General features: G+C 37.8%; 1 protein-coding gene and 2 pseudogenes across 1 annotated transcript; 1 reads left to right on the top strand and 2 right to left on the bottom strand.

Moving 5' to 3' along the window:
• Positions 1 to 9,657: 9,657 nt before the first annotated feature.
• Positions 9,658 to 11,823, bottom strand: LOC142504968 (uncharacterized). Its single transcript, XM_075617804.1, has 3 exons — positions 11,061 to 11,823; positions 10,692 to 10,927; positions 9,658 to 10,293 (listed from the first exon to the last, which is right to left on the bottom strand). The coding sequence occupies exons 1-3, from the start codon at positions 11,821 to 11,823 to the stop codon at positions 9,658 to 9,660; spliced, it is 1,635 nt and encodes a 544-aa protein (XP_075473919.1).
• Positions 11,824 to 25,972: 14,149 nt separating this feature from the next.
• On the top strand, positions 25,973 to 53,626 carry LOC142506075 (transcription factor MYB3R-3-like; annotated as a pseudogene).
• Positions 53,627 to 54,102: 476 nt separating this feature from the next.
• On the bottom strand, positions 54,103 to 55,437 carry LOC142505579 (transcription factor AS1-like; annotated as a pseudogene).
• Between the last annotated feature and the right edge of the window lie 16,652 nt (positions 55,438 to 72,089).

The following is a 72,089-nucleotide window of genomic DNA, read 5'->3' as shown; positions in this document are numbered from 1 at the left end:
TATTGTAGCACTTGCGGAGGGAGACATCCCACTGAGCAACGCCAAGGAGTATTTGGTAGTTGCCGTATCTGCCGACAATCAGGACATTTTGCGAGAGTATGTCCACAGCGAGGTTCCCGAAGATTCCAGGGAGCAGAGGCATCTGGTGTAGTGACCGAGGAACAGATCCAGGATGCACTTGATGATGTAGTGACAGGTATCTGTTCTTTTATGATTTTGTTCCATATGTATTGGGAGATTCTCATACATCTTCTACATGATTTCTGAATGAATTACGTTGATGTATGCTTTATCTGTTGAGTCTGTATCTGCGGTAGTTGTTATCTCTTTACCTTTTTGGGAAGAGTTTGTATATTAGTGAATTCTGTGAGACATCGTATACTGCAGTAAGATGAGAATGAAATTGAATTAGCTGATGTGTACTTGTATTGTCTGATTGTGACTACATTTTGAATAATGATATGCTGACCAAGTACAGAGCTATTACAGATCAATTCCAGAAGATGGTAAGATTCGGACCCGACATGGCCGAAGGATGAACCTTATACGGTAAGGATTCTGGATTTAGAATTCCTTTGATACCCGTATTCGCTATGACTCGAGGATTATCGAAAGGAGCGGAGGGACTCCTTATGTATTCAGTTGATTTACTAAAATCGAATTTATGTTTGGCTGATTTGCCAATGGCATGAGTGTTGCTATTGTTTCCAGATGATATTTCGGGTTTGCCTTCAGTCAGGGAGATTGATGTCCGCCTTGACTTGATACCAGGTTGAAGATTACTGGCCGAGAGTTACATCTGATTGAGTAGTTCTCTTTGATAATATATCAGCTATGTTTGGAAGTTGATAAACTATGTATTCAGAGCTATTTTGATGATGCTAGGCTTGTGTTAACGGTGATATTCTAATATATTTGAAAAATACAACTGATTTTGTTGAATATCGGAGAATTGTATTGAATATTCTGAGAACTGAGATGTTGTATACAGAAACTGTTGATATGTGAATCTAGACTGAGACAGATTGTATTCAGAGTATGTGGCATCCGGAGACGATATATCTGTTGAGCTGAGTACAGTGAGGCTGTGATCAGTTGGCCAGGAATGATGTTAGTGTCAGATATTTGCAATTCTATGAGTTTGGCAGATCAGTATCGATGGGTGATGTTTCGAATCTGATTGAATATTGCGGTGGTTCTGAAATCCGTGTTTGAAACATATAGTAGACAGTGTAGAATTGATGTACCAGCCAAATCAGAACGAATTTTCAGAATTAAAGCAGTTCAGAAAGTTGACCATAATGTTCAGAGTTTGATATCGATAATCAGAGCAGGGTATCAATCAGAATGTCAGGTAGGTGATACGGTATTGTATGTGAATAACCGATCTGTTGTGCCAGATGTTTCGGATTCGAAACGACATGTGTTGTCATATGTGTACAGTAATTGATTCAGCATCGATCCTGATGGTAAGAAAATGTATGATAATTTGAAAGACAGATGGTGGTAGAAACGGATGGGATCAGATTTGATAAAGTCAGTGCTGAAATGTTTGAATTATCAACAGACGAAGACAGAAAGAATGAAACCAGGAGATTGGTTATATAGCTTTTCGATTCCTGAATGGAAATGAGATTATATTCCAGGGATATCGTGATGAAGCTATCGCATTCCTTTTGGAATTGAGCACTGATTGAGTTAGGAGTGACAGACTGACCTAGTCTGCGAGTGCTAGCTCATACATGAAAACCTACAGATATGATTCTATTAATGAGTTGTATGTCAGAAAAGTAGGCAAATTGCACTGAATGCCAAAGTTGATTTTATCATATCCCCGATTTTCGGATTATTTTGTACTTTTGGGCTGAATATACAACCAGATCTTTCACCTATTGTTTAGAGATCAACGGATAAACGGAGCGAACTATCCTAATACTGGAAAATATCCAGAAACTGTAGTGCTGGATGTTAGCACTAGTTGACATGATTTATTGTCACTTGTAAATTATCGTATAACGATAATTATCATATGGGTATCGAGATAGCATCATTCGAGGCATTGTACAGTGAAAACTGCAGATTTTCTTCGTATGGGGATTATATTTCGGTGATACCGAAGATTGGATTTGATAGGATCAGAAATATGAAAAAGAAATTGAAATTGATTCAGAAGAGAATAAAGACAGCTCAGAATAAATAGACTGAATATGTCAACATCAGATGATGACTGTTGATATTTGAGGTTGAAGATTGAATATAACCCTGATTAAAATTACCATATTGATAGGAGATGATAGTATTGATTTGTTATAAGTTGTTAATTGGTATACACGGATGTTGTATAGTCAGTATTATAAGATTGATTCTATCATCAGTTATTCGAATGGTATTATGAGATTATACTTCTTGAAGCATTATTCCAGATTGAAATCAGAATCAGCAGAAGAAAGATGATTCAGGATAAAACTATTCCGTTGTTGGAAGTTCAAAGGAATGGGTAGGATATTGAAGAAGCTATTTGCTAAATGGAATCTGAAATGAAATAAAGATTCTGGAAGTAGTTCATTAAAGTGAGTTTTTTGATTAACTTCCGGTATACAATTCTTCCGGGTTGATATGATTACCTGTGATATGATCTGATTGCCCATGATTTCGAGGACGAAATCGAATCTTAGGGAAGGAGAAATGTAAGGCCCGAGAAATTTATCCTGTTAATCTGAAATGATTTAGTGATTAATTGATGTGATTATAGACGGAATGAATCAGACCGGGAAAGACGAGAAAAGACGCGAAATATGTGCGAGAGAGATGCCATCCGCGCACATGCGCGATCTGGTGCGCACACATGCGCGGGTTTGGCAGAAGACCCCGCGCATATGCGCGGCGTGAGGGCGAGCATATGCGCGAGGTGTCCAGTAACCAAAGTAAATGTCCAGAGAAGTTGGCGCATATGCGCCGGATGGAGGCGCGCATATGCGCGAGTTGCATTGCACGAGACAGTAGGTCTCGCGCATATGCGCGACAAGGAGGCGTGCATATGCGCGAGCTGCCGAGACACGCGCTGAGAAATTGTGTCTCGCGCATATGCGCCGAGTGATGTCGCGCATATGCGCGAGACGTGTTGCACCAATGATAAGCCACTTGCCCTTGCATGCAACGTGTGTATATATATATCTATACATATCAATCCTTAGCCTTAAGAATGAAAAAGGAAGAGAAACGAGCTGCCGAGGAAAGCTCAAGTTCTAATTTACGATCTGGTCATCTGATTTGAAATCTGACTTCAGTATCGAGTTCCTAGCGACGACAGCTACAACGGGACATAAGTTTTATTGAATTCTGATATCGTTTGAAATTATGATATTGGGGGAATTGTGATTTGACTGATATTATGTGTTCTGGGTATACTGATCAGTATATAATTGAAGTCAGAACAAAGAACATACTGTTTATGTAATTGTTATGATTTTCTGAAATGATATGACTGAGATTGTACAGATTTGAGATTATGATCTGTTATTGCTGGAATTATGAGTTGTATCGATATCGATTATGTCTCGTGATATTTTATCTGTGATATTGAAATTGACGGGATTATCGAGACTGTATTACTATGTCGTTGAATCATCAGTAGAGTGGTATCGATCAGATTCAGTATTGATTATGATTGTATCGTTCGATCGTGACATTGATCATAATATGTTTTGAGTTGAGTATCGATCAGAACAGGTTTTGATTTGAGTTATACCTTGATACAGTATATTGATATTGTTGTTGCCAGATGGATATTGATAGACAGTGAGTTCGAGACTTTGACAGAATCCGATCGACAGAACGAAATGAAAGGTATAAATTGATGTTGATGCGGGATTGCACAACTCGAGTTGGATTCGACTTGAGTTTCCCAAAATCACATACTTTGTGTTATTGCATTGTTATTTGCAATTGAATATGATTGATATCTTTGGTCTATAGATTTATAGATAATGTATGTGTTGAGTCATAGGCGGATGTGCCTAGTCGTACACATTTGATCTCGTGACAGAGGTGCCTGATTGTGATGGAATCGTCACTGGCCCATTGCACATTGTCATCGAGGTTTGGCTGTATCGAAGTGGATAGAATTGGAGTTTCTTCTATTACTGATGTTCGATATGGACGCCAGGGTCGATAGGCCCAGTGTGTGGCGGATTCGCCAAGACGCCGGACGTTTGGCTATATCGGAGTTGATAGGATTGGAGTTTCTTCTATTACCGGTGTTCGATATGGAAAGAGCCAAAGTCCGTGAATAAGAACATGCCACCACCCCGATCGGGAGTGTAGGTGGGGGTATGTTCTTATTCCGATCGGGATCCCTAGATTAGGACGGGTCGAGTCAGTGTCCAGGATTCACTGAGTGTGATTCAGAGTTTGTGTTGATTCATGTGTCGGATTGGATACATGTGATATTCCGAGTTTATTTTGATTCACGTTTCTGATTTTGATACATGTTATGAATGTTTATTTCATGCTTTTATAATTTTTTATATTAAATGCATGTATACATGATTTATACTAGGAATATAATTCTCACCGGAGTTATCCGGCTGTTGTCTTGTTTGTATGTGTGCATGACAACAGGTGGGACAGGATCAGGGTCAAGACAAGAAGAGAGAGAGATCATGATTAGAGTGGAGACTACGGACTTGGATTAACGATATGGTTTGAACACTTGATAATTAGTTGTTAAACCTTAATCTTTATTGAATATAGATTGTACAGGACTTGTACTTTATTTTATACGAATATGTATATTAGTTATATTCCATTACGTTCCGCATTTAAAGAAATTTTTTTTATGACCCAAATTACTTGAATTAGTAAACTGATCCTAATGATGATTAAGAACTGGATTAGCGTCCGGGTCCCCACATAATTAAATCGCACCTTATTTATTAACCAAGAACTCACAATATTGTCTATTCCCTCTGTCGAGTGATAAATAGAACTGTATTACCTATTACCGATTTTAATATGTCTATTCAAAATCATGTAACATGTAATAAATGCACACAAGGTTCTCTTATGGATTCGCCAAAGTTATACGTCTTTTGCACGTTATAAACATCTGACGATGCGATTTCTCCTGTCCTAATTTCGATCACCTCTCTCGAGTGTCAGATCTCAATTATTAGATCAGTCGAATTATGGCCAGTAATCCAAAAGCATTGAAGACAAGAAATCACAAATAAACACGATGAATTAATTCAATGAAAATTCAAAACGTCAACGTCAATCTCTAGAAAATAGAATTAGTTCATATTCAAATCTAGGTAACAACAAAACCTGTTTGAAATCATTAAAAGATAAAAATAAAGAATCAAATTAGAAACGTGTTGAAGAGAGATGAAAGAGCGTCTCCGGGTCCGGATTCAGCGTCTTTATACTCCGTTCTTCGCGCTCCGTCGTTGGCTCTCGCTTTTTCCTTTCACTCTCTGATGTCGGCTGTGTCGAGAATTTTTGGAACCCCCTTAAAAAAACACGCCGAAACCTATTTAAGTCTGAAAGTTCGCGCCGCCCGCATATGCGCGTACTTGAGTGGCGCATATGCGCGCCCTTCTCTAGTCTCGCTTCATCTCTCTCGCGCATATGCGCGCCCTTCTCTAGTCTCGCTTCATCTCTCTCGCGCATATGCGCGCCATGTGTGGCGCATGTGCACGGGGCTCACTGTATTTCATCGCTTCGGCGCATCGCTCGCGCATATGCGCGAGCCTCACTGTATGTTTGCTCACATTTCTTCTTCTAGGTGCCATTTTAGCTCGTTTTCACGCACATGTCGTAGCCGCGCCTAAATTCCTGCTATCACACCGAAAAACAACAAAAGCGCGTAATTCCGCCCAAAAAGACTAACAATCTATACGAAGTATAGGGATAATTTAAGTGCACAAAATGCACTTATCAAATCCCCCAAACTGACTTTTGCTAGTCCCGAACAAAATAAAATAAAACATTAACTAGACTAAACACAACCTAAAGAAAATAACTAAACGAACAAGAATGTGGAATAAAAGGATAACCACTAGCCTCAGAGATTACAGTTTCCATGATATTGAATCAAACACATGCCACATTACTCACAGTTCACGTGCGTGTGTGTTCTGCTATTCTCGTTTACCCACTCCAAATGCCAAGATAAGTTCATAACTTTTCATCTCATAAAATTTTGGACTCCTCGACACACATGTAATTAGCAAAATCATTGAGACACACATTTACCTTCACAAATCAACAGGACTTATAGGGTAACATTTGGCTAAACAGAGTGGTAATATGAAGACAATAATTAACCAAATAAAATCCAATATCATGAGATGCGCACGTGTACTCAGTCAAATTCTGTGCCTATTGACGGCATTTTTCAAGTGTCCATAGGCTTAACTTTGACAACTCTTCTCCACTAGTATATTGGGTACGTGTGACTCGGTTAATAGGTCTTTTAAGTTTATAACTTTAGGCTATGGTTAATGGCTACAAATGAAAGTAGGGAATCAAAAATGAGAGAAACCAACCAATTTATTTTTCAACACGCTTCTCCTTCTTCCTCTTATTTCACAGCCACTTGCTTTGCCACAACATATTCATCATTTTGTCCTCTTTTTCACATCCATACGTCATACTTTATTTTGTATTCAACTTTTTTCCTTCTCCCTTTCTCAACATTTCTTCTTTCTTTTTCCACAATGATATTCTTATATGCGCACAAAGGAGAAGAACTTTTGCAGTGATACACAGGTTAGTTTCCTCTCAGTTTTCGGTAGGTAATAGTGTATGTGCTCAAAAGTTGGTAGTTGACGTAGGGATTTAGAATTGACACGAATGGGGGCTTTTGTGTGCCTTGGCACACTCCATTCGATTTTCATTAAGTTCAAACATGGGACACTAGGGTATAATATGATATTATGGGTAGGCTTGAAAGCCTCAAACGTTCCAAAAATCGCATAAATCATCCCTATGTCACACGATACCCGTATCTCGCCTCGAAGAGTGCCAAACCAAGTTCTAGACTACTTTCAATTTACCAATCAACAAGCACAGATAGATCATGTTTTCGGGTATTCAAACAGAACAAATCACACATCTCATTCTCATTTAGGCTCAAAGGGCTGACAAATGACAACTTATTCAAGGAAAAACAGGCCCAACATATTTCAAAGACTGCCAAAATCATTTTTGTGTTAGTAAACATGCAACTCAATAACAAGTAATCAACACGCAGGTTTTGGAGTCCATTCATACATTCCAAGTCACAAATCACATGAACACTCTCTTAGCATCGGATGTATCAACAATCATAGCAATCTTAGATTCGTAATCAAGGAACATGTGCTTCGGGTCAACTCTCCTCATTGTTTGGTTATCACCTTAATTCCACAATTAAAAAAAAATTTAATGACTAAGAAAAGCATAAAGACTAAATTAAATATATATATTTTTTTATATAAATAAATGAACATCAAAATTAAACACTAAGGCATCAACTCATCTCAAATCACCCCCCCAAACTTAAAATATGCATTGTCCTCAATGTATAAACAAAAAAGAACGGGACAATCATACCTCCCACGACGAGCGTCAGTGCTCGCCGTCATCATCATCAACATCTTCGTCCATGTGCTGGGGTGGAGCCTGTGGAGGAGGTTCTGGATACTGTGGTGGCCAAGCAGGTGGCTGAGGAAACATGGGATCCTCTGGACCTAAAGTTGGGAACTGCTGAGCATGCACGGACGTGAAGTCTATCATGTATCCCATGAAGTGGTCGGTGCGGTGCTGAAGCGAATCCAGCACCTGGCGCTGCTCAACTAGTAGCCTCCTCTGGTCCTCCATCTCTATCTCAAGTCTACGAAATCGGTCTCCCCTGCGCTGTCGGGCTGCCCTAGGTGGTGGTGGTGGTGGTGGAAGCTGTGCCTGTGGTAGCTCCTCGTCATCTCGATTCTCGGGGGGCATATAAGAGGCAGCGCCAAAGAAGGCAACAATGGGAGCCTTCGGCTTAAGCACTTGCTCATCAGGCGACCAGGAGACGCCGGCCTGTCTGCATAGATCGGTAACAATGTGAGGTCATGGAAGGGCGACCGTGGCTAATCCTGTGCCGGCTCTCATGATCGATCCATAAATTATTTTTCCCAAGTCAACAGATTTGCCCGTCAAAATAGCAAAGACAAGTGCAACTTTGTCTTTGGTTACATCGTGGTAATGCGAGGATGGGAGAACCCGAGCCAACACGAACGATGTCCACGCACTTGCATTGGGGCTCATATCGGATTTCTTCAGAGAGATTGGACCACTCGAGCTCATTTTCCATACGGCACCTGCCTGACACACGGTCCGAATGACCTCTGAATAATTAACCCCCTCTTCTAGAAATTCACTGTACTCGTCTTCGTTGAGGCTTGGCATCTGATAGATCCTGTTTATCGTTTGAGAGTCAAACGATACCAATTTACCTCGAACCAGTACTTTTGACTCGTCATGCCGTATCCGCAGATAAGCATAGAACTCTCGCACAACTGAAATCACAGCATCTAGAGGGGGGTGAGCAAATTCAACCCATTGTCTTCGCTCCAGATCACGCACAATCATACCACATTCTATCGATAAATTAAATCCCCTCTCCGGGATTATGGACCGGGTCATCGATCTCTCATAAACTTGCTGGGCTTCTTCATTCCAAAACCGGTGCAAATCAAAGCTCGCAGAAGAAGAGGCACCCCTCTTTGATTTTTTTTTCGGTGCCATCACTCAATACTCAAATATCGCAACCAACACCAACTAAATTCAACAATTGAAGAGCTAAAAATCCGGTAATCACACCCCAATATACGTAGCAATTATAATCACACAAAACCACTTAATCCGGTTAGCAATACAATATATCCCCAAGCACAAACTGATTTAGAACAAATCGAAGTACCCACTTCACAATATCACAAGTGTTCCCCAAGTTGCTTGGACCAATTTCTACAAATCTGAAAATGTGAACAAAATCTGGAGGAACCCTTATTTGAACGAGGAGATGACCGGAATTAGGAGTGTGTCGGAACTTGTGGCTGTGCCTGAAGGCGGTATTTCGTGAGAGGCGGGCGGCGCGGTGGTCTGCGAGGCGGCGGCGGCGCTGTGTTGTTTCGGAGGAGGAGAGGCGGCGAGGGTTTCTGAGAGTGAGAGTGTGTTTCTGAGAGTAATTCGCGATCTGATCTCTTCTTTTTTTTTACAAAAAACTTAGTCGTGCGCATATGCGCGTCTGAATCTCACGCATATGCGCGAAGGTTTCTGCCCGTCGAGTGGTCTTTCGCGCATATGCGCGCTCTGAATGGCGCATATGCGCCGATGTCTCTGTGTGTCGCGCATGTGCGCGCCTTGAGTGGCACATGTGCGCCGAGCCCTCTGCCAATATCGCGCATGTGCGCAAAAATACGTCGCGCAGTTTATAAGCTTCTCGATTTTTTTTTAAATACCTGCAAAATTAAGAAAATGCAAATTAATACTTGAGTAGAGAAAGTTAAAATTAATAAACTAAGGAATTGAAATAAAATAAGATAAACAAAACGACTGCAAAAATAAATAAATGTGGGTTGCCTCCCACACAGCGCTTGGTTTAACGTCTTCAGCCTGACTTTCTCCTGTCTACTTTGGTTCTCCTAGTGGGATGTTGTCCATGTGTCGCACTTCATTTCCAAAGTAGTGCTTGACCCTTTGACCATTAACTTTAAATGTCTGACCATTGTTGCACTTTAACTCAATTGCACCATGTGGGTACACTGTTTCCACTGTGAATGGTCCAGACCATCGTGATTTTAAGTTACCAGGAAACAGCCTCAGTCGAGAATTGAATAATAACACTTGTTGCCCTGGTTCGAAGTCTCGTCGAAGAATTTGCTTGTCTTGCCATCTCTTGGTCTTTTCTTTGTATATCTTTGCATTTTCGTATGCATCATTCCTGAATTCCTCCATCTCATTCAACTGCAACAGTCGTTGCTCGCCCGATGCTCCCATATCAAAATTGAGCTTTTTCACAGCCCAAAATTTTTTATGCTCCAGTTCCAAAGGTAGATGACAAGCTTTCCCAAAGATCAACCTATAAGGCGACATCCCGATAGGTGTCTTGTATGCAGTCCTGTACGCCCATAAAGCATCATCTAGCTTAATTGCCCAGTCCTTCCGGTTTGTGTTCACTGTTTTTTCTAATATCTGCTTGATCTCCCGGTTGGATATCTCTGCTTGCTCATTAGCTTGCGAGTGGTATGCCAGTGTCACCCTGTGCTTCACATCATACTTAGCCAACAGTGAGTTAAAAATTTTGTTACAGAAATGCGTACCTTCATCACTGATAATGGCTCTAGGCGTTCCAAATCTTGTGAAGATGTTCCTGTGGACAAACTTAACAACAACTCGAGCATCATTAGTACTGGTGGCAATTGCTTCCACCCATTTGGACACATAATCAACAGCAAGTAAAATGTAAGATTGACCAAAAGAGGATGAGAATGGACCCATAAAGTTAATACCCCAGACATCAAAGAGTTCCACCTCCAAAATATTTGTTAGTGGTAATTCATGTCGTCTAGAAATATTGCCAACTCTTTGGCATTTGTCACATGACTTAACTAAAGTATAACTGTCCTTAAACAGATTAGGCCAATAAAACCAGACTGTATTACCTTAGCTGCTGTTCTAGATGCTCCAAAGTGTCCACCGTAGGGTGAGGAATGACACTGCTCTAGAATCGTACCCGCTTCTTCCTCTGCCACACATCGTCTAATTATCTGATCAGCGCATCTCTTGAACAAGAAAGGATCGTCCCACAGATAGAACTTGGCATCATGAAGAAATTTCTTCTTTTGGTGATAAGTTAAATCTGAAGGTAATTCCCCTGCAGCCAGAAAATTTGCTATATCTGCAAACCAAGGATGTGTAACATTTACCTTGAAGAGTTGTTCGTCTGGGAACAACTCATTTATCACTCCACCTTCAATTCTTTCTTCCAGCTCTAGGCGTGACAAGTGATCTGCCACCCTGGTTCTCACAACCTTTCTTTTCTTTGACTTCAAAGTCAAATTCTTGAAGTAGGAGTATCCATCGTATCAACCTGGGCTTTGCATCTTTTTTGGCAAACAGGTAACGAAGAGCTGCATGGTCAGTGAAAACGGTTACCTTGGTGCCAATGAGATATGTTCTGAACTTGTCGAATGCAAACACCACTGCTAGCATCTCTTTCTCAGTAGTTGTGTAATTCTGTTGGGCTGCAATGAGTGTGCGACTTGCATAGTAGATAGCTTTGAACATCTTATCCCGTCTTTGTCCCAGTGCTGCCCCCACAGCATAGTCACTAGCGTCGCACATGAGCTCAAAGGGCTCCTTCCAATCAGGCACTATCATGATGGGTGCAGAAATCAGTGCTGTCTTGATCCTGTTAAATGCCTGCAAACAATCATCGTCAAAAATAAATGTAGAATCTTTCTCTAACAGATTACATAAAGGTCTAGTAATTTTAGAGAAATCTTTAATATAACGACGATAGAACCCGGCATGTCCCAAGAAACTTCGGATCCCTTTCACATTCTTCGGCGGTGGGAGATTTTCAATTGCCACAACTTTGGCTCTGTCCACTTCTAACCCTCTAGCCGAAATTTTATGCCCAAGCACAATACCTTCTGAGACCATAAAGTGACATTTCTCCCAATTCAACACTAGATTCTTCTCTCGGCATCTCTGCAAAACAAGTGTTAGATTCTGCAAACAATGATCAAATGATGACCCAAACACAGAGATATCATCCATAAAAACTTCCATTATTTCCTCGACCATGTCAGAAAATATGGCCATCATACACCTCTGAAAAGTAGCAGGTGCATTGCAGAGACCAAATGGCATTCTCCTGAAAGCAAATGTACCGTAGGGGCAAGTGAAGGTAGTCTTCTCTTGATCCTCCGGTGCTATGACAATCTTATTGTAACCTGAATAACCATCTAGAAAGCAATAATAATGATAACCACCTACTCTATCAAGCATCTAGGTCAATAAAGGGAAGAGGGAAGTGATCTTTCCTAGTTGCATCATTCAATTTCCTGTAGTCTATACACACTCGCCAACCAGTCACTCGACGAGTTGAAATCAATTCGTTATTCTCATTTCTTACTACAGTTATTCCCCCCTTCTTAGGCACTACTTGTACTGGTGAAACCCAAGAACTATCAGATATAGCATAAATAACACCAGCATTTAACAATTTTAATACCTCAGCCCTCACTACTTCTTTCATGGCTGGATTAAGCCTCCTCCGATGATCAACATAGGGTGAATAGGACTCATGCATCAATATTTTATGCATGCAAACAGTAGGGCTAATTCCCTTTATATCAGCAATTGTCCATCCCAAAGCAGATTTAAATTCTCGCAACACCCTCAACAACTTATCCTTTTCATCAGTAGTAAGATCAGAAGATATAATTACTGGATAGGACGAACTGTCGTCTAGGAATGCATAGCACAAGTGACTCGGTAAATCCTTCAATACAGGGGATGCTTTTGGTACCTTTTTACTTGCATCCTCAAGTAACTCTTCAAGTTGGGCATTAATCTTTTCTTTAGGTAGCGTATTGAGAGCAAGTAACTCCTCTCGCACATCCCAGTCCTCTTCATCCACTGTAGAAACTGACTCCAACAAGCATCTCTCCAAAGAGTCTTTTGTCAACTTACCTGCACCAACATGAGATACACATGAATCAATTATATCAATACTCTTACAAGTACTTACCTCATTTGGTCCTTTTATGGTGTTGTAGATGTTGAACACGACTTCATCTCCACCTACTCTCGATGTGAGCTCGCCCTTGTGCACATCAATCAAGGCTTTCCCGGTGGCCAAGAATGTCCTTCCAAAGATAAACGGAGTCTCCTGGTCTTTTTCCATATCTAAGATGACAAAATCCGCAGGAAATATGAATTTGTCTACCTTTACCAGTACATCCTCTACTATCCCTCGTGGATATGTAAGTGATCTGTCCGCCAACTGCAAAGTAATAGTGCTAGGTTTCACCTCGCCAAGCTCCAAAGTCCTGTAAATAGAAAAAAGGCATTAAATTTATACTAGCACCCAAATCACATAAAGCTCTATTTACTCTAGAACCACCAATAACACAAGGAATAGTAAAACTCCCTGGATCTTTGAGTTTCTGTGGTAGTTTCCTTTGGAGTATGGCACTGCACTCTTCGGTTAGCTTCACGGTTTCAAATTCTTGAAGTTTCCTCTTCTTGGACATCACATCCTTGATGAACTTAGAATAATTGGACATTTGCTCCAATGCATCGGCAAATGGGATGTTGATGTGTATTTTCTTGAAAATTTCTTGGAACTTTGCAAACTGATCATCCAGCCCTTTCTTCTTGAACCTCTGTATTGCTGGGAAACTGTCCTCTATTTTGATCTTTTAAAGCATTGGCTAGTTGCCCAATCTGTGTTTCCAAGGATTTCATCGTGGCACCCATATTGCCCATGTGTGTCTCCATGTTATCAAGACGAGACTCAGTTCTCGACATTCTCTTCCCAGACTCAGTCACAAATGTACCAACTAGATCTTCAAAAGATGGCTTTCCTTCCCCTTTATGTGTATTGAACCCCGGTGGAGGATTCAACACGTTCTTGTTGTTTGCATAAGAGAAATTCTCGTGATTCCTCAAACCTGGATGATAAGTATTAGGGGGAGGATTACCTCGATAACCTCCAAAGCCACGATTGTTGATGTACTGAGCTTCCTCCATAACTGGCTCTTCCTCAGCAGTCACCAATGCTACATCAGACGTAGATTGGCCTGGCTTGTTCATCGCTGCAATCTGTGCGGTCAATGCTGAAACCTGTGCAGTAAGTGATGTGATCAGGTCTACAGAATACACTCCAGCAGGTTTCCTTGATCCAGATCTCTCACTCGGCCACTGATAACTATTAATGGTCATCTGTTCAAGCAAATCATAGGCCTCATCAGGTGTTTTAGAAAAAATAGTACCTCCGGCGGCTGCATCCACATTCCCTCTAGTCGGCCCATCCAAACCATTGTAAAATAACTCGATTTGCACCCAATCTGCATATCCATGATTCGGACACTTCCTGAGTAATTCTTTGTATCGCTCCCACGCCTCATATAACACTTCGAGCTCTCTCTGCCTGAAATTGGTGATCTCTATTTTCAACTGAGCAGACTTGGCAGGAGGAAAATACTTTGACAGGAATTTCATAACCAGATCTGCCCATGTAGTAATACTCGCCAAAGGTAGAGATTGGAGCCAACTCCTTGCGTGATCCCTAAGAGAAAACGAAAACAGGTGCAATCGAATAATTTCATCAGAAACACCATTAATTTTTACCGTGTCCGTGATCTCTAGAAAAGTTCGTAGGTGAAGATGGGGATCTGCAGTGGCTGCTCCTCCAAATTGGTTCTGCTGAACCATGTTAATGAGTGCGGGCTTTAGCTTGAAGTTGTTAGCAGCAATGGTTCCGCGAGCTATTCCAGAGTAGTGAGCGTTGATGACTGGGCGGAAATGTTCCCGTATTGGCATTTCTCTTGGGAGCTCATTCTGATTATCTCTGTTTTCAGCCATTGCTTTAATTTCGTCTCTCCTTGCTTTCCTTAATCTCCTGGCAGTTCTTTCGATTTCCGGATCAAAAATCAGCAAGTCGGGATTTTGAAATCTTCGCATGCACTGCAAAACAAAAAGATTATAGATTAACAAAGTAAATAAAATAAAATAAAATAAATTCTAAATTAAAGTAAAGACTACTTAGTAACGATATCAATATACAATTAAATAGTTTACTCCCTGGCAACGGCGCCAAAAACTTGTTGCGTATTTTCACTACCGCAAGTGTACGGTACTGGTTTGAGTATAGATATCGATCCCACGAAGAGTAATTATTTAAAATTGTAAATTAATTACCATAATTGACATAGCTCAACTTTATTTAGACAAATCAAATGGTTGGTTTATAATCAATTCAAAGAAAATAACAATTCCTGTAATTCTAGCACGCAGTAGAAATTCAATGAGTAAAGCAATCTAGAGATATGATTTCGTCGAGTCTCCCCTATGCTAAATTAACATTGACTAACATTTAATTAAATCGCACCATATTTATTAACCAAGAACTCAGCATATTGTCTATTGCCTCTATCGAGTGATAAATAGAACTGTATTACCTATTACCGATTTTAATATGTCTATTCAAAATCATGTAACATGTAATAAATGCACACAAGGTTCTCTTATGGATTCGCCAAAGTTATACGTCTTTTGCATGTTATAAACATCTGACGATGCGATTTCTCCTGTCCTAATTTCGATCACCTCTCTCGAGTGTCAGATCTCAATTATTAGATCAGTCGAATTATGGCCTGTAATCCAAAAGCATTGAAGACAAGAAATCACAAATAAACACGATGAATTAATTCAATGAAAATTCAAAACGTCAATAACATAGGTTCGAACACGATTACGTCAATCTCTAGAAAATAGAATTAGTTCATATTCAAATCTAGGTCACAACAAAACCTGTTTGAAATCATTAAAACGTAAAAATAAAGAATCGAATTAGAAACGTGTTGAAGAGAGATGAAAGAGCGTCTCCGTGTCCGGATTCAGCGTCTTTATACTCCGTTCTTCGCGCTCCGTCGTTGGCTCTCTCTTTTTCCTTTCACTCTCTGATGTCGGCTGTGTCCAGAATTTTCGGAACCCCCTTAAAAAAAAACACGCCGAAACCTATTAAAGTCTGAAAGTTCCTGCCGCGCGCATATGCGCGTACTTGACTGGCGCATATGCGCGCCCTTCTCTGGTCTCGCTTCATCTCTCCCGCACATATGCGCGCCATGTGTGGCGCATGTGCGCGGGGCTCATTGTATTTCATCGCTTTGGTGCATCGCTCGCGCATATGAGCGATCTTACTCGCGCATATGCGCGAGCCTCACTGTATGTTTGCTCACATTTCTTCTTCTAGGTGCCATTTTAGCTCGTTTTCACGCACATGTCGTAGCCGCACCTAAATTCCGGCAATCACACCGAAAAACAACAAAAGCGCGTAATTCCGCCCAAAAAGACTAACAATCTATACGAAGTATAGGGATAATTTAAGTGCACAAAATGCACTTATCAATTCTCGTACTAAACCATGACATAAAGTCCCAATTCGATCCCTAAAATATTTCCCAAAGACTAGAGTACAAGGACCCCGTGCACCCCTCCGGGTACGGGTCCGTGTAGGTACTATGAAAGCATACTCGAAAAGAAGTGAGGGCACGGACCCCATGTCTAGGTACATGTAAGGGTCCGTGTAGACTTTGTAAAAAGACACTTCGGAAGAAACAAGGGCACGGACCCCGTACCAGGGATCGTGAAAACTCGGTGAAAGTAAACCAACGGGAAATCATGTATTCAAGGCTTATTTCTCCTAACTCTATCATCCCGACCATAAATCGACACCTCATGACCCGTCATAGAGTGCTAGAACACTAATTCAAACTCAAACAAATGCTCCAAAACAACGACGTCCAACTTGCAACGCAATACAACTCATGAACACGAAATTTGACACCAAAATCAATTCCTACGATTTCTAACTCAACCAATTGCCTAAAGACACGAAACGAAATACCAACATACATCCCAACATCATTCTCGATATGCCTAAACGCAGCAATGATCATCCATCGATGCCCAACAAAGCCTGCAACAAGAAAATCTCAAGAACACGTCAATAACATAATTTTTCAGAAAACGCAGTTTGAGCAGTCCCACAAAAAAATATCATAACTCACTCAATTTTTATCCAAATATTTCTATTTTTATATCAAATCGAAGGTATTGAAAAGTTATACAATTTTTATGTTGAAAGTTGTCTAAAAATCACGACCGAAAAATCGCAGTTTTTAAAAGAACAGTAAATTTCGAAATTTTAGATCTATAAACATTTCAAAATCGATCCAACATGTTTCTACCCAAACCTTGCACATCATACATATATTTTTACGCATAAAACAACGCAACACATACTATGACATGATCGACGCAGGAAAAATAGTATATACGTGCTTTGGTATGAAAGTTTTACCGAACCGACGATACCGAAGCGGAGATGATGCGAGAGACGATCCTGGACGAACTTGGCTCGATTTTCTTTGAAGAAAGCCAACGAAATTTTCTGGGAATTTAAGGGAGAAGGGCGGCTGCTCTAGGTAGTATGAACCCTAGGTTTTCTTTTCTCAAAAATGAAAATGAAAAATGAGATGAAAGTGTGTGTGAGCCGTGTATGTGTGTGTGGGTGATAATGTGTGTGTGCGTGTGTTGTGTATGTAATTAGGGATAAATTAGTGCTTAATTGACTAATTAAAGGCTAATTAAAATATTAATTGAAATATTAACCACCTTTTAATTCACTACACAACCCAAATTACAATTTAAAACACGACATGATAAATTCTAAAGATTTTAAAATTTTAAAATCACCTAATAAATAAATTAGGCTTTAAAAGACTAACACTTAATAAATTATTTAAAATACCTTAATCCCCACTTAAAATAAAATACCGCATTTTAAAATTGCCAAAATCGTCACCGTTTTCTTTTCTCGATCACGCCTCGAATAATCGCCTGAAACATTAAACTCGAGAAAGATATTTTAACGTGCATCACATAAACGTAAATAAATTTTAAATCATGCATTTAAATAAATCATTCATCACTAAGGCTCATTTTAAAATTAAATAAATGCATGGGTTTTACGTGTACTGATTTTGGGCTCTACATATATTATGTCCAAAGTATAAAGCCCATGGGCCAGCCCCTTTTAGGTCCTGCAATCACAGTCCTCATGACAGCCCATGCGACACTTACTCATAGAAATCTCCACCCCTGGCAGTGGGTTACGTGTGTAAGGCCCGTGAGCCTGCTCTTTTTGGGTCCTGCAATCATAGCCCTCATGACAACCCAAGTAAACCCCTTAACTCCCCACACCTGGCTGTGGAGTGCGTGCTTGATAGATGTTATTTTTACGTATCTTATTACATTAATTTTGTGTGTGTTTGCATCACGTGTGCGTGCATTTCATAAATATTTTGTTCGTTTTATAATTAGCACATGCATTTGATCATGTCTAACTCAAACGTGATAAATTTTCAAGTAAAATGATCGGAGAAATGAAATCAGGATAGAAATATGCAAGCCACAAGAAAGTTGAGAGGACTTGGCAGAAAGCATGGCGCCCGAGCGATAGAATCTTACCGCTCGAGCGCCAGGAGAGACTTCCAATTACAAAAGAGGTCGCGCCTGAGCGGTAGGATCTTACCGCTAGGGTGCGAGATGTGCCTTCCAATATAGAAGACCCGGCGCTCGGGCAGTATAATCTAATCGCTTGAGCGCGAGTGCCGCACCTCACAAGCAAACTTACAGAGAAGTTGGTGGTCGGGCGGTAGATTCTTACCGCCCGAGCGGTACTAAATTTGAGAAAAATATGGAAGATTATTTCTTGCCTTCCGGGAGAAGTTTCCAAGTGTGGCTGCAACAAGTTACCCTGGGGACGTTTTTTCAGGAATTATTCAGCAGCCACCAAGCTTTGGAAGAGAGAAAAAGCTTGGAGCAAGGCTTGGAGTGAAGATTTGAAGATTTCCAGGCACCGTTTTTTGCACTTTCGTCACGACTAGTATTTCTAATTTAATTTCCTTTGTTTAAATATTGTTTTTCTTATTTTAATCATGACTTCGAGTAGCTAATTTGCATTATTTGTTGGGATTTAAGGGGATCCTACCCTGAAATCTTGTTTAGTTAATCCACATATCGACTTTTGATTTATTCTTGATTGTGCTATTATTTTTATTGCGTTGTTAAAGCGTAGCTAACTTTAATAACAATTTAATATTGCGAGTGTGTTCGAGAGAATAGCCCGTGATAGGAATGAGTGGCATAATCCGTGGATTTACAATTTACTTAGAAATATGAAGTCGGATACGCGTCGATAGTCATAGTCCAATAGGGCGAAAGCTAGGGGATTTCATAAAACGACATGTAATTCATATTTGATAAATAATTAAAGAGATTTAATTATTTCACGGAGTAGTATTATTTTGGCATAGCTCGAGAGGGCGTGTTCAGTTGGATAGAAAATCATGTCGGAAGCGTAGATCACTGTCAAACGAATTAAGTAAATGACGAGGGGTAGATGAACCGAGATTTCCAACAAATTCATTTCTCATTGAATATTTAATCAATCATTTAACTTATTCATTTCATCATTTAAGTTGTGAATCATCTTAGAGTTTTTATTTAATCATAGTAGTAGTAAACAATCATTCAACTTATTGTCGCTAAAGATTTAATAACTGGGAATAACAATTGCGAAATACAGTCTCTAGTGGAACGATACTCATACTCTCGTACACTATATTATTATTTGACATCGTGCACTTGTGATTATTTCGAGCTTGAATATTATAAATTTTACTAAGGATTTACAGTGCAAGTTTTGCTCGATCAAGTTTTTGGCGCCGTTGCCGGGGACTGTTAATCCACAATTTTATTTTCAGTTATTTACTTTAGCATTCTTTATTTTGTTTTATTAGAGTTGATACCTTCAATTTCTTTGCTGATATCTGTTTTGGTGCATGCCAAAATCTCTTGAATTTGAACTTCAGGTACTCGATCCTGAGATTGAAAAAACCCTATTCAAACGAAGACAACAACAGAGGCTGAGAGACATGATGAACAGAAATGAACATGAGGAAGAGCATCATGAAAATCTAAGAGTTGAAGAACCAAGTTGCATAGCCATGTTGGAGTACGTACAACCTTTACTTGATGGAGCACGTCCAAGCATAGTGCGACCAACCGTCAGGGCGAACCAGTTTGAGATCAAACCAGCCGTAATTCAGATGATCCAGAACACTGTCCAATTTGAGGAAAATGCGTTGTGATCTAAACGCTCACATCGCCGACTTCTTAGAAATTTGTCACACTTTTAAATTTAATGGAGTGTCTGATGATGTTGTTAGATTGTGTTTATTTCTTTTCTGTTTGTGTGACAAAGCTAAATCTTGGTTGAATTGTTTGCCTGTAGGTTCAATCACAACTTGGGAAGATATGGCCAAGTCATTTCTCTTGAAATACTTTCCTCCATCAAAAACCATGAAGCTGTGAATGGACATAACCACCTTCTCTCAATTTGAGCAGGAGTTAGTCTACGAGGCTTGGGAGCGCTACAAAAACTTATTGCAGAGATGCCACATCATGAGTTGCCTCTTGGATTAGTTCTCCAAACTTTTTACTATTGTTTAATTTCGTCTAACTGTACCATGATAGATGATGCGGCCTGTGGGAATCTGCTGAGGAAAACGGCCAAAGAAGGGTATGAGTTACTGGAGGAGATGACTGCTAGCAGTTATCACCCTCAATCTGAGAGGAACAATAAGAGGAGGAGTGCAGGAGTTCACCAAGTAACTGACTTTTCTACTATCACTGTGCAATTAGTAGCACTTAACTAGAAAATAGAGAGCTTGAATGTAAACGTGACAGCGATGCGCCTGCAAGAGATATTCTATGATAAATGCAGAGGAGAACATTATGTTAAAGATTGTCAAGACAGTGGTCCTTTCTATGTGCAAGACAAAGCATCAGTGAATCAAGTGAAGATTCAAAACCGTCCTAGGAATGATCCATATTTGAACACATATAACCCTGGATGGAGGCAACATCCCAACTTCTCATGGGGTGGTCAAAACAGTCAGAATCGACCACAAGTTGGAAAACAGTATGGTAAGCAACCGATGTATCGACCGGAGCATAGAGAGGATAAGTAGAGTTTGGAGAAAATGATGTCTAAGTTCATATCATCTATCGAAACTAGACTACAGAACCAAGATGCATCGATAAAGGGGCTAGAAAATCAGATAGGACAGTTAGCGAAGATGATTGCTATTAGAGATCCGGGCACCTTGCCAAACAACACTGAGACTAATGCGAAAGAGCAAGTGAAGGCCATAACATTGAGGATTGGAAAGGTACTTGAACAAGATGGGAAGGAAGAAGGGGATCCAAGAGAGGGAGCGGCTGACACGTCCACAGGTAAGTCTTCTAACTCTACACCCGCACCCACTGCACATTCTAAAATTGTTATCCCTCCACTTTTACTTGTAGCATTGAGAAAATCGAAATTGGATGCGCAATTTGGTAAGTTCTTAGAAGTATTCAAGAAATTGTACATTAATATTTCCTTTGCTGATGCTTTGATGCAAATACCGAGCTATGCTAAATTTTTGAAATTCATCTTAGCAAATAAGAAGAAGTTGGAGGATCTCATGACGATAAACTTGATTGAAAACTGCTTTGCAATGGTGCAAAACAAGATCCCACCAAAACTCAAGGATCCAGGGAGTTTTTATATTCCTTGTATGATTGGTGATGTGGTTTTTCATAAAGCTTTGTGTGATCTTCGTGCAATTATTAACCTTATGCCTTTGTATGTATGCAGGAAACTTGGACTAGGAGAGCCTAAACTAACAAAGATGTCCTTGCTATTAGCAGACAAATCTGTCAAGTATCCACGAGGGGTCATAGAAGATGTATTAGTGAAAGTGGGAAAGTTTATATTCCCTACAGATTTTGTGGTACTTGACATGGAAGAGGATAAGGAGACGCCTTTGATTTTAGGGAAACCGTTCCTTGCAACTAGAAAGACCGTGATTGATGTGCAAGAAGGGAAATTGAGATTGAGAGTTGGAGATGAGGAAATTGCTTTTAATGTTTTTAACGCTCTTAAGCACACAATGTACACTAATGATTGTTTTATAGTTAATTCTTTGGATTCCTTGTGTATCATTTTGTGCAGGATGCTATGAACGATCCATTGGAAGTCATTCCCACCACTAAATTGAAGGAGGATGAACTTGATGAAGAAAAAGCTAAAATAGCGGCATACTTTAATGACAACCATCCATGGAAGAAGCCAGTAAGGATGAAATTGGAGGATTTTGGGGATCGAAGAGACTTGATCCCTCATTCAAGCATTGAGGAACCGCCAACACGTGAGCTCAACCTACAGCCTCCACACATGAAGTACGTGTACTTAGAGCTTAAAAAGCTAGCACCCGACAAGCGCATTACACCGAGGGAATTTAAAGAAGGTGAACCAGTGCTCTTGTACAACTCCAAGTTGTGCTTCTTTCCTGGCAAGCTCAAATCAAGGTGGATTGACCCTTACATGATTAACAAAGGGTTACCCTCAGGAGCAATAACTTTGCGAGATGGGAAAATGAGTCATTCACAGTCAATGCTCAACGACTAAAGCATTATTTGGGTGACACAGTGGAGCCACAAATTGGAATCGCTCGATTCCAAAACAGTCAAAGCTGAGAGGAACCTATAGTCTAGCTCTCGATAGTAAATTGAGAACTAATTTCTTTCCCTTTCTACTCGTTTTTTAATTTTTTTTCTTTTATTTAGTTGAGTTTTTATTTAATTAGATGTTGGTTGTTCTGCATTTGAGTTTTTACTTGTCACAGGGAGATGCACATGGGATACCACCGCCGGAGCACGACGAGGACGAGCATCGATCAGGGAGTTCACTGTTCCCCCTTCTTTTCGTTTTTATTTTATGTTGCATTGTGTAGTTTGTTATCATCATTTTTGTATACTGTCGTTTACATTGCATTTGTTTTTGTGTTCTGCATCTATGTTTCGTTTATCTATTTCAGTCTTTTGTGCAATGGGGACATAACACACTTAGTATGAGGGGGTCGGTCGTTTGTGTATTGCATGTGTGTCAATTGATGGTGAAACAAGTAGGTTGTAGCCGATGATGATTTTGGGCTTAATGAATTACATGTTTCTTAGTCTTGTCACTCGTTATGAATAACCCTGTATCATGAATAGTGAGTTTTTATATGCACATATAGTCGGTTTTGGTAGTGGTGTGAATGACAGTCGAGTTTACAAATCTGTTAGAGAAATTGGAAAAACATAAGATGTGAGTAAAACTTGAATGAATGTCTTTGGAAAAGAGTGACTAACCAGTGGCATGAACTCGAGTAGAAAAATTTAGTAAACTTTGAATAACCTTGTTCCCAATCGTGCATGGAACCTAAAAATCCTATCCCTAGGCCAAATAAATGACCATGCCGTATATTCAAAGCCATAGGAGTACACATGAGAAAATTATGCATGGATTAAAAAAAAGGGATGTAAGATGAGGGGGAGTCAAAAAGGAATGAAATTCTATCCCTAGGCTGAAAAGATGGAGATGTACGGAGTTGAGGAATGTTAGATGAAAAGTCTGACAAGTGCATAATGAAAATGATCAGTCTACTCCCAATCTTTTTGGACCACTTGAGCATATGTTGACATTACCCCCTTAAATATTGTGTGTGCAACCATGAAATTCTACTACATTGTGTTTACTGATCGGTCATCAATAGAAACAGAACTCAAGAGAGTGAAAACTTGCATTGAATTGTTGGTTTGGTGACTCACATGAATTGTGAATAAAACTATCTGAAGCACAAACTAGTAGAACCAATAGTACACACACGAACACATTTTCTGTCCAAATAAAAAGCTATGTGGTGCTTTGAAAGGGGTGTTAATGGATGTTATGATACGATTGATGGGATGTAGTTCAAAAAACCCGTAGAGGCATGAGACGCCACTTGCTATTTCGCCATCGAATTGATTGTTTAGTACTTTTATTTGGTGTCTTATTTTATGTCTTAGTTGAGTTCTGTGACCTCCTTTGCTTGAGGGCAAGTAAAAGGCCAGCATGAGGGGGTTGATAGACGTTATTTATACGTGTTTTATTGCATTAATTTTGTGCGTGTTTGCATTGTGTGTGCGTGCATTAGTTGTGGTTGACCTATTTTTTACTTGAAGGCAAGCAAAAGGTCAGTATGAGGGGGTTGATAGGTGTTATTTTTACGTATCTTATTGCATTAATTTTGTGTGTGTTTGCATCACATGTGCGTGTATTGCATAAAAATTTTGTTCGTTTTATGATTAACATATGCATATGATCGTGTCTAACTCGAACGTGATGAATTTGCAGGTAAAATGACTAGAAAACTGAAATCGGAACAGAAATATGCAAGGCACAAGAAAGTTGAGAGGACTTGGCAGAAAACATGGCGCCCGAGCGGTAGAATCTTATCGCTCGAGCGCCAGGAGAGACTTCCAATTACATATCGAATGATAATATTGAATGCGTTCAAATAATTATATCTGTTGATTTGTCCTTAGTAGAAACGTCATCATACTTCTGACAAGTGGCATTCTGATATGCGGCGTTCCCACTACAAGTTGCAGTCTGATATTGTACAAATTGTCGCTTGATAGATACGCTCTTTGTGTCAAGCTGATTTCAATGGAATTTCATAGCCGATTGATGAACTGATTGTGTAACTGATAGTTCAGTTTGCTACGCGTCTTTTCGATGAACTGACTGTGTAACTGATCAGTCTTAACTGATCGTCCAGTTTACTACACAGTTTCAGTTAGCTTCTATCAGTTCAATTGCCTTCGATTTTTAGTGCATTAATAATCAGTTCGAGAAAATTCAGTTACGTTGCGTTCAGTTGAGTCCATCAGTTCGGACAATCTTTAAACACTTAATTTGTCAAACTCCAAAATTCTGATTCCAACAATAAACATATTATTTATGATTTTCTGATTGTTTGTTTAATTTTATTTTTTTTGTTGGTTATGAATTTCCTTCGTGTTTTTTCCTCAAAGGCTAAAGGATACTGGATGAAAACATAGTATTTGTAGAAATGTCATACTCAATTCAATGGATCAGATCTACTCGCCCACATCTTCATCTGGTTTAATGATGGATAAGTTTATGGTTTGTGATTTATTATGTTGCTTTATATTATTAATCATATCAAATTGGTTTGTTTGTTTTGGTCTTGCAGGTGATAGTGTATTTATTACGAGCTTCAAGGTCTTACGATATAATCTCTCACATATTCTAAACAGATTCACTAAATCATTAAATTAGGGCTTCTTAGACATTGTTTTATTATAACAGTCACAAACAAATTTACATTTTGGTTGGTAGAGTTTAAACTAAAGTGTTTCAAGGATCTAGCAAATTTTCGATCTCAAAATCTGAACTTTTATCTTAAACATTTGCATCTTTACTGATCTGATATATTTGAATATTTACTGCCTATGTATTTAAATCTGAAGATTCATGCATGGAGAACGCGGATGCTGAGGCAGGAATCCTACCAATAATGTCCATAAGTAGTAAACACTATGTTTTTAAAATTCTTTGAATTACAGTAATAAAATTGACCTTAGTATGGATTTACAAATTTATTATTTTTTATGATCAAAACATATATCATGTAAGATAACAAATTAAGTTTGACAAATTTATTTAAACTTTGAAATCCATGCATTTCATAATTCAAGTACAAAAAATTTTGGTATTATGATGGCTAAATGTCATTAATGTTTAATATATTAGCACCATATATTAATAACACAAGCAATGCGTGTGCCTCTGTTGCTAGTATTGATTATAGAGTTGCATGAATCCCAGCCGTTGGAACTCTTATACATGATAATCTAACGATAATCTCTCACCAACCAAAAAGAATCACAAATCATGACCCGATCGCACCCTTCTCAGATCCTAATAGGTGACTGAAGAATCAATATCTTTACATCCATGAAATCTTGCCTTCAATTTCTGATCTGACGGCCAATATAAATCCTGGCAGATTAACTAGTGGCTTAACTAAAGAATGTGCCGTTTTAGGTTCAAACTCATTTCTAACGGCAACGGTAAACCGTCAACAACTGTCACGGTAACGTTTCCGTTTGTGAGCCTGGAATTGACGGCGTAAAATAACGCCGTAAGAAGCCTTTACCTGATAAGTATTCGTTACGTACAAAATATTATATAAATATTTACTCCAATTCTCTCTCTTATTCAACGGGCAAGGTCTTCAGCAGCTCGGTAATTTTTCTCTCTAAATTCCGTAGATTTTCTGTTTTCTTGGGTCTCAAGAATTCGCTGGGATTGATTTTCTGTTCGTGATATTAGTTGTGTTCTTTTTAGATTCTGGAATTGAATTCAATTTCTTTGAATTTGGAACCCATTTCTTGGACTTGCTATCTGATCCATTTTGACCATCTCTTTAGCCTGTTTAGATTAATCGACGTACCCATGTATATCTTTATCCTAGGTTTTGCTTTGTTTTTTTTTTTTTTTTTGTTAGTTTTTTAAGTTATTCTTTCTCTGATTTAGGTTATTTTGTGGATTGCTATTTGGTTTTTGAGATCCGGATTTAGCTTACGTGTGAGAAATTTTAGTTTTAGGCTTAAGAGTTTTGTTTGATTTGATTAGTTTGTGAAAGTGCTTTTGATTTATTGTATTTTTGAATTTAGGAAATTGGGGAATTTCGAAAGGCTATGAGTTGAGGGATTAAATGGCAGAGGAGAAACCAGATGAGTTTAGCCTTGAGAATAAGCAATCTACAGCTGCTTCAAGGTCTTCAGTTTCTGAGAACAGTAGCAAACACTGTCGTGAAGTCACCCAATGTAAGAAGTCCCACCAGCATTTCGTCAGCTCATAGGTATTGCTGTCGTGGCTCGTTCAATTTTAGTGTTCGAGTGAAGTATTTGTTTTATACTGTCTTTCATAATGTGATTGAAATGTTACTTTTAGTTTGTACGTTTCATGATTCTGAATGTGATCCTGGTCTTGTATTGTTATCCTTTTTCTTGTATCAGTATAGTGCTTCTATTATCTAATATTTATTTGTTGATGTTTCCAGTATGTATTATGTGGGTCGTCGAGTTGTTAAGAATGAATAGCTTTTTTTTTCTTTTTTCTTTTTTGGGTTTGGGATTGGGATCGGGTATTTTCCTGTCAATCATCACTTTGTTGCATGTGATCATAATTATGCATGCCAGGAAGGTTGTACGTATCTCATTGAGCTAAAGATTTAGCATGTAAGTTAGTTTGGTTATGAATTATGAATTTATGATGCTTTGCTTTCTCTTCCAAAATGTGGAACACCCAGTCTCATTGAGCTAAAGTTTTAGCATGTATGTTAGTTTGGTTGCGATGCTTTGCTTTCTTACATAAATAGACTGAGAGTTCCGCATTTTGAAAAGAATGTTCAAGATGGTAGCTTTAACTCCTTGATCTGGTTTTAGCAATTGCGGAATCCTCTCCCATAGAAGTATACATTTTTTCCCGTGTTATTTGATTGATAAAATATTAAAATTTCTCTTTTAATAAAAAATAGCTCGTGATGATAAAATGCGATTATCACCTTGGATAATGATCTGTGTATGAGACACATTTATTGACTTATAAAAAGCCTCTCCAGCATCGAATACATGGTGAAGTCTTACGGGGTAATTTAGCTTTACTAAGATTGTGTACGTCAATTCTACAACCTATTTTTCGTGTACCTGATTTTGGTCTATGGTATCAAGCATGGGACTATTGCTTTTATTCGTTAGTTTAGTACACTATATAGTAAATTGCATGCTTTGTACGGTGTCTTGCATTCTAAAAGCCTAAACCATGGTTTGATAAACTTAAAACTTAAACCACGTGTTTTGTTTCTGCAGAAGAACTACTGGGCCAATTAGAAGAGCAAAGGGAGGTTGGACTAGAGATGAGGTAAGAATTTGTTTCAAATGGAGTTAAACAATCTGCAGAGGTTCATGAAGCGATATGTTTCTTTCTGTTTAATTTTTTACAACCTTCAAGTTGAAATTAATGTTCTTACAATTTATAAGTGTGTCGGTGATATTTCTTTAGGATGATACACTAAAAAGAGCTGTTACAGATTTCAGAGGGAAGTGTTGGAAAAAAATAGGTATAATCTTTCAAAACTGCTCACTTTTATCTGTGGTGCAGTTTGCCTTTGATCTCTATTTGCAATTTCAATTGGACTTTCTGATTTAGTAGTCGATTGTATTATTATTTGTTGGTTTTTGAGATAGAGTTTGAGAGAAAACAAATGTTTTTTTTCATTATGTTTCCAACCTTTCCAGTACATGATATATAAGGAAGAAATAAGCTATCCTAATCTTGAAGAATCCAAAGAAATCTTAATCTAAAAGAGTTTAAAGTAAAATCAAAGATAAACCACTATCTTATGTACTTATTAAATAATAGTCAAATCAATATCTTAACTACTTGGTAGATAATAATACATTATCTACTTATTAAATAATATATTATATTCAACACTCCCCCTCAAGCTGGGTCATATAAGTTGATCATGCCAAGCTTGGAACTCAAATCTTCATAAATGGGCCGGTGAAGTGCTTTCGTAAGTATATCTGCAACTTGTAATTGGGTAGGAGTGTAGCCGAGGTCTATCACCCCCTTTTCAATCTTCTCACTAATGAAATGTCGATCAACCTCAACGTGTTTTGTTCTGTCATGATGGACTAGATTTTTCGAGATGCTAATGGCGGCTTGATTATCACACAATACATCTATATGATGACCCTCTTCCACTTTTAATTCATCGAGAAGTCTCTTGAGCCATATTCCTTCACAAATTCCGTTAGACAATGCACGGAACTCTCCTTCAGCACTACTACGAGCTACCACAGGTTGTTTCTTGCTTCGCCATGTTACCAAGTTCCCCCATACAAATGTGCAATATCCTGACGTGGAACGTCTGTCTGTAGGAGATTCAGCCCAATCAGCATCACTATACACTTTGATTTTCCGGATAGATGATTTCCTAAAGAGTAGCCCTTTGCCAGGTTTCCCTTTCAGATATCTCAACACTCGATATGCAGCATCCAAGTGTTCTTCTGTCGGAGTATTCATGAATTGACTAATAACAATAACAACAAATCCAATACCCGGTCGTGTATGGGCTTGGTATATAAGTTTGCCCACTAGTCGTTGATATCTCTCTTTATCAACAGGAGGACTATCATATTTAATGCCTAACTTGATGTTTGGATCCATCGGAGTACCCACAGGTTTGCACCCTAACATACCAGTTTCTTTCAGCAAGTCAAGAACATATTTTCGTTGTGAAATTGAGATACCCAGAGACGATCTTGCCACTTCCATTCCCAAAAAATACTTTAGATGGCCAAGGTCTTTCATTTCGAATTCTTTTGAGAGAATCAGTTTCACGCGGGCCATTTCGTCAGTATGATTTCCTGTAAGTACAATGTCATCCACGTACACTATAATGGCAGCAATCTTCCCTTCTTTATAGTGTTTCACAAATAATGTGTGATCAGATTGACATTGAGTGTAGCCATGTATCTTCAACACATTGGTAAATCGATGGAACCAGGCTCTAGGTGATTGTTTAAGCCCATATAGTGACTTTCTCAATCTGCACACCTTATTTTTTGTATATGTTGATTCAAAGCCTGGAGGAATGTTCATGTACACTTCTTCTTCAAGGTCACCATTGAGAAATGCATTCTTAACATCAAGCTGATACAAAGGCCAGTCTAGGTTGGCTGCAATAGATAATAGAACTCGAACAGTGTTGAGTCGAGCAACAGGAGCGAAAGTTTCTTGGTAGTCAATACCATAAGTTTGTGTGTACCCTTTAGCCACAAGTCTAGCTTTGAACCGCTCTATACTTCCATCGGACTTATGTTTGATTGTGAAGATCCATTTACATCCAACAGGTTTCTTTCCAGCTGGGAGATCAGCTATGTGCCATGTTTGATTTTTTCTCCCGTGCTCTGATTTCATCATAAACAGCAGCCTTCCAGTTCGGATGACTGAGAGCTTCATTAATGTCCCTTGGAACCTGAATCTGGTCTATAGTGGAAAGAAAAGCACGATATACAGGAGAAAAACGTTTGAGTGATACAAAATCACCTATAGGATGCATTGTACATGTTATAAGATGCATTGTACATGTTCGGACACCCTTCCTCACAGCAATTGGTCTATCATCAGGTTCAATGTACTCAGCTACCGGGGTATCGGGATCAGACATACCTTGTGTGGTTTTTTCTGAATTTGACAGCGGAGAGTATTCATTGGCAAGTTGATTTTGTACAGGCTGTACATTCTTTTGATGATGTATCCTTCGGGAATAGGTATGAGGTAGTGGGCTGATTATATTTGTTTCAGTTCGCTCATTGATGGATGGAAAAGATGGCTCAGGGATCGGTTCACAAGATGACTCGGGAATCGGTTCAATGTATGGTGTTGTGAGTTCCCAATGTAATGGTTCATAGCTTGAAAACTCCCCTTGAACCGATGTATTGGGATAGAATGATGCAGACTCAAAAAAGGTAACATCCATGGAAGAGTAAATTTTTTTTGTGACTGGAGAATAGCACTTGTACCCTTTCTAGTTAGGAGAATAACCAAGAAACATGCACTTGACAGCGCGAGGTTCGAGTTTGCCGCGATTATGGGAGTGGATGTGAACAAAGCATGAGCAACCAAAAACCTTGAGGGGAATCTCGTGAAGAAGATGTGAGTTGGGGAAAAATTTCTGGAAGCATTGGATGGGGGTTTGAAAATTTAGGACTCGAGAGGGCATCCGATTAATGAGGTAAGTGGCTGAGAGGATGGCATTACCCCTGTGGGACTTGGGGACATTCATAGTGTAAAGAAGTGATCGAGCAACTTCAAGGAGGTGACGATTTTTTCGCTTAGACACTCCGTTTTGTTGGGGTGTATCAACGCAAGAACTTTGGTGAATAATCCCATGCGTTTGCAAGTAACCCCCCAAAACAGAATTGAAATAGTCCCTTGCTCTATCTGTTCGTAAAATTTGAATCTGGGTAGAAAATTGTGTCTGAATCATGGTGTGGAAATGTTTGAAAATCTGTGTAGTCTCTGATTTATCTTTCATCAAGAACACCCACGAAAGACGTGTATGATCATCGACGAATAAAATAAACCAGCGAGTCCCACTCATATTGTTTATATTTGAGGGACCCCAGATGTCACTGTGTATAAGAGAAAATGCTTTTGATGGTTTGTAATGATTAGGCGTGAAAGTTGTACGAGTATGTTTAGATAATTGACAAATATCGCATTTAAGAGAATGCAGATTTTTATTATTATTAAACAAAAAGGCAAACAACTTGCGAAGATACCAAAAATTTGGATGGCCTAATCGATAATGCCACAATAAGATATCGCTATACTTGTTCAACATTGTAATAGAATGAGAGCAGAAAGGCTGGGAAGGACTTGGGTTTGGGAACATTCATCTTGAGAAGATACAGTCCAGCACAAAGATCAGCACTGCCAATCTTCCTCCCCGATGCCACATCCTGAAAAACACACGAATCAACAAAGAACTTAGCTGTGCATCTGAGATCATTACTGAGCTTACTTACAGACAACAGATTACATGCAAGATCTGGTGCAAACAAAACTGTACGAAGGTGAATATCATCAGTCAATTGAATTGATCCATAACCAGCAACTCTAGATAATGATCCGTTTGCAATTTGGACTGTATTCGAAGCATTACAATGGCTAAAGGACTGAAAATAGTTCATATTTCCAGTCATGTGGTCAGACGCACCCGAGTCTACTATCCAGGATGACAGTTCATGTTGGGCAGTTGAAGCAAATGAGAAAATACATGCGTGAGCCATGTTACTAGTGCCAGTGAGTGAGGGAGAAGTGGCAAGAGTATTCTGACCAATCAGTTTTTGGAGTAGTTCGAGTTGTTCTTTGGTAAAAGGCTGTTGAGGTAGCTGATCTACAGGCTGTTCTTCTGTTACTGCTGCATTGGCTCGTCTTTCACGTGCGGGCTTCCAGTCCACAGGCTTCCCATGGATTTTCCAACATGTTTCCAGCGTATGAGTGGATTTCCGGCATTTTGAGCACCATGGACGACCTGTCTTCATCTAAGTTTGTGGGGTTCGCATTGCACCAAAATCATCGGCAGCGGAGAACGAATGATTCTGCGTAGCTAGTGCATACCTATCGACGGACAGTGGAGGAACTAGAGGACCCAACATGACTTTTCTGCGGCTTTCCTCGTGACGCACTTCTGAAAAAACAGCCCGAAGACCAGGGAGAGGTTTTGTGCCCAATATCCGTCCGCGCACTTCATCCAGTGTAGCGTTGAGGCCGGATAAAAATTTGAAGATGCGTTTCCTTTCCACAATCACACGATATAAACCATCATCATCAGGGCATTTCCACTCATGAGTCTCGAATAGGTCAATCTGTTGCCATAGTCGAGTGAGGGAATTAAAATATACCTTTACAGTGAAGTCACCTTGACGGAGGTCCTGGAGGTTACTTTCAACAGCGAACAATTCTGATGTTTTGTCCTTGGATGAATATGTATCACGAGCGGCTTCCCATATGTCTTTGACAGTGGTATAGAGGAGAAAATTTTCACTTATTTCAGTCGTCATGGAGTTGATCAACCAAGACATTACCATATAATTTTCGGAATTCCAAGCCCTAAACTTGGAGTCGGATTTTTCAGGTTGATTCGACGTACCGGTGATGAATTCATCTTTTCCTCTTCCACAGATGAACATCATTACAGATTGTGACCATTGTAGGTAGTTTTGCCCATTTAATTTGTGGCAAGTGATCGGGATAGAGGAGGTATCGGCGGCCGCTAGAGGGATGGGCACTACTGGAGTGGCGGAGCTGGAACCTGAAGATTTGGATGAAGAAGCCATGCCGTTTTTTTTTTGTTTTGTTAAAGCTCTGATACCATGTTTGTTTTTGAGATGGAGCTTGAGAGAAAACAAAGGTTTTTTTTCCATTATGTTTCCAATCTTTCCGGTACATGATATATAAGGAAGAAATAAGCTATCCTAATTTAGAAGAATCCAAAGAAATCTTAATCTAAAAGAGTCTAAAATAAAATCAAAGATAAACCACTATCTTATCAATATCGTGAAAAACCATTTACGAAATTGCTTGTTGGAATAAGGAATATATTACATTTCCCAATTAGCATATCTTGTATCACTTAAATACTTAGTATTATTTATGTGTAATTTTGATACAACCACAAAATCAAACAACGAGAATAACAAAAATAGACTGATCAAGTAAGAAAATTAATCTGAGTTAAACACCCAGCCAAGGATTACATGCTTTTATTGAAGAAAGTCACTATCTTACCTTGCTCTAGCATGAAGCTAGCCAGACAAACAATCTTCTATGCCTTTCTTATAACCAACTCTAGCCTCATATGTTCATTCTTCTTTCCCACTCTAGTTACTTCTTGTAGTATACTCTTGTGGATTAAAAGAGTTGTCCTGACTCCTGATTTTCTAGGCCCCAATGTACTTGACCCCGTAACACTTTAATTTTTTATTATCTGTAAATGTTGATTAAAGAAAATGGATATATTTGCAATCAGAGAAACAAACATTAGTTTGAGATGCACACATCTAATCCTTAAGACACTTTACAGTAAAAAGCGAGTTATACTTTAAACAAGGTGGTCTTCATGGACGTGACACTTAATATGATAAATATTTTTAGTAATTATACAGAGTAGTTCAACAATTTAATCATGTTGTGTCTTACGATAGATATGCGTCCACACCACTGTATTAATTCTCAATGTATGCATCCTGTCCTCACATTGATGTTCATGCAGCTGAGTTCTTTCCAAATAGATCAGAAGTGCAGTGCTTACATCGATGGCAAAAAGTTCTTAATCCAGAACTTGTTAAAGGTCCCTGGACTCAAGAGGTTGGCAGTTAAAATTTCTCTTGTAGCACTTGTTGTTTTACTTTTGAAAAGTTCTATCATGATCTTACATGCTTGTGATTAAAAAATTGTACTGCTGATATTACTTACAGGAGGATGAGAAAATCACAGAACTGGTAGCTAAATATGGACCTACAAAATGGTCAGTCATAGCAAAGTCATTGCCTGGCCGAATTGGAAAGCAATGTCGTGAGAGGTAACATCACAAACGATGCCTAGTGGATAATGTTTTTATGTGAATATCTGATTATCGATTCACCCTTTCACCATAATTACATATTTAACAATTTCTGAAGGTTCTAATTTTTCTTAATGTGTTGCACTTCCAAATTTTCTTATGCGTTCACTACATAAAGGTGAACCAATTTCGTTAACAATGTTCAGGTTGCCAATCATTTGAATCCACACATTAAGAAGGAGGCTTGGACTTTGGAGGAGGAATTTTCTTTGCTTAATGCTCATCGGACTCATGGGAATAAATGGGCTGAATTAGCTAAGCTTCTACCTGGAAGGTATCATCATTCCACCATCATAATTTTTTAAGAGCAAGAGAGGAATTTCTTATGATTTCCATCTTAATCGTAGCCTGTACTGTCAAACGTGTGTTGTTGGTTTTATCTTTTGACTTGTATGGTTAAAATTGATGGCCTTTTTAAATGTTGCCATGCCACTTTGTCGAAAAAGAAAAAACATTCTGATGAAAATCATTTTCTTCAAATTATTGTCTTGAAAGTTAATGTGATTATACAGAAAACTGACATTTAGAAGGAGCAGGTTTTTTGGGTTGGAGGAGGCACTATGAGCTTTTATGTTTATCAAGTGTTTGGGTTTAATTCGCTTCTTGTAATCTACGACAAGCATAGCAAGTTGATTTTCTGATTCGTTGGTTGAATCAGTATGATTACCTTTTACTTGGCTATAACAGCAGAAAGTTTTAGCCATTATATTAGTTAAATTTTTTCCCCATGAACAGAGCGTTGGCCCTGTTGAGTTTTGGCAGCGGAAATAGTTATTGGAATATTGTACAAAGTTGGAGGAATATGTGATGTGTGAATATGTGAAAACTTATAGAAGAGAAACAAAGAACATTTTCAGAACAAGTTTCATTCCTTCAAATACAAGAATTATACAAGTGATCTCTCAGCTTATTCCCTGATCCTCTTACTCCTTAAACTTTTATTGAAGTTTATGTATGAATACCTTCGTACAAAATACAAATTACAAGCCTTTTATAGAATATAGAATGAGGAAAACCAACTGTAAGTTAAATAACTTCCTAGCCATTATCAACTAACCAACTACATCAAAAAACTAATTGTCGACTGGTTCAATTCTTGAATATTTGGAATTAATCCACAAATCTCCTTCTTCATTCCTAAATTCAAGAGCCTTTGATCCTTGTCCTTTGCAAACAATCCTCGAACTTTGCAGTGTGTATAACCTAGTGAACATATTTGCTGGATTGTCTGGAGTCTGCTTTGATATGCATAATGTTCTCCTTGATGAAGTATAGTTTCACATCCACATGCTTAATTGATACGAAACCTCGTACGAATGAAAAGCAAGCACGAATATAGAAATCGCACCCTCAATTCAATAACAAACAAGGAACGATTATGTTGTCCCGATCTTTTGAAACAAGTAACGATTTTCTGATATTCACCTCTAAGCGATTATAATTTAGCAACAAATATCAACGATAAAACAATTGAATTTCAAACGAACCTTCAAAGAACTTGTTTTGACAATCCGTGCGAAGAACAATCGACAAACGCCACAAAGATGCAATCTTTGATAAGTTTGATTTTGATAAACACAAAGCACAAGCCTTGCAAATTGAGAGAAATCTCCAATAATTTGATATCAATCTTCAATGATTTCGTTCATCCCCCTTACAATACATTACATAAACAATAAAAATAAGAAAAGTTGTGTGAAAAGGCTTAAATAAGATAACTAGCAACTTTGACACGGAAGTGCGCCAAAAGACCGCGGGTGCGGTGCTTGTTTGACCGCGGGTGCGGTGTAGCTTCGGCAACAGACCGCGGGTGCGTTAATGATTTGACCGCGGGTGCGGTGCAGCTTCGGGAAATTTTCTTAAATTTGATTATCATGGACCGCGGGTGCGGTCCCTGCTTTAGCGCGGGTGCGCTGGACCTTCGGCAATTGCACTTGAATAACATTCCAAAGACCTCCAATATTATTCCCATGATTCCCAACCTCTTCTAATTTAGTCATCCAATTTGTAGATCCTCCTTGGTAGTTCATCATGAGTCCTTGAAGTGCTTCTTTAAACTTCTTGTTACGTCCCCTCGTTATAGGTCCTTCGGGCAATACCAACGAATCCCATGTTTTCTTTGGTGCTTGATCAACCACGTTTGCATCATTCTCCCCTTCTTGAAAATGATTTGTCCTCAAATCTTGATCATCTCCTACATCAAACAACGAAAGATCACTAACATTAAAAGTAGAACTGACATTGTACTCACCTGGTAGGTCTAATTTGTAGGCATTGTCGTTAATCTTTTCAAGCACTTGAAATGGTCCATCACCCCTAGGTAAGAGCTTCGAACGTCGTTTTTCTGGAAATCTTTCCTCTCTCAAGTGCAACCATACCCAATCTCCCTTTTCAAAAACCATCTTTTTCCTCCCCTTGTTGGCTTGCTTCGTATATTGTAAATTCTTCTTCTCGATGTTATTCTTGACCTTCTCATGCAAATTTCTAACGAATTCAGCTTTCTTCTTGCCATCCATGTTCAACCTTTCACTCACAGGAAAAGACATCAAATCCAAAGGAGTTAAAGGATTAAAACCATAAACAATTTCAAATGGTGAATAATTCGTAGTAGAATGCACGCTACGGTTATAAGCAAACTCAACAAATGACAAACATTCTTCCCAATTTTTCAAGTTCTTTTTGAGTATAGCACGCAAAAGTGTTCCTAGAGTTCTATTAACAACTTCAGTTTGTTCATCCGTTTGAGGATGACATGTAGTAGAAAACAACAGTTTAGTGCCAAGCTTAGCCCACAAAGTTTTTCAAAAGTAACTCAAAAATTTAACATCACGGTCAGATACAATAGTCCTAGGCATACCATGCAACCTAACGACTTCCTTAAAGAACAAATCTGCAATGTTGGATGCATCATCGGTTTTATGACAAGCAATAAAATGTGCCAATTTAGAGAATCTATCAACAACAACAAATATTGAATCCCTCTCCTTCTTAGTCCTTGGCAAACCTAAAACAAAATCCATAGAAATATCAATCCAAGGTTCACTAGGAACAGGAAGTGGTGTATACAATCCATGTGGTTGTGTTCTAGACTTAGCTTGTCTACAAGTAATGCACTTTTCACAAACACGTTCAACATCACGTTTCATATGTGGCCAATAAAAATGCTCATGCAAACAACTCAAAGTTTTAGCCACACCAAAGTGCCTCATCAAACCACTACCATGTGCCTCCCTCACAAGTAACTCACGAATTGATGACTTAGGAATGCACAATCTATCTTCTCTAAATAAAAACCCATTATGCATATAAAATTTGTCATGTGGACCATGCATACATGTTTCAAATATCTCCTTAAAATCCTCATCCAACAAATACAACTCTTTCATATGTTCAAATCCCAAGATTTTCGACTCCAAGGTAGAGATTAATACGTACCTCCGTGATAGTGCGTCAGCCACTACATTATCCTTACCTTGTTTGTATTTGATTATGTAGGGAAATGTACCTATGAATGCCACCCAAACTCATGATCGGTATGGATTACAAACTCCTTAGGCCTCAAGTAGTGTTGCCACATCTCCAAGGTCCTCACAAGCGCGTACAACTCCTTGTCATACGTTGGATAGTTTAGTGCTGCTCCATTGAGTTTCTCACTAAAGTACGCCACTGGTCGTCCTCTTTGCATCAAAACCCCACCAATACCTACACCTGAAGCATCACATTCAATTTCAAAAGTATTAGAAAAATCAGGCAAAACAAGTAAAGGCGCATTAATTAATTTTTGTTTAATAATATTAAAAGACTTCTCTTGCTCCTCGCCCCAGTGGAATGGAATGTTCTTCTTAATCTTTTACAAACCTCCTATAGAAGCTTGCAAGACCATGAAAGCTTCGAACTTGGCTAACATTAGCAGGCGTTGGCCAATCTCGATAGCACTTACCTTGTTCTCATCCACTTGTATCCCCTGTGAACTTACCACAAGACCAAGAAAAACAAGTTTGCTTGTACAATAATCACATTTCTTAAGATTAGCATATAAATGTTCAGCCCTAAGTGTTGTCAGTACAAGTCTCAAATGCTCAACATGCTCTTTTAAATCTTTACTATACACAAAAATATCATCAAAATAAACCACAACAAATTTCCCTATGTAAGCACGCAAGACATGATTCATCAACCTCATAAAGGTACTAGGAGCGTTTGTTAAACCAAAAGGCATTACCATCCACTCATATAACCCATATTTTGTTTTAAATGCTGTTTTCCACTCATCACCTTCCTTCATCCTAATCTGATGATAACCACTCTTCAAGTCAATTTTACTAAAAATACATGCACCATGTAACTCATCTAACATATCATCTAATCTAGGTATGAGATGCCTATACTTGATGGTTATGTTATTAATTGCCCTACAATCCACACACATACGCCATGAGCCATCTTTCTTAGGAACTAGTAAAACAGGTACAACACAAGGAGACATGGACTCACGCACAAAACCCCTATCTAACAACTCACTTACCTGTAGTTGTAGCTCCTTAGTCTCCTCCGGATTGCTTCTGTAAGCTGGACGATTTGGCAATACACTTCCGGGTACCAAATCAATTTGGTGCTCAATCTCCCCCTCAATGGTGGTAATCCTTGAGGTAGCTACTCCGGAAATACATCTTCAAATTCCTACAAAAGTGAAAGAACAATGCTCGGAAGGGATACGGCTATATCACTTGTGTTAAAGAGAATCTCTTTGTAAAGAATCAACACAAGTGGATCATGTGTGTGCAACAATTGTTTCAACTCACTCTTTTGGGCCATATGTGTTTTCTTTTTGACATCTTTCCTCTCATTTGCTTTTCCCTCATTTTTCTTTTTTATGGCTATCTCACTTTTTCTTTTAGCCATGTCATTTTTGTTTTCAAAGGCCATCTCACTTTTTAATTCACTCTTTTTTTCGGCCTCATCTCTTTTTTTTTTCAATTGGTCCTCCAACACTTGCTTTGGGGACAAAGGAAGTAAAACAATGGGTTCTTTCTTGAGTACAAAAGAATATTTATTTCTAAACCCATCATGTGTCACTTGCCTATCATATTGCCATGGTCTTCCTAACAAAATATGACAAGTATGCATTGGTACCACATCACACAATACCTCATCAATATACTTCCCAATCGAAAACGCAACCAAAACTTGTTTGTTCACCTTCACTTCGGCACAGTCATTCAACCACTGTAGCCTATATGATTGAGGATGTTTCAGAGTAGGCAAGCTCAATTTTTCCACCATCTCAAGACTAGCAACATTGGTACAACTCCCTCCATCTATAATAATGTTGCAAACTTTGCCACTGACAAAACATCTAGTATGGAACAAGTTTTCCCGCTGATTCGTCTCCTCTTCTTTGACTTGGGCACTCATGATACGCCTAGTCACTAATGCCTCACCCACAACTGCTTCATATCCCTCATCAGGATCCTCTAATGCAGGCATCTCATCTTCATCCTCTCCATCATCTCCCTCACTATGAGATTCATACTCCCCATAATTATTCAACACCATCACCCTTTTATCGGGACAACATAATCGTTCCTTGTTTGTTATTGAATTGAGGGTGCGATTTCTATATTCGTGCTTGCTTTTCATTCGTACGAGGTTTCGTATCAATTAAGCATGTGGATGTGAAACTATACTTCATCAAGGAGAACATTATGCATATCAAAGCAGACTCCAGACAATCCAGCAAATATGTTCACTAGGTTATACACACTGCAAAGTTCGAGGATTGTTTGCAAAGGACAAGGATCAAAGGCTTAAATAAGATAACTAGCAACTTTGACACGGAAGTGCGCCAAAAGACCGCGGGTGCGGTGCTTGTTTGACCGCGGGTGCGGTGTAGCTTCGGCAACAGACCGCGGGTGCGCTAATGATTTGACCGCGGGTGCGGTGCAGCTTCGGGAAATTTTCTTAAATTTGATTATCATGGACCACAGGTGCGGTCCCTGCTTTAGCGCGGGTGCGCTGGACCTTCGGCAATTGCACTTGAATAACATTCCAAAGACCTCCAATATTATTCCCATGATTCCCAACCTCTTCTAATTTAGTCATCCAATTTGTAGATCCTCCTTGGTAGTTCATCATGAGTCCTTGAAGTGCTTCTTTAAACTTCTTGCTACGTCCCCTCGTTATAGGTCCTTCGGGCAATACCAACGAATCCCATGTTTTCTTTGGTGCTTGATCAACCACGTTTGCATCATTAATCCTCTCATGAATCACTTGATTTCTGGCCATGTGAAACGCACTTTGACTATCACAATAGATTTCCCACTTGTTATGTTCAATCCCGAGCTCCCTTAAGAATCCCTTGATCCGTAAGGCTTTTTTTACTGCTTTGGTCAATGATATGAACTCAACTTCAGTTGTGGAGAGTGTCACCACTGCTTGCAAGCTTGATCTCCAGCTTATTGCAATCCCAAACGTGATGAATATGCCAAAAAGTGATTTCCCGCTCTCTTTGCACCCATGCTGTTTTTGCACCCAGCAAAATCTGAATCACTGTATCCATCAATTATTCCAGCTCCTTCTCCATCTCCTGAGTCTAATCCCCAGTCTTTTGAGTCTAATCCCTCAAATCTCAGGCCATAATTCATTGTTCCATTCAAGTATTTTAATGTCCACTCGACAGCATCCCAAGAATCTTCCCGAGTTTTGACATAAACCTACTGATCACGCTTATTGCATATGCCAAGTCAGGTCTTGTTCATACCATGGCGTACATAATACACCCCACAACATTGGCATATGGTATTTTATCCATATAATCCTCTTCCTCCTCTGTTTTTGGTGATAGATTTGGACAACTTGAAATGAGATGTCATTGGTAACTGGACTCCCTTAGCCTCAAACATACTGAATCTTTTAAGTACATTTTCCAAATACTTTTTTTGAGTGAGATATAGAAGCCCCTTTCTTTTGTCCCTTGCAATTTCCATGCCTAGGATTTATAGCTTCACCAATCTCCTTGATCTCAAATTCTTGCTTTAATTCAGCCTTCAATAGATATATTTGTATTTTATCCCGGCTTGCAATCAAGATATCATCTACGTATATCAAAAGGTAGATGTGATCCTGATTGTGTTTCTTCTTAAAATACACACAAAGATCCGAATTGCATCTCTTGAATTTTTGACTTTCTATGAATGCATTGAACTTCTTATTCCATTGCCTCGGAGGCTGCCTCAACCTGTACAATGATTTCTTCAGCAAAGATACTTTGTCTTCCTGGCCCTTACTCACAAATCCTTCAGTTTGCTCCATGAATATTTTCTCATCCATATCTCCATAGACTAATGTAGTTTAATATCAAGTTGATGCAATTACAAGTTCTGTTGTGTCAATTGATCTGTATATTACAACTGGTGAGTAAAATTCACCAAAATCCACTCCTTCATGTGGAAAGAATCCCCTTGCAACCAACCTTGCCTTATACCTGGGGAGGTTACCTGGATTTATATGATCCTTCTTCTTATAAATCCGTCTGCAATATATCAGCTTCTACCCTTGAGGTTTATCCACCAACTCCCATGTTTTATAGACCTTTATGAACATCATCTCCTCTTTCTCCATAGCTTGTATCCATCTCAAGCTATCTTTTCCTTGTACAGCCTCCACATAAGTTGTTGGTTTCCCCTGTTCCTGTATGTTATCCCCTACAGCCAAAGAATAAGAAATTATGTCAGCATAGCCATACCTGTCAGAGGGTATAATTTGTCTCCTGATCTTGTCCCTGGCCAAATTATATTGTGTTGGCTCCTCCAAGTTTTCAGTAGGGCGAGGGGATTCCCCTTGCTCCTCAATTCTTTGAGACAAGTTTTGTTCAGTCCTCTCAGTGGCGTGTGGTATTTCCCACTGAGTAGTCTCCTTCTTCTTTGAATTAGATGGAGTTTCTTCCACGTCCTTTATCCCCTCCTTCCTCATCACCATTTCATCTTCCTCAGACACCACATCTCTGCTGATGAAGCATTTCTTGTACCCGACTCCAGGCACCAAAGTTTGTAGCCTTTAACACCTTCTAGTTATCCCAAGAAAATACACTTTAATGCCCTAGCCTCCAGTTTATCTTGCCTGGTGTGAACATGTTCTACCCAAAATGCTTTTGGCTGATTTATACCAATGAAATGCATCATATTCTCTCAAGCAAGGATAACCGCCATTTGTTTGGGATTACCTGGTACAGTCCTGTGCCTTAATATTCTTCCTTTTGCACATAGATTCTTGAACTCCCTTGACAAGAATTTCATTCCATTGTCAGTCCATCCCTGATTGAGTTTCAATCAGTGTCTTCCATTCCTTGAACATTTTGAAGGCAAGGCAAGTGGATTGACATATAGTTTTCTGGAATAATCATCCAATATGGTCAAGAGTACGCTGCATCATGAATGAGTTTTTGTTGGTCCCCATAAGTCCACATGTATGTAGTCCAATTTTGGTTTGGTTGTATGTTGTCTAGTGCTGAATTTCACCCTGTGAGTACTGTGAGATTTACCCAGTGTAATACTCACAAAATCCCAAATCATCCTCAAGATGATCCCCTAATGTTCTTTGCTTCTTGAGTTCCTGAATACCTTTGTGACTCACATGCCCCAACCTCTTGTGCCACAAGCCCCGTGACAAGATTATAGAATGAATCTGTCACAACTTTCCCCAATTGTTGATATAACCCATGTCTCAATTCTTCTTTGTACATGACCATGGATCCCTTGATAATCGTCAAGCTTTTGTTGTCTCCGGTGAAGTATATCCAGCCTTATAAAATTCACCAAGTGAGATAACATTCTTCTCAAGCTCAGAAATGTATCTCACATCATGCAACGTCCTCACCATGCCATCATGTAATTTTAGACTCACAATTCTTATTCTTTCCACTGCACATGCTTTTTCATCCCCGATAAGTACTTTAGGCCCTGATAAACTTTTAAAGTTTTGAAGTCATACCTTATTGTAAGTCATGTGAAAGGGGCATTCAGAGTCTAAGATCCAATACTCTGTGTGATTTCCAGAGGAAGTCGTCAATGCATAAGAAAGAGCCATGAGGGCCTATGCTGATATTAGCTTTCTTATTCTGATCATCATCCTTCGACTTCTTCTTCCTCCTCTCTGGACAATTACGCTTTAAATGCCCTCCTTATTACACAAAGCATTTCTGCTTTGTTTTTTTACTGTGACCTTGTTTGTCTATTGATCTCCCTCTTCTGTGGTCTTCCTCTCACATTTAATCCATCACCAACGTTCCTGTCTCTGTCTTTTGCATTTGATTTCTTCTTCGAATCCTTAGATATCAGTGCGCTTTGGACATCTTCCAGAGACAGACTCTCCCTTCCATACAACAAAGTGTCCACAACATTTGAGTATGATCTTGGTAGAGAACTGATCAGTAGGAGTGCTTGATCCTAATCATTTACCACCACTCTAATGTTTTCCAAATCCTGGATTATCTTTTCAAATGCATCCAGTTGAGATTCGAGATCATCATCTTACCTTATCTTGAAAGCATACAAGGATTGCTTCAAGAATAACCGGCTCGCTAGAGTCTGGGTCATGTATAGAGACTTTAGTTTTCTCCACATTTCAGCTGCTATATCTTCCTTGACCACGTTTCTCAAACTGAGTCAGACAAGTTTAAGATCAGTATGTTGTGTGCCTTTTGAAGTAAATCGGCCTTTGCTTGGACCGATAAACTTGCTGATAATTCTTCCCTCCTTCAATGGAAGATCGAGGCCTTGGTGAACCAACAACGCTCGCATCTTTATCCTCCAGCCCAAAGTTGTTGCTTTCATTTAATTTCTCTAGATCAAACGTTGTGGACGTCAACTTTAAACCCTTAACCCTGAACCATACCAATTTGTTGAGTTTTGGCAGAATAGTTCAGGAAATGCTGTATAAAGTTGGAGGAATATGTGTGTGAGTGATGTGTAAATATGTGCTTATAGAAGTGTAAATATGTGAAAACTTATAGAAGAGAAACAAAGAAGATTTTTAGAACAAGTTTCATTCTTTCAAATACAAGAGTTATGCAAGTGATCTCTCAGCTTATTCCCTGTTCCTCTCACTCCATAAACTCTCGTTGAAGTTTCTGAATGAACACCTTCGTACAAACTACAAATTACAAGCCTTTTATAGAACGTAGAATGAGAAAACCAACTAGAAGTTAAATAACTTCCTAGCCATTTACCCACTAACCCACTACATCAAAAAACTTACCTTTGACTAGTTCAACTCTTGAATATTTGGAATTAATCCACAAGCCCTGCTCGATATTCAAGTCACAAAAGTTAATAGGAAAGAGTTGTACATTAAATTAATTCCATAATCATGTAACTGATATTTGTGATTCAGGAAAGGAAACTAACACTGTTGGTCCTTGAGTAGGCTGGATAAGCCTATTTGAAATGGTATTTTTCATTTATTTGTCTCCGTAAAAGGTTTGTCATCAGGTGGGTCATGTCATTTATCAGATGATCTTTTTACATAAAGAAAAGGGTTCGTAGTTCTGTTTACGATTGATGTTCTCAGGCGTATAGTGACTGGATTTCATCTGCAGAACTGATAATGCAATCAAGAATCACTGGAACAGCTCGCTGAAGAAGAAGTTAGATTTTTATCTGGCCACTGGGAACCTTCCTCCAGTTGCCAAACATGTCACCCAAAATGGTGTCAGAGAAATCAATAGAACAGCTTTAGTTGGAGAGGTACATTTTGTTTCAGATAAAGGATTTAAAATAACTGCCTTAGTTTCATCTGGACCCACAGATATTGATAAAGTTGAAGATGGGAGGGATGATCCAGGGAATATAACGGAGAATCCTGATATTACTGCCTCAACTGTTGTTCGGCAGGATGATCCGAAGATTATAGCAAAGAATCCTGATGCCTCAACTGTTAATCTGCAGAGCAAGTTTCCCAATTCTGAGCTCACTAAATGTGAGCCGTTCCCATCAGAAGCAGATACTATCCCATCAAAGTTAGAATCCAAGATTGAGAGACATGGAATATATGATGAAGTTGATAGATGCCAGACACTTGGAGAACCATCACCTTATAATTTTCCAATACAGGAAACACTATATTACTCGCCACCGTATTTGGACAATTATCTCCAGCAAGATTCTAACTTTCAAAATAATTCCTTGATGCAGTCTGACTCAGAAATTAGTTTAGAAACGCTACGTAATACTTTTCTCACTCCCCGAAGTGTAAAAGGTGGTAGCTCATTTTTACGAACTCCTGAATCTATACTGAAATTTGCTGCAAAAAGTTTTTCAAATACTCCATCCATACTAAGAAAGAGAAAGAGCGAAACACGGCACAGGGAAGCAATTTTACCTCACGGTGATCACAATGACGTGGATATTTCCCAAAAAGTTGGGTTGCAAAACCATAGTTTATGTCCGGGTAGTATTTGCGATACTGATTCAGGTTTAAGCAGCATCAAGTCTTTTGATGCATCTCCACCATACAGGTTAAATTTCAGAAGGAATTATGTCCTTAAATATGTTGGGAAGCAGCTTAATTTTGCCGATAACATGGAGCAAGGTTATTGCGACGATGACGCTAAATCAGAAGACTCGATGGTCAAGCTAATCCCTCCTTATACAAAGTTCTACACACGTCAAAGACGAGGTAATTTATTTCATTTAAGTTCTCCTTTTGAAGTCCCAGCAAGATTGGTCATGCTTCATGTTATAAACCTCAAAGCGTGGTTTTTTCCACTTATATATAGCAAACAGCGATGTTGCCATACACAACCTTTACTCACTTCTGTGCATGTAAGATTATCAATTTCTTGGAAGTATATATTTTCTTGTTTGGTTGAATATTTTATGGCCAGAGTAGTTCCTACTATGAGGGACTCAAGATAATGTAATCCCAAAAAAAGTTAACGAATTTCAAATCCATCAACTATGATGTAAAGAAAATCAATATTAAGGACAGTAGCCAGCAAGGCTACTATATATAAGATTGGCATTATGGAACCAGATGGGGTGGTCCCCATTAATGATATGAATCCTCGTATGAATGAGAAGCAAACACGATTAATTAGAATCGCGCCCTTAATTCAATAACGAACAAGGATCGATTCCCGATCTTTTGAAACAAGCAACGATTTGTGATATTCACCTCTAAGCGATTAAAACTTAGCAACAAATATCAACGATAATAACAATCGAATTTCATACGAACCTTCAAAGAACTTGTTTTGACAATCCGTGCGAAAACAATCGACAAACGCCACAATGATGCAATCTTTGATAAGTTTGATTTGGTAATGAACAAAGCTTTAAAAGCCTTGAGAATTGAGAGAAAACCTCAAAATATTTCTTATCAATCTGAATTGGTTCGTTTATGGTCTCATACAATCATTATATAATCAATAAAACATGAAAAAGTAGTGTAAAAAGTCATAAAGAAAGTTGTGAACAAATTCTACACGGCAGGGCGCGCGGCTGCGCATGATCTCGCGCGGTGGCGCGCGAGATTCTGTCCAGGCGCGCGGTGGCGCGGGTTTTACGCACGGTGGCGCGCGCATGGGCGCGCGGCTGCGCCCGCTTGTGGCGCGGTGGCGCGCCTAGTGCTGCTTAATGCGTGCGGCTGCGCGTCTTTCTTGCGCGGGTGCGTGTAAGTTGCTGTATTCATGGTCTTTTATCACTTGAATGACATTCCAAACACTTCCATTATTGTGTCCATGTTCCCCAAGCTCTTCTAATTTAGACACCCCATTTGTTGAACTTCCTTGGTAGCTCACCATGAATCCTTGAAGTGCTTCTTTAAACTTCTTGCTACGTCCCCTCGTTATAGGTCCTTCGGGCAACTCCAACGACTCTCATGCCTTCTTTGGTGCTTGACCAACCACGTTTGCATCATCCTCCTCTTCTTGAAAAGGATTTGTCCTCAAATCTTGATCATCTCCTACACCGAACAACGAAAGATCACTAACATTAAAAGTGGAACTGACATTGTACTCACCTGGTAAATCTAGTTTGTAGGCATTGTCGTTAATCTTTTCAAGCACTTGAAATGGTCCATCACCTCAAGGTAGGAGCTTCGAACGTCGCTTCTCTGGAAATCTTTCCTTCCTTAAGTGCAACCACACCCAATCTCCCTTTTCAAAAACCATCTTCTTCCTCCCCTTGTTGCCTTGCTTCGTCTATTGTAAATTCTTCTTCTCGATGTTAGCCTTGACCTTCTCATGCAAACTCCTAACAAATTCAGCTTTCTTCTTGCCATCCATGTTCAACCTTTCACTCACAGGCAAAGACATCAAATCCAAAGGAGTTAAAGTGTTAAAACCATAAACATTCTCAAATGGTGAATAATTCGTAGTAGAATGCATGCTACGATTATAAGCAAACTCCACAAATGACAAGCAATCTTCCCAATTTTTCAAGTTCTTTTAAGTATAGCACGCAAAAGTGTTCCTAGAGTCCTATTAACAACTTCAGTTTGTCCATCCGTTTGAGGATCACATGTAGTAGAAAACAATAGTTTTGTGCCAAGTTTAGCCCACAAAGTTTTCCAAAAATAACTCAAAAATTTAACATCACGGTCAGATAAAATAGTCCTAGGCATACCATGCAACCTAACGACTTCCTTAAAGAACAAATCCGCAATGTTTGATGCATCATCGGTTTTATGACAAGCAATAAAATGTGCAATCTTAGAGAATCTATCTACAACAACAAATATTGAATCCCTCCCCTTCTTAGTCCTAGGCAACCCCAAAACAAAGTTCATAGAAATATCAGCCCAAGGTTCACTAGGAACAGGAAGTGGTGTATACAATCCATATGGTTGTGTTCTCGACTTTGCTTGTCTACAAGTTATGCACCTTTCACAAACACGTTCAACATCACGTTTCATATGTGGCCAATAAAAATGTTCATGCAAAGAACTCAAAGTTTTAGCCACACCAAAGTGCCCCATCAAACCACCTCCATGTGCCTCCCTCACAAGTAATTCACGAATTGATTACTTAGGAATGCACAATCTATCTTCTCTAAATAAAAACCCATTATGCAAATAAAAGTTATCATGTGGACTATGCATGCATTTTTCAAATATCTCCTTAAGATCCTCATCCAACAAATACAACTCTTTCACATGCTCAAACCCCAAAATTTTCGACTCCAATGTAGAGATTAGTACGTACCTCCGTGATAATACGTCGGCCACTACATTTTCCTTACCTTGTTTGTATTTGATTATGTAGGGGAATGTTCCTATGAACGCCACCCACTTGGCATGCCGCTTGTTCAGTTTCTGTTGTCCCCTAAGGTACTTTAGAGACTCATGATCCGTATGGATCACAAACTCCTTAGGCCTCAAGTAGTGTTGCCACATCTCCAAAGTCCTCACAAGCGCGTACAACTCTTTTTCATACGTTGGATAGTTCAGTGCTGCTCCATTGAGTTTCTCACTAAAGTACGCCACTGGTCGTCCTCCTTGCATCAAAACCCCACCAATACCTATACCTGAAGCATCACATTCAATTTCAAAAGTATTAGAAAAATCCGGCAAAACAAGTAAAGGAGCATTAATTAATTTTTGTTTAAAAATATTAAAAGACTTCTCTTGCTCCTCGGCCCAATGGAATGGAACATTTTTTTTAATCACCGCTGTCATCGATGCTGCCAGTGTGCTGAAATCCTTTACAAACCTCCTATAGAAGCTTGCAAGACCATGAAAACTTCGGACTTGACCAATAGTAGCAGGAGTTGGCCAATCTCGAATAGCACTTACCTTATCTTCATCCATTTGTATTCCCTGTGAACTTACCACAAAACCAAGAAAGACAAGTTTGCTTGTACAAAAATCACATTTCTTTAAGTTAGCATACAAATTTTCAGCCCTTAGTGTGATTAGCACAAGTCTCAAGTGGTTAACATGCTCATCCAAGTTTTTGCTATACACTAGGATATCATCAAAATAAATCACAACAAACTTTCCTATGTATGCACACAAAACATGATACATTAACCTCATAAAGGTGCTAGGAGCGTTAGTTAAGCCAAAAGGCATGACCATCCACTCATATAACCCATATTTGGTTTTAAATGCAGTTTTCCACTCATCACCTTCCCTCATCCTAATTTGGTGATAACCACTCTTCAAATCAACTTTGCTAAAGATACAAGCACCATGCAATTCATCTAACATATCATCTAGTCTAGGTATGAGATGCCTATACTTAATGGTTATGTTATTAATTGCTCTACAATCTACACATACGCCATGAGCCATCTTTCTTAGGAACTAGTAAAACAGGTACAGCACAAGGTGACATGGACTCACGCACAAAACCCCTATCTAACAACTCACTTACCTGCCGCTGAAGTTCCTTAGTCTCCTCCGGATTGCTCCTATAGGCTGGATGATTTGGCAATGCACTTCCCGGCACGAAATCGATTTGGTGCTCGATTCCCCTCAATGGTGGTAAGCCTTTAGGTAACTCTTCCGGAAACACATCTTCAAATTCCTGCAAAAATGAAACAACAATGCTCGGAAGGAACCCGGCTATGTCACTTGTGTTAAGGAGAATCTCCTTGTAAAGAGTCAACACAAGTGGTTCATGTATGTGCATTAAATGTTTCAACTCACCTTTTTGGGCCATATATGTTTTCTTTTTGGCCTCTTTCCTCTCAATTTCTTTTCTCTCTTTTTTGTTGTGTATGGCTATCTCACCTTTTTGATATCTCTTTCTTTCAGCCATCTCATATTTTCTTTCAAGGGCCATCTCACTTTTGTTCTCATTCTTTTTTTCGGCCCCTTCTCTTTTTTTTTTTTTCAATTGGTCCTCCGACACTTGCTTTGGGGACAAAGGAAGTAAAACAATGGGTTCTTTCTTGAGTACAAAAGAATATCTATTCCTAAACCCATCATGTGTCACTTGTCTATCATATTGCCATGGTCTCCCTAACAAAATATGACAAGCATGCATTGGCACCACATCACACAACACCTCATCAACATACTTCCCAATCGAAAAAGAAACCAACACTTGTTTTGTCACCTTCACTTCCGCACAATCATTCAACCATTGAAGCCTATATTGTTGAGGATGCTTTAACGTAGGTATATCCAACTTTTCTACCATCTCACTACTAGCCACATTGGTGCAACTTCCTCCATCTATAATAATGTTGCAAACCCTGCCACTGACAAAATATCTAGTATGGAACAAGTTTTCCCGCTGATTCGTCTCCTCTTCTTTTACTTGGGCACTCATGATATGCCTAGTCACTAATGCCTCACCCACAACTGCTTCATATCCCTCATCAGGATCCTCTAATGCAGGCATTTCATCTTCATCCTCTCCATCATCTCCCTCACTATGAGATTCATACTCCCCATAAGTATTCAATACCATCACTTTTTTATTGGGACATTGGCTGGCAATATGTCCAACTCCTTGACACCTAAAACATTTGACATCTCTAGAACGATTAATAGGAGTTTCAGGTTTACCTTGCAATCCCTGCTTAGGCGCCTCCTGTTTAATGTCAACTTTGGCCTTGGCCACAACCTTGCCTTCTTCACGTTTAACAACGTTGGAACGCCAAGGTGTTGATGCATTCCCCACTTGAGTAGTGCGACCAACTACTCTCCTCTTGAGTTGTTGCTCCACTTTTATCGCCATCTGCACCATCTCATCTATATCCAAGTAGTGCCTAAGCTCCACTTGGTCTAGAATCTCCCTATTCAAGTCACACAAGAAACGAGCCATAGTAGCCTCACGATCCTCCTCTATGTTTGCTCTAATCATCACAACTTCCAACTCTTTATAGTAGTCCTCAACACTCTTCACACCTTGTCTCAAAGTTTGTAACCTCTTAAACATTTCTCTATAATAGTGATTCGGTACAAACCTCTTCCTCATTACGCTCTTCATCTCAGCCCAAGTTTCTATAGGCCTCTCATTGCATCTTTTCTTAGTGATCTCACCAAATAAGTGCGTAATCAACAAACTCAACCACTGCCAACCACCTAACCTTTTTGAGTTCAGAATAGTGGTGACAGTCAAAAACAAATTCAACTCGCTTTTCCCATTCTAAATAAGCCTCTGGGTCTGACTTACCATGGAACGACGAAATTTTCATTTTAATGCTACCTATGTTACCATCTTCCCTATTCCCATCATCATACCTACCCCGTACGGCTTCTCTTCTTCCTCTACCAAACCCTCTACCTCTTTCGTTCCTACCCCAGTTCTCGTTTTGACTCTTCTCTTCTCCTCCCAAATCATATTCATCCTCTTCTTCTTCGCCTCTACCCAAACCTTTAGGCTTAGATTTATTTTCGCTAGTACTAACCTCAAGCCTATCCAACCTCTCATGTAAAGGATCCAACTCAGCCCTCATCATCCTACTAAAGTGCCCAAATAACGCCTCCATTTGAACTTTAGACAACCCCTGGTTCGAACTATCTCCTACCTCCCTCTCCATTTTACTTTCAGATTTTGTACCTGCAAGAAAATGTTAGTAGAAATAAAAGATGTTCCTCACCCAAATTTCTCGAAAGTGTGATCAATTTTTATATTTGTATATCAAACTAACAAGATTCAACTCGTGGACACTCGCAACTGTTTCACTTGGACTGCGCAAAACCAAGAACGCTAGAATAACGCAGATCTTACAACAATACAAAGGATAACACGGATCTGAAAACAGAAACAAAAATATAACACAGATCTGAGAACAAAACAAAATTTTTTGAAAGATCTGAAAATAACAACGAAAGGATAACACAGATCTTGAGAAAGAACGAAATTTTAGACAGATCTAAAAATAACAACGAAAGGATAACACCGATCTGAGAACAGAACGAAATTTAAACAGATCTGAAAATAGCAACGATAACTTACTTGAATCAAAGAGAACCAAATGCTCTGATACCAAATGATACGAATCCTCGTACGAATGAGAAGCAAACACGATTAATTAGAATCGCTCCCTCAATTCAATAACGAACAAGAATCGATTGTGTTGTCCCGATCTTTTGAAACAAGCAACGATTTGTGATATTCACCTCTAAGCGATTAAAACTTAGCAACAAATATCAACGATAATAACAATCGAATTTCATACGAACCTTCAAAGAACTTGTTTTGAAAATCTGTGCGAAAACAATCGACAAACGCCACAAAGATGCAATCTTTGATAAGTTTGATTTGGTAATGAACAAAGCTTTAAAAGCCTTGAGAATTGAGAGAAAATCTCAAAATATTTCTTATCAATCTGAATTGGTTCGTTTATGGTCTCATACAATCATTATATAATCAATAAAACATGAAAAAGTAGTGTAAAAAGTCATAAAGAAAGTTGTGAACAAATTCTACACGGCAGGGCGCGCGGCTGCGCATGATCTCGCGCGGTGGCGCGCGAGATTCTGTCCAGGCGCGCGGTGGCGCAGGTTTTACGCGCGGTGGCGCGCGCATGGGCGCGCGGCTGCGCCCGCTTGTGGCGCGGTGGCGCGCCTAGTGCTGCTTAATGCGCGCGGCTGCACGTCTTTCTTGCGCGGGTGCGTGTAAGTTACTGTATTCATGGTCTTTTATCACTTGAATGACATTCCAAACACTTCCATTATTGTGTCCATGTTCCCCAAGCTCTTCTAATTTAGACACCCCATTTGTTGAACTTCCTTGGTAGCTCACCATGAATCCTTGAAGTGCTTCTTTAAACTTCTTGCTACGTCCCCTCGTTATAGGTCCTTCGGGCAACTCCAACGACTCCCATGCCTTCTTTGGTGCTTGACCAACCACGTTTGCATCAATTAATATTTTTGTTTTCCCATTGTTTCAATATTTTAGTTTTACCCCCCAATACAAAAATACTGACTTCGCTGTTGGTTGTATACATCTTATGTGTGGCCTTGGTGCTAAGGATAGGTGGTCTAAATTTGTCTTACTGTGGGTTGTATACATCTTATGTGTGTGTGGCCTTGGTGCTAAGGATAGGTGGTCTAAATTTTTCTTACTGTGGGGCTTCCTCTTGAATTGGTTATATTATTGAACTTCTGTTCTTTCAAAGTTCTTATGATGCAATGCATCTAGCACCTTTTCCTATAATGTGTTCCCTCTATACTGCTGTTTGTAAATGAATTGAGTACTGCTCATTGCAAATGACCAATGATGAGCACCGAGTGATTCTCTCGCCAGTTCTGATTGATGTGCATTCTTCTAAATCTTAATTTCCTAACGTTTTGGCAACTACGTTCAGAGTCTAATTATTTACTTCATTTCGTTGCTTGTTTGTGTTGCTCAGATAAAGAATGTTGCTTCTGAAGTGATAGGATTTGAAGAATGTAAGAGCACATGTAGTCAAGTTTGCTGCAGACGAACAAACGTTCCTCTCAGTTTGGACTTCTATAATCTTCGAAAGAGTAAGTCTATTGTTGCCATCATAGCTTTAAAGTTACTGATGTTTCCTAAAAACTCCCTCTAAACTCTTGTCAAGCAGCAATCGATTTGTACAGTTGTGCCCTAAATAAAAATAGGCTGGTATTTTTTACAATGAAAGTTCAGTTCATCTTTATGATCTCAGAGCCTTGTAGGATAGATTATAACCTTTTCTCTTAAGGATATGATTTCACTCGTTGCATTCTGTTTGTAACCTAGTGTATAATTTTAGCATGCATGTGAGCATTTCCTTAGCCAAACTAAACTTGAAATATTAACGCCTTTCCTGGCCAAACTAACTCGAAAAACTAAATTTCAGTGATTCAATGAATGGCATCTTTGTATATCATACAATATAATGATCTAAACCAGATAGAACAGGCTGTACCGAATATATTATAAGCATGACACCGGGGAGAATCATAGACCGTGTCATTGAATGATTGTTTATTTATTTTTGAATAGGTTTGAACTCATGTCTCTACCTTAAAGAGGAGAGGTTTATGTCATTAAATCCAAGTGGTAGTGGCGATTGTAACTTAGTTTATAATTCTAACACAACTCACCATTGGAAGCTTTTCATGTCATATGGTATTTTTAGATCCATCAAGTCTAAAGATGTTTACAAGCACACTAGCACACGTGGTTGCATATGTATTCCAAGCATAAAACCATTAATCTTTTTCATATTCTTAATGACACGAAAACATCAACTCATTACAGTCCTTCCTAACGTTAAAAGCACACGTTTACAAGACTTGTTTATAATAAAACTGAGATAATTTAGTCATGTTGATGAAATTCAATTCCTGGTCATGTAGTTCAAGCTGATACAGTGGTGGCTAAATTATCGGAACGAACATGGAGTTATTGAGCTCAATATATGTAAAGATGAACACGATGAGAACGATTAAGCCAAATTCACGAAACCAAAAAAAAAAAAAATTTATCGGCCACTAGGCTCGGTGGCAATAGATCAACATCCCATGTGTTTGATAGAGTTAGCAAGGCACGAGTGCTTTGTAGACCACTGCTCAGCCAGCTTTTGCTCTTTCACATCGGCTTCCCTCCTCAGTTCTGCTAGCTGTTCTCTATATTCAGCTTCAATCCGGTCAACAGCCGCTTTTTGTTCTTCCTCAAGTTCTTTCACTTTTGCCTCTATATCCTCCATTTTCTGCCTTCTTCGGCATGCTTTCTCCGATTCCAACTGCAACTCCACCCTCTTCAATCTCCAGGCTGCTTCTTTCTTATGCGCCGCCCGAGCACAATGCCCTGCAGCATTCCATGAGTTCCACAAGTAATGGATTCTCGCCAGATAGAGGAGCTATCCCAAGACAGGGCAAATTGCTTAACCCATGGAGGGGCTATTGGTATTGGATAATCTATCAGTTTGCAACCATGGTAATGATGGCGTGGGTGTAACAGTCGAGGTGGAGAGACTTAAAGTTACAGATGGGTACAGTGGCCTAACGGAAGTGCCCATGCTAGAACTAGCAAGCCACGAAGGTAGTGCCGTAGAGGGTGCCTGTGGATCTGCATGAAGAAAACCACCATTTGAAGTTGCCACTTTAATCCCTTGGGAGGTGGTGGCTCGTTCTTTTACGAGCTTTTCTGCAAAGGTCTCCAGTATACGGTCGTATTTGCCCTCTTCAATTGGTTCGATAATCTTGTTGTTCTCCTTATGTTCCCGCTGTTGTTTTTCTTTGAAAACTTCCCACGACTTTCCAAGTCTCTTGGCAGTTCGCCCAGGAACTTCAGCCGCGATTTTTTCCCATTTGTTGCCGTGTTTGGATTGAAGATGGATAACAAGACTTTGCTCCTCTTCAGTTAGGGAAACTTTCTTGATCCCGGGCTTGAGATATAGTTCTTCCACCTTTCTAAGCAGGATTTGGTATCCCTATTTAGAGGTTTGTTCAAGCGCTCTGGCAGAAGGTGCCAATCTCTAGGGCCATATTGTTTAACGTAAGCACGCAACAAAGCATCCTCCTCAGGTCGTCACCGCTGCCTTTCCTTCATTTCTCCGAGCAAACGCCACTGTCCATGGCCTCAAATTCTTCATCATTAGCTGATAAAATGTCATACATCAGAAAATCACATCCAAGAAAAATGAAAATTTCACGTGGAATTTGTGGAGGGGAAGCAACTAAACATAACATACACTTGGGGAAAACTTACATTTCAATTAAGCAAAGAACAAAAATCCATCTCCAGCAGACATTAACTAAAGAATTTGCAGAAAAGGGTGTTGGATATTTGAAAAGTATCTGAATTGCACAAGCTACAGAGTAACTCAACTAAAAAGCTTTCAAAGATCACAGTAATGAATGCTAACAAGGTTTTTTAGGTACAGTTTGGTTCGCTATATTATTTATTCATATTTTTATCCGATCTAATATCATGTTTGGTGTACCATATTATTTATCCATCTACCAAACATCAATCAAATCATCAATCATTTATCTGACATCAATCAAATAATTGAATTGAAATTACAATATTAACCTTAATAAATAATATTATAAATATTTTCAAAATGGCAAAACGATAATATTACATTATCTCAAATATAATCAAATTAATCAATCAAATCAAATATTATATTAGCTATCATTTTTATTTATTTTATTATTAAAAAATATTACTTAGCTTCATACTATTTGTCTCATACAATGAACCAAATGATATTAATGTGTTGGAGAAACCTTGTAAAAAGCCTTTTTAACCCTGGTAAGTAGTCTAAATGTAATGCCCGAGATTTAAATTATTGTAATCAGATGTTGATTAATTGACAAGATTGTGATGAATGAAGGTTTTAGGAGTTCAAGTGACGAAGCCGGGTGTTGGTTTATTTTAAGCCAAGATGTTGAACCGAACATCTCAAGATGTTGGGCCGAACATCTCGCGCCCGAGCGGTAGAAAAGAACCGCCCGAGCGCCAATTTTACTTCTTGGACAGAATGTTTGGCGCCCGAGCGGTAGAATATTACCGCTCGAGCGCCAGGAGATGTTCAGCTGAGTATCTCGACAGAAAATTCCGCGCCCGAGCGGTAAAGATTAACCGCCTGAGCGCCGCTTGCAAAATATGGAAAATCAGCCACGTATCTTGGCATGCAAGTGGTATATATATATAGATATATATCCTTCATATTCCTCAGAACAAAAGGAAGAAACGAAGAAAGGGAAGCACGAGAAAGAATTGGAGAATTCTTACGCCTTTAGATTTCGATCCGCCCGTCTGATTTTGGATCCAACTTCAGTACTGTGCTCCTATCGACGCAGGCTACAACTGGACATAAGTTTTGTTACGTTTAGACACGAGTTGAAATTATGCTATTGCCAGAATCGAATATGAATCATATATGGTGTTTCTGATACAGCAGACATCGTATATATGAAGTCAGAATGAAGAACAGACTGTTTATGTAATTGTTATGATTTTCAGAGTCGATTTGATTAAGAATCGATATCAGATTTGTATTATCGTTGAGATTATGATTCGTATCGATATTAATTATGAGTTCTGGTACTATATCTGTGATGTTGGGACTGACGGGGTTATCGAGATTGTATTATTATGCCGTCGAAACATCTGTAAATTGATATTGATCAGATTCGGTATTTTTTGAGATTATAGTGCGGTACCATATGTCGATTGACATTGATCAGATTATGTTATGATTTGAGTATTGATCAGAACAGGTTTTGAACTGAGTTATATGCTGATATTGTATTTATTCGATTGTCATTATCAGATTGGGTATGGACAGAGTTGAAGTCGGAAATTCGTCTTCGTCAGACCGAGAAGATAAAGGCATAAGTCAATGTGGTATTGGGACATCGACTCAAGTAGGATGTACTTGAGTTTCCCTAAATCACATACTTATTATTATGTTTTATGATTGTGATTATTGATTTGATTAAATGCTTGTTCTATGGAGTTATAGAAGCACGCATTAGATGAGTAATCTTGTGACAGAAATACCTGATAGTGGCGGGATAGCCACGGGCACATTGCACGATGTCACAAGATAGTGTATTGGTGATAGGACCACAGTCCATGACGGTTAGGTCAGGACACTGGATGTTTGGTTATATCGACGTGGATAGAACTGAAGTCTTTTCTATTACTGTTGGTCGATATAGGAATACCACATCTAGAAATCGGGATCCCTAGACTATGATTGAGTCTAGTCTTAAATGTGGAGTCATGAGTCTAATTGACAGTTTATATTGAGTTATGTTGATTATGTTCCTGATGATGGTACATGTGTAGAATAGGATTTATTCTTGATATGGATTTATATTCTGATTTGAATACATGTTAGACATATTTGTTATATGCTTTTATATTGTTTTTATGATTGCATGTATACATGATTTATACTGAGAATGTAATTCTCACCGGAGTTATCTGGCTGTTGTCTTGTTTGTATGTGTGCATGACAACAGGTGGGATATGATCAGGGTCAAGAAGAGAACGAGGCTGGACTAGATAGCGTGGAGATCCGGGCTTCGAATCAACTTAGGATTCAGCATTGTCATATAGTTGAACCTAGTTGAATTCTTGTAGACAATACAAGATTTGTATGTTTATGTTTAAAATGTAATTTGAATTGAATTACATTACATTTCCTCTTGGTATTTAAAAAAAAAAAATTTAGACCCTGTTTATTATAATTGTTTGAATTATTCCTAAAGACGATTAAGGAATGAATTAGCGTCCGGGTCCCCACAACAGGTGGTATCAGAGCATTAGGTTCTAGAACTGTAGGTTCTTGGACTGAGATAGAAGCTAGTGAGCGGGGTAGAAGGAGTTTCTTTCCTTGCATGTGAATGCTAGCATGTGATTTATTATAATGTGGAATTACATTGTGTATGCTAGCACGATGTTATGTTTTACTGCCGGAAGTTACATGGCATATGATGGAATATAATGTTGAAATTACATTGTATATGCTAAGATTTCAGTATATTTTTACTGTTTAGAAAGTTACATGTTACCTGAATATCTGAGTTGATTTGGTAATATGTATTATTTGAAACTGGATCAGAACCAATTCTTGATCAGAGGTAAGCTGATCAGGATTGGGATTGAGACGGATTTGTCTCCTGTTACTACTAACGCTTGTGATTATCTGATATTCCTCCTAGAAGAATTCCCGAACAAGGTAGTACTTCGACTGATCCGATTGATGTGTCAGAAACTCTGATGGAAACACAGTTGATGAGATTTCAGTCATTTCAACCGCCGATTCTGAGGGGTATTGAGGCGCCAATCGATTGTGAGAATTGGCTGGAGGATATAGAAATGTTATTTGAATTTCTTGGTTTTACAGATGATTGTAGAGTTAAACTGGTTGGAAATCAACTACGGGAAGTCGCTATGAGTTGGTGGCTGGTAACCAGGGAAGCCATAGCACAGCGTGGTTCAACGATTACATGGAAAATTTTTAAATTTGAATTTTATCTAAGATTTGTACCTCTATCATACCGACAGGATAAAAGTGCAGAGTTTGCAAATCTAAGACAGGGTCAGTTGAATGTCGATGAGTATTTGGCCCAGTTTTTCACCTTGTTACATTTTGCCCCTCAAGTGGCTAGAAATGATACAGCTGTATCTGATCAGTTTATCCAAGGATTGAATCCAGAGATACGCACATTGGTGAATGTGAAACAACCGAGTAACTTTGCTGATACTCTGAATCGAGTCAAAAGAGCAGAAACCGTTCTGATAAGACAAAAGGAAGCTTCAATTGTTCTTCCAACCCCGATACCACAACAACTGCCTTCCAGAATCGAGATTGGCAGCAGCAGTGGAAAGAGAGAGCAGTTGAAAGTTCAAAAGAAGCAGTTCAAGAAGTTAGGGAGCAGTTCATCTAGCTCCAGCGGTTCTAGCCCGAGTTATACAGGAATTTATTGCAAAACTTGCGGAGGGAGACATCTCACGGAGCAATGTCATGGAGTGACTAGTAGATGCAATTTCTGTAAACAACAAGGACATTTTGCTAGAGTTTGTCCACAGAAAGGCTCCCGGAGATCTCGTGGAGCTGAATCATCGGGGAGTAAGGATCAAGGAAAAGACCCAGGATGCACTTGATGATATAATGATAGGTACTGATCTTTTATGATTATTGTGAATATGTATTTTGAAGTCCTTATACATCCTATACATGATTTTGTATAAATGGCATTGACATATGTTGTACTTGTTGGGTCTGTGTATACTGTAGTATTGAATCCTTTATCTTTTGGGGAAAAAGATTGTTACAAGTAAATTTTGTAAATATCATAGACTGCAGTAAAATGAGAATAAGATTGAATTATATTAGGTGATACTTGTGTTGTCCGATTCTGACCACATTACTGATATTGATGTGTTAGCAAGTACAGAAGTATTGTAGAGTCTTGCCAGGAGATGGTAAGATTCGGACCTGAAATGGCCGAATAATAAATAATATGCAATAAGGATTTTGATTTAAAACTCCTTTGATATCCATAGTATTTATGACTCGAGGATTATCGAAAGGAATGGAGTAATTCCTTAGATAATCAGTTGATTTACTGAGATGGAATGAATCATTGACTGAGTTACTAGGGACATGAGCGTTGCTACTGTTGTCTCAGATGAGATTTCGAGTTTGATTCTAGCCAGGAAGATTGATTTCAGTCTCGACTCGATATCAGGTATTGTGGGTATTCTCAGAACTCTATACAGAATGATATTGACCGAATTGAAAGAATTGAAACGTCAGTTAGAAGATTTAGTGCCCGAGAATTAGAGTTACATCTGATTATGTGTTTCTCTGTAAAATACTTCAGTTCTGTGTATGGGTTGATAAATCCTGTTTTCAGAAGTGCTCTGATGATTTTATGCTCGTTTTATCTATGATATTTTGATATATTCGCAGCGTATGATTGATTGTAGCACAGTTGAGACCGTGATCTGTGGCTGAGAACGACATTGAAAATGGCAGAATTTCAGAAATGTCAGAAATTGTGTTCTATGTGTTTACTAGATTGGAATAAGTGATTGATATGGCGAATCTAATCCGATATTGCGGTTATTCTGAATCCATATTTGATATCGATTGTTATGAACCGTGGGATTATATACAGTTCAAGCCGACTCAGAGCTGATTTGGAAAAATTACAACAGTTCAGAAGTTTGATCAGACTGTTCAGGATTTAACTTCGATAGCCAGAACAGTGTTTCAATCAGAATACCAGGTAGGTAATGCTTTATTTTATAGAATTAGCTGAATTGTTTGTGCCCGATATTTCGAATTTGAAATGACAGGTATTGTCAGATGCACACAGTAGTAGATTCAGTATTATTCTGGTGACAGAAAATGCGTGATAATTCGAACGGACAGTTTTGACGTAAACAGATGAAATCAGCTATATCAGAATTTGTATTGAAATGTCTAAATCGTTGACAGATGAGGACAGGAAGATAGAAACCAGGAGATTGAATATACAGATTATCGATTCCTGAATAGAAATAGGAGTATAATTCTATGGATCTGGTGATAGACTTATCGAAATCGTGCCAAGAATGTACCAGGATGTGGTTATGATTGAACGATTGTTCAAATCTGCATATGTATATTGTACAGGATGACGTACAGATATGACTAGACAATTGAGAGGTATGTCAGAAAAGGGATCAGACTGTATCAAATGTCAGAGTTGATTATATCATACCATGATTTTTGGTTGATTTTGTACCTTTGGCAAAGGGTATAACATGATCTTTCGTCTATGATTTATAGATTGACGAATAATCGGAGCGAATCTAGATACTGGAGGATATCCAGGAATTGTAGTGCTGGATTTTAGCACTAGTGACCTGATGTCTTGTCACATGAGAATGATTGTACAACGATAGCTATCAGATGAGTATAGAGATAGCATATTTCGAGGCATGGTACAGTGAAAACTGTAGGTTTCCTTCGTATGGGAATAATATCTCGGTGATACCTGAGGTTGGATCGGATAGGATCAGAGATATGACAAAGGAAGTAAAGCTGATCCAGAAGAAAATGAAGACAGCTCAGAATAGACAGACCAAATATGCCAACATCGGATGATGACTGTTGATATTTGAGGCAAAAATTGAATATAACTCTGATTAAAATTATCAGATTGATAGGAAATGATAGTATTGATTTATTATGAGCTGTTAATTGGTATATACGGATGTTGTATAGCCAGTATTGTGAGATTAGTTCTGTTAGAGCTATTTCGAGTGGTATTATGAGATTATACTTCCTGAAGCATTATTCCAGATTGAAATCAGAATCAGTAAAAGAAAGATAATTCAGAATGAAGACTATTCTGCTGTTGAAAGTCCAATAGAATTGGTAGAATATCGAAGAAGCTAACTGAGAGACAGAATCTAATATGAGACAGCAAATTTCAGAATTATTTCATTAGGGTAAGTTTGCTCTTGGCTTCTGTGTATCTCTTTCTTGTATCTGATTTGATATCTAATTTGACTGCCTGTGATTTCGGGGACGAAATCATATCTAAGGGGGGAGAAATGTAAGGCCCGAGATTTAAATTATTGTAATCAGATGTTGATTAATTGAAAAGATTGTGATGAATGAAGGTTTTAGGAGTTCAAGTGACGAAGCCGGGTGTTGGTTTATTTTAAGCCAAGATGTTGAACCGAACATCTCAAGATGTTGGGCCGAACATCTCGCGCCCGAGCGGTAGAAAAGAACCGCCCGAGCGCCAATTTTACTTCTTGGACAGAATGTTTGGCGCCCGAGCGGTAGAATATTACCGCTCGAGCGCCAGGAGATGTTCAGCTGAGTATCTCGACAGAAAATTCCGCGCCCGAGCGGTAAAGATTAACCGCCTGAGCGCCGCTTGCAAAATATGGAAAATCAGCCACGTATCTTGGCATGCAAGTGGTATATATATATAGATATATATCCTTCATATTCCTCAGAACAAAAGGAAGAAACGAAGAAAGGGAAGCACGAGAAAGAATTGAAGAATTCTTACGCCTTTAGATTTTGATCCGCCCGTCTGATTTTGGATCCAACTTCAGTACTGTGCTCCTATCGACGCAGGCTACAACTGGACGTAAGTTTTGTTACGTTTAGACACGAGTTGAAATTATGCTATTGTCAGAATCGAATATGAATCATATATGGTGTTTCTGATACAGTAGATATCGTATATTTGAAGTCAGAATGAAGAACAGACTGTTTATGTAATTGTTATGATTTTCAGAGTCGATTTGATTAAGAATCGATATCAGATTTGTATTATCGTTGAGATTATGATTCGTATCGATATTAATTATGAGTTCTGGTACTATATCTGTGATGTTGGGACTGACGGGGTTATCGAATTGTATTATTATGCCGTCGAAACATCTGTAAATTGATATTGATCAGATTCGGTATTTGTTGAGATTATAGTGCGGTACCATATGTCGATTGACATTGATCAGATTATGTTACGATTTGAGTATTGATCAGAACAGGTTTTGAACTGAGTTATATGCTGATATTGTATTTATTCGATTGTCATTATAATATTGGGTATGGACAGAGTTGAAGTCGGAAATTCGTCTTCGTCAGACCGAGAAGATAAAGGCATAAGTCAATGTGGTATTGGGACATCGACTCAAGTAGGATGTACTTGAGTTTCCCTAAATCACATACTTATTATTATGTTTTATGATTGTGATTATTGATTTGATTAAATGCTTGTTCTATGGAGTTATAGAAGCACGCATTAGATGAGTAATCTTGTGACAGAAGTACCTGATAGTGGCGGGATAGCCACGGGCACATTGCACGATGTCACAAGATAGTGTATTGGTGATAGGACCACAGTCCATGACGGTTAGGTCAGGACATTGGATTTTTGGTTATATCGACGTGGATAGAACTGAAGTCTTTTCTATTACTGTTGGTCGATATAGGAATACCACATCTAGAAATCGGGATCCCTAGACTATGATTGAGTCTAGTCTTAAATGTGGAGTCATGAGTCTAATTGACAGTTTATATTGAGTTATGTTGATTATGTTCTTGATGATGGTACATGTTTAGAATATGATTTATTCTTGATATGGATTTATATTCTGATTTGAATACATGTTAGACATATTTGTTATATGCTTTTATATTGTTTTTATGATTGCATGTATACATGATTTATACTGAGAATGTAATTCTCACCGGAGTTATCTGGCTGTTGTCTTGTTTGTATGTGTGCATGACAACAGGTGGGATATGATCAGGGTCAAGAAGAGAACGAGGCTGGACTAGATAGCGTGGAGATCCGGGCTTCGAATCAACTTAGGATTCAGCATTGTCATATAGTTGAACCTAGTTGAATTCTTGTAGACAATACAAGATTTGTATGTTTATGTTTAAAATGTAATTTGAATTGAATTACATTACGTTTCCGCTTGGTATTTTAAAAAAAAAAAATTCAGATCCTGTTTATTATAATTGTTTGAATTATTCCTAAAGACGATTAAGGAATGAATTAGCGTCCGGGTCCCCACACTAAACCTTGGTCAAGGTTGATTAAGATTACACACTACGAATTTACAATACACCAGAAACTCAACAGGGCATTCAAATCAGTAGCAAAAAATAGCTGGCAATGAGGGCAATATAGAAAATTTAAAAAGGCCTGCCAAAATAGTGCCGGATCGAGGAAATAAATTAATACATCAAGCGGACAAAAAAAGATTATTAAATTCAGCAAATTGCTACATATGGTAGATAAGATTTTTATTGCAATTAAATTCAGCAAATATTTTTTTACGGATGACCAATAAAATACGATCCGTGAGATCGTCTCACACAAATTTTTGTCTTTAGTTTTTTAAGGTACCGACACTTTTAAATTTTGTTTTAATATCTCATGTCATTTGTTTTTATGAAAACTAGTAGTTATTATCAACTTTTATGTTTTTTTTATAAATAATTATTTTAAAAAAATATTTCACCTCCTATAATCGAATTTTCTGACTTGGTTCGTGGTCATGTCAAGTTTTTGCACAGGGGGATAGGAAACAGTAACGCACTGCTTACTTTAGGCATTCCCAGCACTCACATTTCCCATTTCTCGTCAAAACTGTGACACACTTTCCATTCATCAAACCCTTCCTGTTCTAAAGGGACACACACCAAATTCTAAAGTTGGAAATTTCTGTGGATTCTTTTAACAATTGGGATCTCACATTCCACCTCTACAACAAAAAGTTTGAACGTGTTATTATTTTTATTATTACTTTGTTATGTACTAAAATTTAATTATAAAAAAATGAGAAATTGATAATTCTGTTCATATATTATTTATATCCGCTATCTTGATTGTTTTTTCTTTGATAAGATAGTAAAATAAATTTAGTACGTACCATTACTAACTCCACACTAATTTAATTTAAACTTGTTAATCATGGCCTAATTACTTGTATTATCTTCATTAATCTGCCCAAGTCCAAATATACCTATTTATTCCATTTTTAGGTCAAGAAAGCCAATTTCGTACCAAACCCACAACAACACCAATAATAATAACTAGTAAAAGATGCACATGCATTGTATGTGCTATTATTATTTTTAATTTGATCAAATAATATTAAATAATTAACACGATATTGTTTTCGATTTAGAAAAGTTGTTCGATTTAAAAGGAAAGTTTTATTTTGATTTTTTTCTATTTAAAATATAGAGTGACTTGAAAAGGTTTTTAGTATGGTAAGAAGGGTAATTAAGAAATTAAATATTTTGGTGTCCACAAAGATAGTTATTCTAAGGCCCTCACACTTATAGATATGTAAAATAAGTGCAAATGTATTTCGGGTAAAAGAAACGAATAATAACATAAAACATCATTTTATTTTCGAAAAGAAAAAACTTTGAGAAAAGAAAGCTGAACACTAATTTTGATATATCCTGTACAATTATTTTAATTATACAGAATTATGTAATAAATATATTCTTCAGATTTTTTTATTGTATCTCGATTTGTTCTCGTCGTTACCTATATGTTAAGAGTTGACAATGATCAAATATATAAACCCCGCGACTTCATTATTTGCCTTTCAACCGAACTATTAGCATCGTAATCTCTAATTTTTATCACACCGCTATCTTGATTGTTTGTAGTCTTACCTTTTGTTTTCTGAACATTTGGCAATAAACTATTCCGGGTTTAGCATAAATAATCCTTGTAATTCCATACGAACAATGAACTTGATTATCATTCGTCTAATTAGGTATACGATAAAAAACTGGATTCCTTGTTTAGACTGCACTAGAAATCTTAAACGATTTTGTGTTGAGAATCAATCTCACCATTAATGAATGTTGTTTTCGCATCCATCTGTCATACTTCATAGTCATACCATGTTATTATGGCTAGCAGTGTCTTAATAGACATGAAAATTGCGACCAGAGAAAATGTATCTTCATAATCAATTCTTTGCATTTTAATAAATTTTTTGCTAACAATCTGTTGAAATTTATGAGTTTCAGAGTCTGACAAGTAAATCCGTAAAAAACTGAAGAACCAAACTGAACTGACACAACTGAGATTTCGTAACTGATCTCGAAACCAAAGAAAACTTATCGGATTTAAATGGATTAAGAGCTGAAGTAAATGGACTAAAGTTCTTATAAGTATAAATAAGTCGTAAAACTTATGATTCGAAGTCCATTAAACAGATTGAAGATCAGAACTGAAGACTTTGCAAAACTGAGCTGAATAACCTAACTGAATTGAAGTGTTTAAACTGATAAGACATCAGTTAGAACTCATGTAGTCCAGCTGAAGACCAGTTTGACTCCTATCAGTTAGCCACGTCAAAAGCTGCAATTTGAATATCAGCAGAACACTGACAGTCCGTACCAAAGCAGAACAAATAAAATAAAACAGTCTGATACATCGTACTTTCGTCAGATAAAGTCATCTACATGGACTAGAAGACGATTCAACAGACATTAATCATTAGATGCATTCACTATGACCGTTGAAATCGAAAACTATTTATAGCTGACAAGTTCAATTGAAGAAAGGTTAATGAACCATCCAGAACAACTATCAGTTAGTTGCGATTCACTTTCGAGTTTATTCAATTTAAAAATCGCACAATTTAGCTCTTACTTCATTAATTTATTCGTTGTATTCAGGCTACTTATTACAGACATTCAGTTATCAAACTAATAAGTAAAAAGATAAGCTAAGAGTTTCAGTTTGACATTGTGCAAGTCCAACTGATGTGTGTTATTACAAATTTTTGTAATCAATTAAAGTCCTTTAGTGAATTCCTATCCTTGAGATAGAATGGGTGACGTAGGAGCAGTTGAACACTCCGACATCCATAAAATTATTTGTGTCCATCATTCTATTGATTCTATTATCAATACATTATCCAAATATATTCAATCTATACTTCAGTTTATTTCCACACTACTACTATTGTTAACTGATCGACATCGACGCACAAGATTTCTGAATTAGTTCCTTAAAGAACTGATTTTGTAAGGTCTAGAAAATTCGAACTACGTAACCCGACTGCATACAATCTAGGGTTTTATAAAATTTGTGTTTAATGATTTTTATGCATTTAATGCATGAAAATTGCATAGTTAGGTGTTGTTGCATGGGTATTTTAAAGTTTCATGCATTAGGGGTTTAAGTTGCATTTTGCGCTCGGACGGGTAACAGAGACCGGAGATAGTTAGGAAATTTTTTTATTGAATAATTAATTTTAATTATATAATATGAGGTGTTTTAAGTATAATTTTTGAAAATGGACATTGGTTGAGTATTTTTACCGCCAGATTATATTTTTAGCCGGTACGCAAATTTTATCAATTCGGAGGGCTTTTTGAGGGTTCAGGCAATATTTTTAAAAATGTACCAAAAAAAAATATTTTTCGAGAGTATGTTTGGGCTTGATGAGTTTATTTTAGTGCTTAATGGGTCCTAAACCCTTTTAACTTCATTTAAATTTTTATTAGAGCCCATTTATGCATGAGTTTCTTTTTAAAACCTACACAATCAAATCCTAACCCTAAACCTAAAATTCTACCGCCCCCTCCATCTCATTCAGCATCATTCTCTCGGCCATTTCCAGTAGCTCCTCTCGGTTCTCTCCTAGATTTCAAGAGAAAGTGTCTTCCCCGCTTCTCCGATCCAAGTCCTACGTGCATACCTTCGAGTTTTTGATCACGAAAAAGTTAAGGCAAGCCATGTATCTTCTTTTTCTCATCATTCATATCGTATATATGCTGATATGTGTGCTGATAAAGATAAAAAATTGTATATTAATTAAATTTTTTATAATATAAATTTATAGATTTTGTTTTATTAAATGTTTAAATATTATATGTTTTATAATAAATTGTATAAAATATAAGTTGTTGTGTAATTATAAGTTTTTACTATTTTTACAGGTTCGATAAAACAAGAATAACCTTGGCGTTACAAATGAGATTAAGATGATTCTTGTACCTGTAGAAAGTTGATAATATCTACAATATTGGTGACAAGCATGAGATAAAAATCTTCTCACTATTGGGATCAAATTAAGCAACAAATAAAGTTACCAAAGAAGTGGCAGTTTTACCATGCTCTAGCATTTTGACCAAATCTCTCAAATTACTTGGTCAAATGGTGGGAAAAAATACCACAATTCAAACAACTCAATTATCTACATGTTTTGTTTTATGTGAAAAAGAAAATTCGGATATGAAGATTTTCAAAAGTGATGTGTATTAAAATATAATTTCTTGAAATACCAATGAAGACTTTTGTGTAAAAAAATAATATTTTATTTGTGGTTGTCTTCCCAAATTTGGCTATAAATAGGGGTGCATTGTAATGTATTGAGATATCCTTCATTTTATGAACAAACCTTTGAGTTCATAATATTTCTCTCTTTATTTTTCTTTTATTTCTTCAATTAAATATAATTAGCATGTTAATTTCATATTCAAAGGTTTACACTTTGAATAATGAGTAGCTAACTTCCCAAAGTTAATATGAAAAGATGAAACTCTTGGCATGATAATAAAGTTATTAAAAGATAAGAATCTATGTTTTATATTATTTAATCATTATTTATTGTTTATGTTATATTTATTTCTTTAAGCATTATTATACCCGACTTATAAGTGGGAGTTTTGATTTATTGTTGCTATATGTTACACTAAATTCTTGGAACCATTTAAATGTTAGTTTGGTATTACCAACCATTTAAAGTGGATGCCTTGATTTATTATATAAGAATACATCATAATATTAATTTTTTGGAACCATTTAAATGTTAGTTTGGTATTATCAACCATTTAAAATGGATGCATTGATTTATTATATATGAATATATCATAATATTAATTTCTTGGTACCATTTAAATGTTTGTTTGATTTTACCAACCATTTAGAATGAGAACATTGATTTAGTGTTTACAAATATATATAGCACAATAAATACTCGACAATATTTATAAGTTTTGGTATATATTATATACTTATAAGATAATAATATATAACATAATATAAATATGATTATTTAATATATATTGGAACCATTTTATTAAATGGATTTCAATAATGTTCATTAATGTTAACTTTATTAAATTACCAAGAGTGGATCCTTTAATCTCAACTACTTGAATTAAAATTTGAACAATTAAAAATTATCAATTAAAGATTCAAACTATTAAAAGAAAAAAAAACATAAACAAAAAGATATTGTAGTGGACTTGTAATTACCTTAGCTTCCATGTGGATACGATATCGGACTCACCGAATTATATTACTTGTGGACAACCTGCTCTTGGGAGTGCAACAATCAAAGTCGCAAAAAGTTTTTGGCGCCGTTGCCGGGGAAATATAATTTAATTTCAAGTCTATTTAATTCTGTTTATAGTTTATTTTTCTTTACTTGAATTTTTATTGCTTTTGTGTGTTTTTATTCTTTTTTTTTTTTTGCATTTGGATGAGCATTTGTCACGTACACTTAGTGGTCGACTCATTCGAAATAACCCTTTATTTTTACAAAACATGGCGAAAGAACCCATCCAAATAAATGAAGATGAAATTCAATCTCAACATGATCATGATAGATGAAGAACACTTAGAGATCACATGAATCCTACACGTACTAGTGCACCTTCATGTCTAGTTTTTCCCCCTGATACATCTCATTTCAATTTTAAGCCTGGTATTATCCAACTTTTACCCAACTTTCATGGCTTAGATTCTGAAAATCCATACATGCATTTACGAGAGTTTAAAGAAGTGTGCAACACATATAATGATCTAAATTGTAGCATGAACACCATTCGAATTAAGCTTTTTTCTTTTTCTTTAAAAGATAAAGCTAAAACTTGGATACAAAATCTTAGATCGGGATCCATTCGAACTTGGGATGAATTGCAACAACAATTTTTGAAAAATTTTTTTCCATCTCATAGAACAAATTCTTTCAAAAGGCAAATCGTCACTTTCACTCAAAAACAAGAAGAAACTTTTTATCAGTGTTGAGATATATACAAAGAATTGCTTAATCTTTGTCCACATCATGGTTTTGAAATTTGGAGAGTTGTTTCTTAGTTTTATGAATGTTTAACGCCTAAAGATAGACAAATGGTTGAATTTATGTGTAATAGAACATTTGAAGATAAAGATCCAAACGAGGCAATTAAGTACCTCGATTCATTAGCTGAAAATGCTCAAAATTGGGACACTATAGGTACAATCGAACCATCAAACAAGATTTCAATCTCCCACATCTGGTGGAGGTATGTACACCCTCAAAGATGAACATGATCTCCAAGCTAGATTTACCTCTTTGGGAAGAAAAGTTGAGGCACTTGAATTGAAAAAAATGGTCAATTAAAATCTGTTTAAGAAATTGCGTGTCACATCTGTGATACAAGTGATCATTCTACAAAATATTGTCCCACTTTGCCCTTTTTTAAGAATGTCTCCATGAACAAGTCAATGTTTTGAACAATTTCAAAAGGCCAAATTTTGAACCATTTTCCCAAAATTACAATCCAGGTTGGCGAAATCATTCAAATTTTAGTTGGAGGAATGATAATGCTGCAGAATTTTCACAACGAAAGATTAAAAAAAGGCTTGCTTTTTTGAACAAGACCCTGGTTGTCCTACTATTTCATGTATTATTGGAGAACGAAAGATTAAAAAAAGCCTTGCTTGATCTTGGAGCTAGTGTAAATTTACTTCCATATTCAGTTTATCAAAAACTCAATCTAGGCGAGTTAAAACCTACTTCGGTAACACTTTTACTTGCCGATAGATCTGTTAAAGTGCCAAGAGGTATGATAGAAGACGTGTTGGTCCAAGTTGATAACTTTGTATATCATGTCGATTTCATTGTTTTAGATACACAACCTATCGAAGCTTGTAATGCAATTCCTGTAACTTTGATTGTTGCACTCCCAAGAGCAGGTTATTCAAAAGTAGTATAATTCGGTGAGTCCGATATCGTATCCACAGGGAAGCTAAGGTAATTACAAGTCCACTACAATGTCTTTTTGTTTTTGTTTTTATTTTTTTCTTTTAATTGTTTGAATCTTTAATTGATAATTTTTAATTGTTCAAATTTTAATTTAAGTAATTGAGATTAAAGGATCCACTCTTGGTAATTTAATAAAGTTAACATTAATTAACATTATTGAAATCCACTTAATAAAATGGTTCCAATATATATTAAATAATCATATTTATATTATGTTATATATTATTATCTTATAAGTATATAATATATACCAAAACTTATAAATATTGTCAAGTATTTATTGTGCTATATATATATTTTTAAACACTAAATTAAGGTTCCCACTTTAAATGGTTGGTAAAACCAAATAAACATTTAAATGGTACCAAGAAATTAATATTATGTCATATATAATAAATCAAGGCATCCACTTTAGATAGATTAATATATTTTCTAATTTAAATCTTTCAAACATGTAAGGTAATGATAATTTTAAAAAATTACTAAGATACAAACAATAAACATAGTTTTATTTTAAAATAATATTTATTTTTTAAATTTTTTTAAGTTTGTTCTCCCCCCAATCAGAATATGACATTGTCTCTAATGTCAAAATAACTATTAATAAAGACTACATAATGAAATAGATATCACCTGGATTTTTTTGAAGATAACAAACTGAAACAAACGCAAACCAATCCACGATTTTTGAATCAATGATCCAACTTTCTTTTCTTAGTGCTTGATTGCGACCAATTGATCTTTGTTATCATCGGATCAGGCTTATAAACAAAAGCTTCCAAATAATCAATTAATTGGTCAGAAGTCGAAGCACAGATGAGCATCCGTCGTGAATTTTCTGAAATGAAATTCTGTTCCACAGCTTTATCAAGAAATGTCAACAAACTGTCATAATAATTATTGATATTCAACAAGCCCACAGGTTTATTATGGATATTAATTTGTACCCAAGAAACAGTGTGAAAAATTTCTTCTAATGTACCTAAACCACCTGGTAGTGCGATAAAAGCATCAGAATTTTCCATTATTTTGGTGATTCTTTCATATATAGAAGAAACTTTTAATTCTTCCCCAATCGTAGCACCTGTAATATTTGCTTTAGCTAAAGCTGTAGGAATAAAACCCAAAACCTG

This window comes from Primulina tabacum, chromosome 10 (genome assembly GCF_025594145.1).
Source record: "Primulina tabacum isolate GXHZ01 chromosome 10, ASM2559414v2, whole genome shotgun sequence".
Classification (NCBI taxonomy): Eukaryota; Viridiplantae; Streptophyta; class Magnoliopsida; order Lamiales; family Gesneriaceae; genus Primulina; species Primulina tabacum.
This window is presented reverse-complemented; position numbering and strand designations above follow the sequence as displayed.

Coding starts and splice junctions, on each gene's coding strand:
- LOC142504968 (XM_075617804.1), bottom strand. CDS start 11,823: ATGGAAGTTTTTATGGATGATATCTCTGTGTTTGGGTCATCATTTGAT. Junction 10,928..11,060: donor TGAAGTCAAAGAAAAGAAAG/GTTGTGAGAACC, acceptor CTTGGTTTGCAG/ATATAGCAAATTTTCTGGCT. Junction 10,294..10,691: donor CATCTAGAACAGCAGCTAAG/GTAATACAGTCT, acceptor TATGATGTGAAG/CACAGGGTGACACTGGCATA.